This window comes from Python bivittatus, unplaced genomic scaffold, assembly GCF_059951505.1.
Source record: "Python bivittatus isolate LINGU-HERP-01145 unplaced genomic scaffold, Pbiv_v1 ctg000680_np1212, whole genome shotgun sequence".
Classification (NCBI taxonomy): Eukaryota; Metazoa; Chordata; class Lepidosauria; order Squamata; family Pythonidae; genus Python; species Python bivittatus.
This window is the reverse complement of record NW_028277095.1, coordinates 9,578,682-9,633,280: the sequence shown is the minus strand read 5'-3', so window position 1 is coordinate 9,633,280 and position 54,599 is coordinate 9,578,682. Positions and strand designations below refer to the sequence as shown.

The following is a 54,599-nucleotide window of genomic DNA, read 5'->3' as shown; positions in this document are numbered from 1 at the left end:
TTTGTCACTGTTAGGACTATATATACTTTGTGAGCGCCCAGAGTTCCCCATTGGGGGGAGATGGGCGGCGAATAAATTGAACAAACAAACAAACAAACAAACAAACAAACAAATTCATTCATTCATTCATTCTGAGGGAGGCAAAACTTACTTTTCTGCTTTGGTGCCCTTCTTCCTCCTCCTGCTAGTCCCTTCTGGTTCTGCCAGATCCTGCTCATCTGTTGCAATGATGTAATTGTAGAAGCCCCGATTGAACTGGCTGATGATGTGGGATCTGGAAGATTATCAAACCAGGAGCTGCTGATTTTGGGGGTTCCTTCCAAATCCCAGAGATCATCAAGCCTCACCACTTCCCCACCAGCTGGAAGCACTGTATTCTCCTGGGAGTGAGCCTGGAATACAACTGCCAGCGTCCAGGAAATACAGGCCCTTCCAACGTGTCAGGCCATTTCTGCCAACCCACTCAGAGTTGCAGCAACAGTCCTTCCTCACCCAACCCCAAGCTCCAACTTGTTGAGACTCACCGGGACTGAGCAGGCAACTCTGAGTTGAGCACACAGGCAGCAATCCCAAACTGCTCCAGGAAAAGTTTGAGGCGGTAGCAGCGGTCAATCCTGTTGACAAAGAGGAGAACTTTTCCCGGCACCAATGAAAGCTTTAGGAGTGCGTACAGCAGCAGGAATTTGTCCTCTTCAGTCTCGCACTGGATCTGGAACTGGCTCAGTTGGGAGCTATCTGGCAATGGTGCTTCTTGCAGCCTGAGAGTCACCTACATAAGAGGAATATGAAAACTTGCCTCTACAGAAAGGCAGAAGGTGGCTTCTTCCAGACTCTGTGCCACCACAGCTGGGTCAGAAGTCAAACCCAACTCAAAGCTGGCAATCTGCAGTAAGAAGCCTGTAGATCAGAAAAGTACCCAGTCAGCCTGCCCCCATAATGCCAACCCGCCATTTCTTACAGGGTTGTGCAGCACCAGCTCCTTCAGCGCCTGCACATCCTCACTGAAGGTAGCTGACATGATGAAGGTCTGGTAGATCTTGGGCAAATGGCTGCAGGAAAATAAGACTGCATCAGCCACAAGAGTGGGATGGCAGATCAAACGGAAAAACCACCTTGTGCCACTAGCAGAAGACAGTGAAATGCCTCTGAGACAATGGCCACAGAACGCTTTAGAACAACTACTTCTGCACAAAATAACAAATTATTGTTGTTGTTATTCAGTCGTTGTGTCCGACTCTTCGTGACCCCATGAACCATATTGCGCCAGGCCTTCCTGTCCTTCACTGCCTCCCGGAGTTTGCTCAGTTTCATGCTCAAATCATACAATAGCTTTAATGTCACCACAAATAAATGGAGCTATTTCTCCACATTTTTTTCAATAACCATATGCCAAAGCTTTTGAGCTCAAAACATTCCAAATGTTTCAAATGCTCCAAAGTCAGAATAAAACACCTCATGTTCTAGAATTCATTTTATTTTATTTTAAGTATTCCTCCAAAAGAACAAGAATTGAAAATAATCCCCTTTTTCACTGCAGGCAACAAAATTAGGCAAGGTACAAATTTATGCTGAATGCTGCCTTCCAACCAACCTATTAAAAATTGGCCATTTTTTTAAAAAATGAAAATTCTCACAACCAATAGAAACAATACGCATGTTTTTTAATGTCTGCCTCCATAATGTTTTAAAAGAAACTCAACTTTTAGCACTGGGGCCCCAAGCTCTGAATTAAATAAATACAAACAATAACATTCAAAGGCTATGCCTCCCAAGAAATTGCTGACAGATGGAAGCCTTGAACAGGCCTGAATCTGTCTGGTGTTCTTCTGCATCTTCTTATAAATCAGAACCACAGACTTCCAAGACTTCTGGGGGAGCAATGGCAGACTGAATACGGCTCCATTTTTGCAGAGCCAATGCCCATGGTAATAGAGGAGCTGCCGAACAAATCAGCTCTTCGGAGCCATCTCCAGATGAAGGAGATGACCGGATCACCCACAAGCACTCCTTACAGAGGCTCCCTGTGAAGAGATTGCAATTTAGCAATCTCCAGCGGGTTGAGCGCTCTGGGAGTTAAGGGAAACATCGAGCCCAAGCCGCAGCGCAGAGCCTTCAAAGAGACACTAGATTTGCTTTTACTTACTCTTTTAATTAACATTGGAAGCTGTCTATTTGTGATTTACTTGGAATTAAAAACTTCCTGAAAGGCATTTTCCTTGTATCTTGGAAGAAAGAAGATTAAAGTAAGTTTAAAGATCAAAAAGAAATATTTTAATTTTTGGAAACAGAGAAAGGGAATTAAGAATGCCAACTGGGGGACAGTTAAGATGGTAGGTGGATTTGAAATAGCGTTTTTATGGATTGTTTTAAACTTTAAAAAAATACAGCAAGTGATCTTGGATTTAACTGTAAGAAAATCTGTCTTGGGAAAGTACTGGTTCTGAAAATAAACATATGATAAGACTGGGCTTTGAAGGTTAACTAGAGGGAACCAGAGAGCAATTAAAGGAAAAGATAACTTTTAACGTAATGGAGGAACATTCCCTTTTCATAGAAGAATTTCTAGCTGTTTGGGATTAGTGTATCCAGGAATTATTTCTAAAATTGGGTCTAACAGAGGTTGTAGAAGAAAAAAAAGACTTTACTAGATAAAACAGAAGGTGAGGATGATTTGAATAAGGATTCTAAAATGGACTTTAAAGAAATGCTAGACTGTAAGAGAGACAGAGAAGATAAAAGATGCTGGGGCTGAAGATAGACTTAAAAGTCACTTTTATGGGAATGACATGGAGAAAGAAGTTGTAATGAATCAGAAGAGTGAGAGCTATCCTACTTTGGATCTACAGAAGGGAAACACTATATCTTTGAAACCTTTTCTGAAAATAGGGAGAGAATGATAAGAGATTACTATCTGGGATTTTATTTGGAGAAAAGATTGAAGATTGAGCCTTTTAAAAAGAAGAGAAAGAAATTTAAAGTAGATTTATAGGATCAGGGTTAAATTGTATAAGTTTTGATCCAGGGTTGTTAATACTGAACTTTATTTTTCTGACCAGGATGGTAAGACAATGATTTACACCTGTAAAAGCAATTCATTTGGTTTAGTTTAAAACACACATTATTATTGGTCTTTCTTATGCTTATGGGGAGAGATCTTTTGTTTTATTCCTCAGAAAAAAATTAGAACTTAAAATGCAAAATAGATTTGTTGAAGCTTAATATATATAGTTTATTATCACTGGTACTTTTGCTGACTGGACTGATTGATGAATATTTTTTACAATTTGGTTATTGTTTAGGGATGAGAAATGGGATGAAGAGGGCTTTTTTCCGTAATATTAGGGAAGGTGTTAAGTTATTGTTAATGCATATACTTGCTTGGAGGGGGGAAGTCACCTTTTATATTACTTTCTCTTTCTTCTTTTTTCTCTTTTTGTTTGTAGATTCTTTTAGTTCTGTATCAGCTTTTATATGTGTAAAACTTTAACAGAAATATTATGAAAAAAAGAACCACAGAGTCCTGAGACTTCCTGGGGAGGTATGGCAAGCTGAAGATGTCTTTGTGAAAGCGGAGCTGACAACCGTGGTAAAGACTAAGGAACTGGTGAATAGACCAGCTCCTAAGAACCTCTCTGGATAAGGAGAGGATGGGAGATCACCCACATATGTTCCAGATGGCTGCTCCTTGTGAGCAGACCGCAGGACAGTGGTTTTCCATGGGTTTGAGTGCTGAGAGACGAAGGGTCACTTCTTAGTGAAATATAAATAAATATAAATAAATCTTGCTCACAACTGTGGCAGAGCCTTTTAAGGGACATGTAAGTTTGCAAACCTCACTTTCTAATCACTTTCAGAAATTGCCATCTTAAAGCTATTAGACACCTTCAGAATGACAAGTTCGAAAAGTCATTGAGTTTTATCTTCAACTGTGAACAAAAGAAAAATTAACTTTAAGCTGTTGAATTCAAATTCAAAGAATTTGAAATAAACAGCAAAAAGCTAAATAAGATTTTGATCTAAGAAAGTTATAAAGGGATTAAGGGTCCAGTTAAATTTGGAATATTGACTTTTGCTATAAGATTTTGGAATTAACTATAGAAAATAAATAGCTTCTCATGGCTTCTTTTAGCTATCTTGGCTATTGTAAGTCATAACAAAAATAAGTTACTTTATGTTTTAGAAACTGTAGACTAGAGGGGACTAAAGATTCTAAGCAGTAGGAAAAAAAATACAAGCCTGTTTTTGACATCCGTTAATATTGGGACTTACAAAATGACACAAAGTATTATAATATTGGAAACATTAAAGGAGATCTTTGAAGAATGGAGCCAGAAATTAATAACTACAGTATCAACAATGCCAATAATGACATCTGCTTCTATGGATAGACTATGTCTAAAAGATGTTAATGATGGAATGACAGACGTGGAACAAATTTTATCTGACAAGACAGAGAAAGAACTAGAAATGACAAGCTAAGAGAATAATTTGGAAAAGGACGTTTTATTGGATATACAAAATAAACTGGCTGAATATTTAAAAATTAAAAGGGAAATACAAATGATAAACCAAGAGAATGACCTGGAAAAATTTTTCTTATTAAATCTACATAAGAGATGTTAAAGCCTTGAAGAAATCTATGTGATGGAATAAAGAATTGAAGAGAAATCAAATCCTATGACAATATTTGATTGAATTAAAGATTAAGACCATAAGAAGTAAAAGGAATATAAAGTTGGTTTATTTGATCAAGGTTAAAATAAGACTTTTTTTTTTTTTTGGCAAGGTTCTGGCAACCCTCATGGATTTTTTGCTGACACCAGGATTAAAAAGTTGATGTTTTATGGATTTGCTTATAGATAAGGGACAGGATATGGGATAAAGAAATATCTGTTTGTAACCTTATAGGGGGTGAAGAGTTACTAAATTTGTTTATACTTGCTGTGATGAAGGTTGGAAATCTCTTCTTTATATATTTTTATTTTTCTTCTTCCTTCCTTCCTTCCTTTTTCTTATACTTTTATTCATTTTTTTCTATTCTCTTCTTTCTCTAAGTTTAGTTTGTATTAGTTTTTACTATCGTAATCAAAATTCTTAATCAGAATTGAACCACAGACTCCCGCCAGCTCTTCAGAACCAGAACGCACCAGAGGAGATTCTTCAAGTCTTCCTCAAAGCCAAATGAAAAAAGCAGATCAGCTTCATCCATCACCAAAATTTCCAGGGAATCCTGCAGTCTCAAGCTTTGCATTTGTAGATGTGCCAAAACCCGCGATGGTGTCCCTATCACTACATCTGGTTTCTCCATCAAGAGGGGTCTGCAAGACAAAAAACAGGAGAGGTAAAAGCCTGGTGTTGGAGAAATTATGTGTACCTCTCTTTGAAAGAACGCTAGGGACAATCACACCCATGTAAGCCCAGGCCATTTCAATGTCATCATCTAGATGGGAAAACCTTTCCTCTTTATCCTTTTTTTTAATATATAATTTTTATTAAGAATTTTTATTTTAATAATAAAACCCAATACAAGCTAAAGAAAAAAATAGAGGAGTAAAAAGTGCAGTGAAAATTAAGAAGAGAAAGAAAAGAATAAAGAGAAAAAAATCTTCTGAAGCATCAAAAAGCAATTGTATTTTTCTACAACATTTTGCCTATAGTTTCAAACTACCCATGTAGAGCAAAAGTGAAACTTTTGTCCATTCTTAATTCATTGTCTGATGACATTTTATTCAAAATTATCAATGGAATCAGAGCCACAATAAAAAACAGTGGACACAAAAGTCTACTTGAAAAATTATTTTCATTTTTACTTTTCCAGGCTCTTATGTGTTTCCAAACAGTGTTGATTTTCTTTTTTTTCTGTTATAATTTTCTATTAATTCCCCAAATTTCTAAACATTTTTAATCCAATTATGTGATCAATCCAAACCATATAAAGGTTTGCTAAAAAAAAAATTCAAAATTGATTTACTTTATTTTCAAATCTAATTTTCCATTTTCAGATCTAATTTTTGGCTGGGTGGATTGCTTTCAATTTATAACCCAGTTCTATTGTTATTATTTTTATGAGGCTGTATGTAAGCTGATGCTGGTTGACTGTGTTTGCCATAATTGATTGGGCAATCATATGTACATCATGCAAACTTTCGTTTAAGTGTTTCGGTTGAGTAGATTTCAAAGAAGTAACCTTTGTCTTGCAATTTCTTTAATGCATTCTAAAAAATTCTTAGGGAAAAAAAAAGCATCCCTGGAATGAAAGCTTGCATTGTGGCTATTACGGCCACCAAAGAGAAAATAGACACTGTTTGAAACCCAGAACAATCCTGTGTTCCAGAGGTTCTACCCAACTGTTCTGGGCTGGGATTCTAACAGTCCAGCAGAGCCAGGCAGAAATGGCATCGCTCTGCAACCCTTTGCGATCTCAGAGCTGCAGAGGGGACAGACAAGGGTCTCCACCTCTCTGTGGTCTGTGGTAGACCCAGAAAACTGGGCTGAGAAAGGGCAAGTGGATCATGCACCTCTAATTCACTCTCAGCATCAGAAAACATGTGCGTGAACTATTCTGTGTGCTAAACAGCTGATCTGGGGCTGCCCATGCCTGAAATGAAAAACACATGTTTTGGTCCATTTAAGTAATGAAAGAAGACTGCTTTGTTCTGGATACAAACTAAAATTGGGTTTTCTGGACAGAAATCGTTTGGCTAAAGGGTGGGTGTAAGAGCAGGAAAAAACTAAGGATTGGGGGTGCCGGCCTAACTCTAGCCCTGAAAGACCTAAAAGGAAATTTCTACATCTTTCTAGAGTTTCAAGCAGGGAACACAATTTCCTCAGCTCTTATAGGGCATGTTCTCATTTCACCAACTCATCATTTTATTCAGGACTTCTTGATTTTAAACAAAACTAAAACTGAGTATGGTCAAACACACATCTTGGAGTTTAGAAAATGGACATTAATACAGCGATGATAAATAAAATCCCATGGCAAGAAATATTAATGGGAAAAGAAAACGAAGATAGGCAGGAAGCATAATTCCAAGCAATTCCAACGAAAAGAAAAAAAAAAAGGGACAGCATGTGGTTATCTGGAAATGTTAGTGAAAATGTGAAAACAAAAAATAACGTGTCTTTAAAATGGAAAGAGAACTAGATCACCATTAAAGAGCATAGACCAGAAGAGTCTGGTGCCAGGAAAGCAAAATTTTGGACATGCCCAGTTTTTGTTTTTAATCAGTACATTAGCCACTCAGTGAAACAGCAAAATGTTAACAGGTAACAAAGAAAAGGCAGAGCTACTCAATCCCTATTTGGTCCACTTTTCTCCCTGTGTTTCACCATGAAATTGTGAAGAACAAGATGAAAGAGCAGGATTGAAGTTTGGCGCTCCTACCTCTTTTGTGTCTCCAAGTCAGTCTTGACTCCTGGCAACTGCCTGGACAAGCCCCTGCAGTTTTGGTGGCAAGATTTTTAAGTGGTTTCCTGCTGCCTTCTCCTTAGGGCTGAGAGGGAGGGGCTGGCTCAAGGTCCTCCAGCCAGCTTCCCGCCTCAGGCAGGACTAGAACTCACAGTCTCCCAGTTTCTAGCCAGGAGCCTTGAACCATGACGCCAAACTGGCCCTCTTATTAACTTAAATCTCCCAGACGAGGCAACTGTATTCCAAGATGGAAAAGGAACCAGCTGAGCCCTTATGGATCCTCTCTGGCAGCTGTGTGCGTGGATACAACTGCTCCCTTCAAGCACCAGAAAGGGCATTACGCAGAGGAAGGTGAATTACGTGGACCAGCTTAATGGGTGCTCTTGCTGTGTGGGGGCTCAAAGCACATAGTGACCTAACCAAAACAAAGGATTACATGCTCCATTTTCTGATCTACTTTTTAATGCATCCATTCAATGAGTATGGCCACCCACTCACCATGCAAATGCTGAGGTGATGACCAAATCTAATGTGTGACCAATCCCATGGGACAGCCAAAGATTATCTGGAGCAAACTGGCCCAAAACAATAAAGCAGGACCATCTTGTTTTCTCTGTGAAAGCATGACTATGTGAAGTTTTACCTTTACCAGAAAACTATCAGCTAATATCAAGTGTTCCATCTTTTTATGCTAACAGGCCATGAATATTTATTGTGACATTTCTCAGATTTACCATGAAACTTGTACTGGAAAAAATACATTCCATCTTTTTAACTGAGTGGGTGGATAAGAAGTTCCACATTTGTCTTTCCTGATTATACCAAGGAAGGCCAACACCACAGGATATTTTAATTTATTTTTAAAATTTACACGCTGCTTTTCAAAATGAGGTTATCTCCTTCAAGATTCCCTCTGTATAAAACACAGCCTGTTTTAGGCGCCCTTCATCTTTGAGGCTTTCAGGCTTATGATTAGCACCTGTACTATATCAGAGTGCTGGTTTCCAGCTGGAGTAAGGAGTAAGGCCCTCTCCTCCAAGCAGGCGCCTCAAGGCGCTATACCGGGCCGAAGTTTCTGCCCCGGCCCTGAAGGCGCCGCGCTCCGCTCACCTCTGGGCGGCGAGGTCCTCCGGGCCGGCCAGGTCGACGGCGCGCACGTCCCGGGCGCAGTAGGCAACCAGCCGCCGAAGCATCCGCAGCGCCTGCCGCGCCAGCTCCTTGGTGGGCACCAGCACCAGGCCCCGCACCGCCTGCTCCGCGACCAGCGCCGACTAGGAGGGAAGGAGCCCGTCCGTCAGGCGAGGCCGGCCGGCCGGCAGCCGCCCCCCGCGCCCCCCAGGGCCGCGCGCCCCGCGACTCACCGCCTTCCCGGCCAGTAGGCGCTGCAGCAGCGGCAGGGCGTAGGCGCCCGTCTTGCCGGAGCCCGTCCTGGCCCTCGCCAGCAGGTCCTTGCCTTCCAGCGCCAGCGGGATCGCCTTCTCCTGGATCGGCGTCGGCGCGGCCCAGCCCAGCTCGGCCACCGCCTGCGGGAGCACAGCAAGCGCGGCCGTCAGCACGTGGGCGCGCCGCCTGACAGCAGCGGCGGCGGCGGCGCCGGTTCCGCCCCGCCCGCCCGCCCGCCCCGCTACCTGCAGGATCCGCGCGTCCAGCCCCATCTGGGCAAAGCTCCGATCCGCCGCCGCCGCCATGCCGCCGCTGTCGTCGCCCGCGCCGGAAGTGCCGTGGCGCCGCTGGGCGCCGCCACAAAGCCGCAGAAGCGGAGCGGCGCGGCCCTCCTGGCATCACCCTCTGGCGGCGGGAGGGCGGCACGGCAGCCGCCCCGGCCGCGCCGCGGAGTCTCTCCCGGGTTTGGGGAGAGCGAAGGCCGGGCGGGTGGCGAGCTCGTCGCCCAGCGGGCGCGCGATTTGGCGCGCTTTCCGCTCCTCGTGCTGACGTTGCCCAGGCGGCTTACGCTACGGGCGGCCGCGCTCGCTGTTTCCCGGGGGTTCCCGTTCGTTTCACGCTAGCTGCCCGGAACTCACCTTGCAAAGACCCGACCCCCGTTTGGGCGGCAGCTCCGGCGGGCTGCGCTGGCCGGGAGCGGCCCTTCCTTCGCCCAACATGCTCCCCCGAGATCGGCCCGCGCAGGAGGCAGTGGGAGACGGCAAGCCGGGAGGACCCCCCCAAGCCTTCGGAGGTTGGTTCCCCGGGGGCGCTTCGGAGCCCAACGGAATCCCCGAGGCTCTGGCCGCATCTGGAGCATCGCCGCCCCGTCGGTGGGACGCAAGGCTCGAGGACCATTTCTGGGCAGCGTCTTTTCTCTGGCAGGATTTTTCTTCCAGAGCGAGAAATGCAGGGATGCGATTTTAAAGCTCTCACGGAAGTGACTTCATGGGTTTTTTGGTCTTTTACTGTTAAGAATTTGTGAACTTTTATAATTCAGATTTATGTCACCACACTTGCTTTCATGTACTTCTCTCACCAACATACACAGAGAGCCTCTTGCAGAAAAACTTTATTTCACTCCAAAACTGTAACAAATGGGCCTCATGACAAACTTGCCCAAGCAAACAGAGAAGGAAAAAGTGCCCATTTCCAGGTCCCACTGCTTCGAAGGTCCAACTCTGCGGCCAAACTGCAGTAGTGTTGTCCTGTAGCTGGATTATTTACAGTTCTATTTCCAAATCACAGGAAGGCTGGCAAAAAGGATGTCTGCAAATAAGGGGCTCCTTTATTCAACCTTTACAATAAACCTGGAGGCAACTTCTATTACTCCCTCATTTACAGTGACTCTCCAGCCAAGACAAATTTTCTGCTTAGAAAACTGAGAACTACAATAAGGGACTGAAGGGAAGATGCTGCACGAAATCATTCCATCCCTTGGCTGCCTGACAACCACTGAAACTAAACAGTATTTAGACCAATAGTATTTGAAGAGGGAAGGTATTCAACACAGTTCTGATGTAAATCTAATTTTCCCTTTGACGATATTCTATTGAAGAGTTCTAGTCATATGGGCCATTAGCTTTTAAGCAAATGGCAACAATCACAAAAGCAATGGAGGGGGACCTTCCCGGTCTTTTGTAAAGCAGCAGCTTCTTGGAATGTTCTGGGAAAGCTTGACAACTGAGGAGGCAGGCCATCCTCACTCACCACTAGCCTCACCTACTTCAAAGCACAAAGATACGGAACGTTTGAGATGCTTTCATGGATAAGGGCCTATGTCGTTGGGCAAGGGTGTTGTCTGCTGTGCTTCTTAGTTTAGTACTTAAATCCAGAAAAATCAAGATGTGCTCAGTGGAAAGTAATGATGTTTATAACGACATCTGTGATGTTGAAGAAATCAAACCAGTTTTTTGGCTTCAAAGAAACTCTTGAGGTGCCTCATTTGCCAAATGCCTGTAAGAATGAGGATGACAGTCTGCGCAATGGACCACCACAGCACCCGCTGATTCGTGCTCTCGCTGGTCATACGGAACCTCTCCTCTCGGAACTGCAAAGGGAACGCAGCAGTTAGCATCAGAAAATGTCCCTCCGATTCCTCCTGTCACCCTCCATTCAATGTTGCCCTCAATCTGACCAAGGTGGAAGATGCAGGACCTTCCCAGTTTCTCACCCAAAGCATCTCCCACCTCTTTGCCAATCTCATTCGTTGCAGGGAGAAAGCCAGCAAGTTTACCCACAGCAAAATACTGTGGGTTTCTTTTCATGCACCTGCATCTGAAATAGTTTGAAACACTACATGGCAACCCCTTTCTTCTGGCTTCAGGCCAGCACAACTTGCAAGTGCAGGATAATCGCCTCCCGGCAACACCTTTTCCTGCCATATCCAGAAGGGGCGCAGGCTTAGTAGCATCCTTGGCTGCTCTGGCGTCAAAGCACTGCTTCCCCCTTATTCCAACGCCATCCACAGACAGCCTGGACAGGTCCAGCGTCCGTTAGCTTGCACCCCCTTTATCCTGGGGGGCCACCGGAGGCCACAAAGACGGGCAAGCCACGCAAGAGTCAATTTCGCGCTTCACCTCGGCAGCGGGAAAGGCCCTCAAAGGACGGCTCGCTCCCGGCCAGGGTCTACGTCGCGGGACGCAGGAGGGTCTGGGAGGGCCGAGGGGCCGTCGCGGTCTCACCCGCTGGTAGTTCTGCTCCTTCTGGATCTGCTCCACCTGGTCCAGGAGCTGCCTGGCTCGCAGCTGCAGCTCCGTCAGCTTGTCCTTGGCGGCGATCTCGGGGTAGTTGTTCGTGTGCTCCCCCACCTGGATGTCCAGGTGCACGCGCTGGGCCAAAGACGACAGCGGCGCGTGGATGCGGGGCGGCCGGGCCCCGCGGCCCCAGGGCAGGGAGGGGGCGCCCCGCCCGCCCGCCCGCCCGCCCCCGCCCTCCCCCCGCTTACCAGCTTTCCCCCGGCGAAGAGCGCCAGGCGCGTGGAGTTGGAGTGCAGGCAGATCTGGTGCTCCCCGGGCGTGTGCGAGGTGAAGGTGAACCGGCCCGCCGAGCCGTACTGCCGCGAGAGGACCACCTGCGGGGCGGCCGGGTCAGCGCGGCGGCGGCGCCCGCCCCCCGCCCCCCGGGGCAGGGGGCCGCCTCACCTTGGCGTCCGGGTCCCGGACCTCCACGAACATGCCCAGCCCCGGCGTGGAGGGCAGGAAGGCCTCGGCCTGCTTGTCCCAGAGCTGCGTCCGGTAGTTGCCTGCGGAGGGAGCGGCCGTCAGCCGGGCGGGGCCGCCCCCGGCCCGCCCCCGCCCCGCCCCGGCCCGCTCCGCCGCCCGCGCTCACCGATGACCATGGTCTCGTCCGGGATCTCCTCGATGAAGCAGCGCTTCTCCGTCTCCCCGATGTGGAAGTAGAGCGCCCGCGCCGCGCGGCCCGCGCAGAGCAGCGCCCCCAGCAGCGCCACGAGCCGCCCGGCCGCCATGGCCGCCCCCGCGCATGCGCCGCCGTCACGTGGCCGCCGCCCTCCGGCCCCAGCGTGGCGCCCGCGGGCCGCCTCCGGAAGCGGAGCCGCCGGGCCGGGCGGGAGGCGGGAAGCCTCCCTCGGGCTGTCTCCTAGGGCGGCCCCGGTCGGGGCATCGCGGCGGCCCAGACGCGGGGCCGCGGGGTCCCTCTCCGCCCTCCCCTGCTGGGGGGCTAGCGAGGGCCTCGCCGGAGCCCCCGGGCCTGCCCGGGCTTTCGGAGAACGCGGATCGGGAGGAAGGTGGCGGCAGCCCCTCGCGGACCCCCGGAGGTCGCAGGACGCGGGACCTGAAGCCGCGGCGGCCGCGGTCCCGGTCCCTTTCTCGGCTGGGGAGGGAAGCAGAGGGAGGAAGCACGAAACACGCGAATAGGATACGCGAGGAAGGGGCAGTGACGGGCTCCCTCTTTCACCGCCCTAGGACCCGAGTCGTGCAAGGAACCTGCTAAGGTAGAAAAATGTAAAGCTGTACAGGTAGTCCTCGTTTAGCGACCACAGTTGGGACCAGCCACTTGGTTGTTGGGCAAAGTGGTCACTAAGTGAAACCATGACTGTGCTTACAATCTTCCTTCAGCTTTCCTTCGCTTTACAGACCTGTGAAGGTTGTAAATGTGAGGACTGGTCACAAAGTTACTTTTTCATTGCCGTTGTAACTGGTCACTAAACGAGGCAGTCGCTAAACAAGGACTACCTGTAATAAAGATAAAAGCTTAAAACAGACCTAATTAAGCTAAGAGGTTTGCTACTACAAGATAGACAACAGCGACTCACATCCTCCTCACCTTGCAGTTAGATTACTGAAGTGTACTTCACATCCAGCTACCCTCGAAAATAACTCGGAAGCTACAATGGATGCAGGATTCAGCAGCCAAACTGCTGACGAGAAGTAGGCTCAGCAGCGTTCCATCTGCCGTGAGGCCGCTGCACCGGTTCCCAAGAGGCTTCCACACCAAACTCAAACTCTCTATTTGCAGGATCACCTCTCCAGACCAGAACTTGTCCCCCTGCGAGCTCCTTACAAGGTGGGCTGCTCGAGACTACCCCACATGAGCTTTACAGGGACAGGAGACCACCTTCTTGGTGGAATGGAAGCTCGCCCTTTGCTTGCATTCTGCAAAGCAGTGAACCCATTTTTTTCTCATCAGCTTTTGGGGTGGATAATAGACCTGAGTCACACTGGCTATTTTTTATATGCTTTATAATTGTGTGTATCCCTCCTGAAGCTATGAGAAGTAGAGTGGTCTAGAAACGTTCTAATAAAGTAAATTAATAAACAACGGCACTGAATTGGATGACTTTAAAAAAGGGGAATTAGAGATTCTCAGGGTGACATCTCTGGCTGCACTTTACTTTCAGAGGAACTAGTTGTTGAAAGTAAGCAGGCAAGCTAGGGCACCCTGGTCCATCTGCTTGGCAGCTGGCTGGTCTGAGGTCAGATGCAGCCTCAAGGCTGATGGTCAGAAAGGCTGGTCTCAAACAGCAAAGATCCCCTGCCTGCCTCATAAGGGCATTCTCAAGCTTGGCCACACCTTCTCTTTTTTCATGTTTAATTTAATTTCAATAGATGCATAATGCACAACCATGAAGAACAAAAGAAAAAAGAACCAGAAAGAAAAAGAGATGTATATACTGTGCAAAACTGAACAAGAAATTTCAAAATAACATTAAATCACTACATATAAAGTAATCGTAACGGTTTTTGGAATTGAATCCGTCGCTGATGTTCAACAAAAGTAGACAACAGAGTAAGAATCATCTATCAGAATCAACAAGTATTTAAAATTTCTATCAAATTTAGGAGATCCATCCAGACAAGATCTACATTTTAAAACCTAAATGTTGGAGGTTTGGCCACGCCTTTTCAGACACTTCCGGCTGTGCCATAAATTGGTGGGTGAAACCCACAGAAGTTCCAGTTGAAGCTGTAAGAACGGAAAGCCATGGGTGACTCACAGAGAGAGGAGCAGCCGGCTCAGTCTGGTATGGTGGTGCAGTTGGAAGGCGGTAATTCGGCCGTCATCACTCGTTGCTCATATAGGCCATGCTGGTGGAACGAGACAGATTTGTTTTATGCTTGCTTTGTCCTGATGCACTTATTTGCTTTTTGGAAATGGAAACGAAAAGTCATCTGAATAACTCAGGATGCTGAGAAAACTGTTAATGACTTTAAAAGAGAGATTATATCTTTGAGAACTCTACATTATTTGGTAATAAGAGTTCCAGGCTATGTCTCCCATCTTAATTTATTTTGAATAAAGCTTTTTAATATCTATGTTCCTTGTTATGGGTACAAGTTCAACCTGAACCTATATTTTCATTTATGTGCTGTGGTTTCATTTCCCCTTTATACGTATATAGCAATAGGAACTGGTGCTATTACTTCAGGAAGTTTAGTTTCAGCACCCAAAGTTGCAACATGAATTGCAACACACACTAATGCTGTTGGAAATTTAGTGGGTTATGTCACAGCTACATAACTGATGTCCGGCAATAATGTACATTCCAATTATGTGGTTGTCATGGGCTCTATAAAAAAGCTGGGCTGATGCAGCAGAAATGATCGACTCATGACACACAATGGAGTCTTGCAGGTCCCCAACAAATAAAATTATCCTCTTCCTCCTTTCTGTTCTGTGCGCAGATGGAAATGAGGTCTGGGCCCAGGGAGCCATCTTCAAGTCACGGTAAGTGTTCGGAGCTCCTTGGTGAGCAGTTCTAACAGCTTGGCCAGGCAGGCAGAGAGGCTGTTGGGGAGACCCCCAGGAGCGTACAAAGTCATTGTGCGTTGCCCCAAGCGCAGGAAGGTCTCTCCCCGGTCTCTCGCCTCCAGGCAAGGAACCAAATGCCTAACAGACAAGGGAACTGAGTCCCACTGAGCTAGATTTTTTCCAGAAACACCCATTTCCCTGAAAACTGGATGCCCTGTGCTCTTGAGACAAAAGGATTCTGATCTAAAGAAATGAATCTCTGAATGGGTGGGGATGGTTCTGAAAACAATGTTCTTCTGCCCAAAAATCTGTTTCCTTTAGAAGGAAAGATTGACGTTCCTCCTCCACTCTGTCATGGCATCACTATAATATTCTGCCCCACAACTTTGAGACCCTTAGTGAGGCACAGGTTGTAGGTCCCACTATGAATGCGTTTAGCATCGGTAAGTATTTTTCCATGGTGAAATCTGTGCTATGAAAGAATTTGCCACTGGAATGGGAGCTGTTCTCCTTGTTATGCTTTAGAAAAGGGATTTAAAACATGTCTGCTTTCTTGACTAGTGTTTTTATTTAACAGTTTTTAATTTTATTGATTTCAGATTTTGTAAGCTGCCCCAAACCACAAATGGAGTGGGTGGTATATGTACTTAGGGTTCAGTGTGTTTTCTTTTCCCATTATGAATATGAGGAGTCTGGCTTTGATCTCCCTCCGGGTGAGTCTGCCTTTCCTGCCAAAAGGTGGTTTGAGTGAGTGGGCGAAGGCAGGGGTTGGGGGTGGATGAACCGCAGCTTGTAATAAGCAGATAGTTTTTGAGGTCAGCAAGAAGGCATTTGGACCCGCCTGTCGAGGAGGAGGCTACTGTGTACTGCTGAAGTTTGTGGCTGAAGAGAGAAAAAAATAGGATTTTTCTTTTAAAAGACAAACCTTGGCATTTCAGACTCTGGGATGTAAACCAGAAATCCATCTACCTTCAGAATAATGAACTAATAGCTGGATACTTGCAAGCCCCCAACTCTGCACTGGAAGGTGAGTCTTTCCTGAAGCTGTACTGAGAAGGGATAAGAAGTTACTTTCCTCCTACAACAGCCCTCAGGAGCTGGAGCTCTTAGGAGGCCTGGAGGATTTCCCCAGCAACTTAGAGGTTTCTTAGGGTGGGGTGGGTTGGTTTGCATAATTATGCACACATGGGTGTTGTTGTTGCTGTTGTTGTTCAGTCGTTAAGTCGTGTCCGACTCTTCGTGGCCCCTGAACCATATTGCGCCAGGCCTTCCTGTCCTTCACTGCCTCCCTGAGCTTGCTCAGTTTCATGCTGAAACTCAGCAAATTCACACCTGGGTAGCTTGCTCTTTTTCTTTTGTGTTGCTACTCTTCTTGATTTGTCTGCTTGATTCAAAATATGCGCAAGATGCCGGTCTTCTGCAACCTGACTTCCTCGTTATCCCAACCGACATGGAGTGGGGGAGCACTTCCATCTTTGTTCTCGCTTCTGGAGTGTCTCGTTTCTCTTTCACCCCCAACGTACAATGCAGTTCTCACCCCATCTCCCCAATTCCACCTCTGCTGTGGCTAGGCCCATAATGTTAGTTCTTTTGGAGATCCAGATTTTGTTCATGAGAACATTCCTCCAAGTTTCCTCCCCGCTTACGAAAGAATGTCAGTTTGACTCAGGGAAGGGGGAGGAGAATGCCATCCATTACAGAAAAAATGTATTTGAGTCCTGGGAAAGTAGAAAGTGTGAGAAAGAAACTTAAAACAATCTACCTTGATTTGGTTAGGTATAAGTTGAAGTACAGTAGCTCTGGCAGGATTTCCAGATTTTGTTTCCTCCCACGACTCTCAGGCCCTCATGTTTCCTGGTCTTGAAGGCTGACACCATTGCAGTGCCTGGAGGCTGAGCACACGGGAACTGTGAGGGAGTGCAGTGGTGAGGTGCCTTGCCCAATCTTTGCAGAGCGTGAATTGCTGCCCTGCCCTGCCCTGCTCTGCTCAAAGAGTAACAGAAGCAGATTTGAGGCACCATGGAAGGGCACTGAATTGGGTATTGCATGGGGAAGGGAAAGGTGTGTGCATCGCATGCACAGCAATTTAGCTACCTCCTCTCAGAGAAGAAGAGCATTTGCTCCTCCAATACAGCCAACAAAACGTCCAGGCTGTCTTGCTGCCCACGCCCCACCTCTTGGTAGTGCCATACCCCAGCAATCCCCAGGCCAGTAAGGCTGCAAGAGAAAGGAGGGTTGAGACTTTCCAGCCTGCCTTTTGCCCCTTCAACGCAGCGGCGGTGGCACCCCAGATGGGCTCTTCTTGGGGAGCAGCTCTTTCCCTGCAGGGCTTCCCTGTGCTGCAGAGAAGGGCAGTGGGTGTTCTGGACGGTATTGAACTTGGATTGGATGGCCTGTGGGGTGGGATGAAAGGAAGTGCAGCCCAGCAACCGCTGGAGGGTCACCCTTCACCCACAACTGATTTAGCACTGGCTGTCGGGCAGTCTCTCTCTAGCTTCTGTTCCTTTCAAATAAGCAATACAGAATGAAGATCAGCATTAGTATATTTAGTATAAGTTCCTCAATTCCTCCTCAGTCATCTCCCATCACTCCAGAGAATGACCTCTGTGGACAGGCTGTATTTTCATGCGATTGTGTTTGAGAGATTCAGCCGTGGTATTTCTTATCTTACCGAACTTATCTCGCAGGATTGTTCTAAAAGTAAAATGATGAGGGAAAGAGTTCCCTGATGTTGTCCCAGAAAGCTCAGGTCCTTTACCTGGCATGCAAGCCCAATAAATCACACCAGATAGGTGGAAAGAGCACGCCCCTGCTTGGAGCAAACCCTCTTTTATACAATGTTGAACAATATACATAACTATAAACCAATCAAAAACCATGTGTTTAGTTCAACTGAGGGTTAGGAGGAAGAAGTAACATGGTTCGGTCTGAGGGTTGAGAGATACACTGAAGTTTTATTTTATCAAACGTTCCTGAGTAACTTGGTACCAGGGTCCCATCCATCACCTTAACAAACTGGCATTCCGAGACAGAAAGGCAGATGGTCCTGGTTTCATCTATTGCTGCCACGTTTATCTAACAAGCAGGCCACCCAGGGGTCAAGGCACTACCAATGGGTGCAAAACATAATTATAACTATCAATATAAAACATGACTGGAGTGCTGTAAGCATTGAAATAAATCAAGAAATAAAATAAAGAGCTCAGTGCATGGAGGAAAGACACCAACCTGGATTTTTCTCAGACTGTTCATGATCTCTCCCGCTTCTGCTTCCCATTTCCAGAGAAGATTTACTGGGTTCGCAACCATGCCTTTGGCCAAGAGAACTTCCCCGTCATCCTGAGCATTCGGGGTGGGAAGAATTGCTTGGCCTGCTCTCCCGGGGCCTGGCCTGAGCTGCAGCTGGAGGTGAGGAGCAACGCGGCCCAACCAGAACGACGGTTTGATGATGCTTGAGAATATTTTTATCGGTGGTGTTGTTGCTAGGCACGTCCTACCTGCAGTGGTAAACTCTGAGGTTGGAAGCAGAGCCCTTGTGTGTGTGTGTGTGTGTGCGCGCGCATGCATGTGCACGTGGACAGGAGGGAGGGAGGGAGAGACATTATTACATCCTACCTTTGTATGTGTGTGTGTGGAAGCAACTCCTAACAAACCTTACCCCAGGTAACTAGGTTGGGAATCACAGCATTACGTGACCCATGGCCCTCCTCTTTTGTGGGTTTCTGTCTGCGTGAGTGCATGAGAGAGGCACCTGGATCACCTTCAGATGAACAAAATAAAAAAGAGAAAGTGTCTCTATCTCCTTGAGTCCATCTTGAAGAATGTGGTTGGTGTCATCTGCTTCACTCCGAAAGTCGTTGCAAACCCGAAGAAGACAAGACGAAAAAAGGGCATGACGTGATGGGATGGGCGGAAAGGCTGGTGGGAGGGAGGAGGCTGTGGACAGGCTCTTCCACTAAGACTTCTGCCGCAGCTAGCGGGACCGTGAGAGAACCTGGCCTCTGTGTCAGGGTTTCCCGTCCCCAAATGCCCCGGTTCTTACGAACAACCGTCTCTGCTGCTTCACTAACTTTCCTCCACTGCAGCTCCAGCAGGTGGGACAAGGTTGTCCCTCAGTAACACCTGTTAGCTCCTTAATTCATAATTGGAATCTCCTGAGGCATAATAAATATCAGTTTGCAAATAGTTCTGATAGAATGATTTCATTTTGGGGAAAAATTTATTGTTACTGTTTTTCAGAAGACACAAATTAGAAAGCTGCTGTCATAAATTTGTGCACAAAATTAATGCAAGCCACTCATTTAAACACCAGGTCAATCACTGTTTTGTAAGTTGCCCCATAAATGAAATGGTAGACATACAACTTAAGTTGTCGAGAAATGTGTATGAACAGCAGTATTTCCACACACAAATCATAATTTCTTTCTTCAATCCCCAGTCAAGTTTATCCTGAGGAACTTAGTAGTTTCTCAAGGACTGAGCTTCAAGAAGGTAAATGGGAAATTGTGTGGAAAACGCCATACTTGTGTCTCCCTACTCCACTACTCTACTCTGACCCTGGTTACCCTGTAGATTATTTTTCAGTAAGAAGAGTCCGACTGCCCAGTTCCACTTTATTCTCCCTGCAAGGAAACATGTAGCTGCAAGCTACCTTTACCATCAATAGCCACCCCTTGACTGACTTTGCTATCGGAAGCCCCTTACTGGGGGCCTTTCATGTAATTTTCTCCCTGGGCAGGCTGGAGAATGAGAGGTCCTTGGCCCCTTCCCAACAGAGAGGCATCCAAGAATGTATCTCTCCTCAAGACTGCTTCCCTCCCTGAAAAACCTCTTTTTTCTCCTCAGAGTGTCAACATCATGGACCTGTACAAAGATAGAGAGGCATCCACCCGCTTTACTTTCTTCCTAACTAATAAAGATGGAATATGGAGATTTGAGTCAGCTGCCCATCCAGGCTGGTACCTCTGCACTTCTTCCAAAGCCAATGAGCCCATTGGCCTGATAAAGGATCCAGGATCATCTCATCTGGTGGACTTCTATTTTCAGCCTGAATCTTAGCTGGCCTCTCCACCTCCCTTCGCAGTACAAAGCCCACTCCTTAACTGCAGGATCTCGCAGCTGCTCCCTTCTCTGTAAACAGATGCACATACTTTTGAGGAGGATTTCTGGAGTGGATCGTTTCTCAGGATGACAAAGCAGCAAGGGAGGGAAAGAGATGCAGTGTCTCTAGAGTAACAGGGATATTCATAGCTCACTTTCTGGATTCAGCTAACGGCCACAGAGTCATCTGCAGACCCCTAAAGCTATGGAATCCAAAAGCTGCCAGCCAGTTTCTAAGTTCTGATTTCCCAGAAAGAGAAATAATTAAGCACATTTAAAGTAACTGTATTTACTGCATTTAATTCTTTCAAAATATGCATTAAATTAAAAACTCATTTTTGTCTTAGCCCCACATACTTTTTGGAGTCTGTATTCAGAGGTCTATTGTAGCCTGTGACAGATCCACATCCTGTCTGTCAGCTCTGTAGGAACGCCTCGTCCTCCTTTCTCAGGTCCGGACCCTTCTCCCCAGGCCCTTACAAAAAACCCGTGCGCAATGAGGTACCAAAGCCTCTTCAGGGAAGGCTGCTTTAGAGCGTAATTGCAGGATGCAGGTGTGCATCACAGACCCAGAGGAAGTGCATTGGGCCACAAGTCCCACCTCAGGGTGACCTAACCTCCCTCAGGCAATTGCCCTGCCCAGTGCTGGCCTGCAGCTCCTGCCAGATTTGCCCAGAATTGGTCGGCCTTGGGCTGAAAGAGTTTCTTTCCCTGTTCTACTCCATCTTTTGTCCTGTGTTGCTTACCTTGTTTGGACACGTGGTGGATGTAGGAAAAGGTTCTGAAAGAACTGCCAACCCCCATCATGGTTGTTTGAAAGGAGTGAATGGAGTGGCAAGAAGGGGGAGAAGCCCCCTCCCTGCAACCTACTAGTGATGTCTGTGCTCTAGGATGGAGACTAAGGGAGCCAGGTAGGCTGAGGAAGATCCTCGTGGAGACTGAGGCTGGGAGCCTTTTACAGAAGAAAGTCAAGTGGACAATTGTAAGTATTGAGAAGGTGATGCAGAAGAGAAAGAAGTGGAGGGTGAAAGAAATCCTGAAGGTGCAGAAGAAATAATACAGTAAGTAAGGGGAATCCAATGAAGGAGAACATTAAAAGCAAGGAGGGCAGAGTGGTGGCATGCACCAGAATGCCTGGGAATGATGAAGATTCAAACAGACAATTTTCGGCATGACACTGAAGGGCCAGCTGGTGGAAAAATCGTAAACTGGATAAGAGGAATACAAAATATCAGGCAAAGTAGCTCCCTCCTGCCACACCGTCAGGTCAGGGCAAGGAAGGGGTGGCATTGAAAGAAGAAGGAAAGAAGGGTCAAGGCTGCTACTGTGATTGGCAGGCAGGGCAGTCGGGGTCATCAGTGTTTGCTATGCAATAGGAGCTAAATGCTGTGCGAAGAAACTTGGTGAGAGATCACAGCTTTTGGCTTGTGTGATCATCCCCAGCAGCCCTTTAGCTCCCTCCAGTAGCACCTCCAAAAGGGGAATGAGGTGGAAGTCTTGGTCTCCAGAACTGGAGTTAAACACTGAGCAGGGGATTAGAACTGGTTTGAAGTTCACTCAAGACCAGAGGAGGTGAAATTATTGGTTGAGAGGAAGAAGAGAAAAATGGGAGAGAGTGATGTTGGGGGGGGGGAATGTTAGGGAGCTGCAAGGGGTATAAGTTGACCGACAGTGTGGCTGATGAGTGAGTAGTGTCAAAGCAACCACTGGGTGAGAGTGTGGTATGGTTGAAGGAGAGAGGGAGGAACTGGGGTGTCTGTTATCTAGTGGCATCACAAGGAGGACAAGGGGGGATAACAATGGAAGTAGCATGACGCTGTTGTTGCACAAGCCCCACACTTTTGTAGGTACACTGTGACATCACACAGATGGACAAAAGGGACAGAGCTTGTGAAATGGCAAGATGCCGCTTTTGCTGTTTGGACAAAAGCCGCAAGATCCTGTGGTCACCCATGTTATCGTCCCCACAAACTGTTGGAAGGGAGGGTGAATGGAGAGGGTAGAAGGGGGTAAAGAGGGAAGGGTCACATAGAAGATGTGACCCCAGAGGGAGATATTTTGGGAGGTGGGAGGCAGCAAAGGAAACTTCTTCTAGCCCCTCACCTTGTCAGGAGCCAGGTACCATAGGCTTCAGTTGATGCTCTTAAATGCCAGGTCTGCCTGTAGTAAATCTGTCTTCATCATGATTCGAACTCGGATGAGAGACCTGGCATGCATTACCAAGACCTGGGTGGGTGAGCAGTGAGGCGATCCCTTCTCAGAGATGCGCATATCTGGGCTTTGGATGCTGCCTCAGCCACGGTCCTAAGGCAGAGGAGGTGGAGACTCCGAGAGTCCTATTTGTGAGGCTGTGTTTAAGAGATGCTAAATGTGTTGTAATTGTAACTGCTGCACAGCTTCATTCCCACATGAGCCGCTCGACCTCATGACAGGGATGGTGTTGGTGTTCCCTAGTCTTTGATTCTGGGGGACTTCAACTTACATTTCCTGGGGAGGGAAGAAACAGGATTGTTCCTGAGCGGCCTCTCTCTAGTTACCAATCTACAGGAGTTCCTTGACTTATTGGTCATGCTCCCCCAAACAGTGGCAGTTCAGATTGATTTATTAACTGATTTCTAGTTTTAATTTTCTGATAATACTGTAGGTCTCTGGAATTGGAGTACCATGTAAGTTATAGACGTAGAGAGGTGGATAGGAAGAGAGAGAGAGAGAGAGGATGAAAGGATTGGGGGGGGGGTTCATGGCAGTGCCATCCTGATCATGCCACTGCCTCCCTCCCTCCCTGCCTCCAGTGGAAAGGGAACAAATGCCAAGTGGCGAGTGATTGCCTCCCAGCCTCCTTAACTAGGAAGATTCAGAAAATGGCCATTTTCCAAGTTAACCTGCAGTCACGTGCCACTGGCACACAGGTGTAAGTCTAGGGAGCAAAAGATGGAGCCAGCTGGATTGCCTAAAAAAAGCAGTATTTCCATTACTGTACATAATTCAGGGTTTGGGATTATTTTTGGCATCTCACTAGGTACTTCCAAACAAGGCTTTTTTTCATGTAGTCCTCCTTCCTCATTCATGCAGTTTTTCAGGAGGTCCAACCAATATATTAATCTTGCAACTTCTTGTGGTTTCGTCCACAAAAAATAAAGGAGTGTGACATGACACAGCTGGATGACCAGACATGTTCTATCTTCTTGACCTCTGATGGTTGTGACAGTCCTAAAATTTTGAAGGGCCATTTTCATCCCCATTTCACATCTTGCCTTGTATTTGTGTGTTTAACAATTATGTTTGGTTTTGCAAGAATGCTTGTAGCAAGGAAATAAACATGTTTACAATAAGCCTGTACATCCTGATTTTCCCAAATCATATAGGTAACTTTTTTTTTTCTGATCAGCTCCACGCTAACATTCTGGCATTTCCAACTGCATTCAGAGCTAGGTTACAAAAATCACTGTGTCCTCAAATGTCCCTTTTTTCATTGGAAAGAACTCCTTTGAAACATTGGTTCCAAAAGCTGTTCCTTGAAAGGAGAAAACAGTATTTGAAATTAATGAGATGTATGTCAACTGTGCCTTCCTGCCTTTAGAAGAAAATAAACATAGGCAGCATTTCAGTAATTTCAGATTACCCATATTCCACATTGGTGAAATTAGAATCTTTTTTTCCATTTTTCAAAAAATTATTCAGTCTGCAATCTGAATGAAAAGGGTCTAGATAATTAATTTATTCTGGAGCTGAGGCCCAACCACCTTCCCTACAACATCACTCAAAAAAAGAAGTTGGAGACTGGATGAAAATTATCTAAGATTGCTGAGTTCAACAATGATTTCTTGAGAATGGGGTGCACACCACCTCTTTCAAGGCAGTCTGGCCCAGCACTTGAGGGAAGAGCCAGGTTTTTAGGCCCTGGCAGAAGGATTGGGGCCTTCCAAGCCTCAGGGTTGGAATTATGCTCCATAGGGCAGGCACTCGCAGCAGAAGGCAGGGTCCCTCAGTCCCACTAGGCGGCACTGTTTCATGGAAGGAACCTGAAGCAGGCCCGGCCGTGCTCCTGGATCTCAGGGGCTGAGCAGAGACAATTGTAGACAGATGGTCCTGTGTCATGAAGGGCTTTGCAGGTGATAACCGACACCTTGAATTGTACTCGGAATCTTTTAGGAAGCTAGTGCAGTGGTATTACAGCATCCATAATTACTTGCACTGCTGTATTCTGGACCAAATACAGCTTCTAGGTAGTTCTCAAGAACAGCCACGTGTGGAGAGCATTGTAGTTGCTTAAAAGAGAAGTAACTAGGGCATGCCTGACTGTGCTAAGGCTTCCAGTCTAGGAATAGGTGCAACTGACACACAAGATTGATCTGTGCAAAGGCCCTCCTGGCCACTTGCTCTTCTGTCAGCCTTACACAGTAGACCAGATCAAGAAATAGATGCCAGGCAGGCCTAAAAGCACTCTTATTAGAATGGCTACAGTAACAGAAGCTTGCAAATCTGACTGTGCTTCCCCTCCTTCTTCTTTTATCCTACCACCCCACCACCCCTGGCAACTGGATAATGTTGGGAGACTGGGGCAAGTCCTCGATGGAGAGCAAGCTACTTCCATAAAGTCCTGCCCTCCCAAAACTTCCTTGTGAAAGAGGAGGAAAGGAAGAGTTAACACAAAAAGCCTTTCTCCCTACCAGAGATGCCCATCTGGGAGCTATTTTTCCACCTGCACAGAGAAATGTACTCAATGGAGGTAAGCATGGAAAGACCTCTCCTGCCTTCTGCTGGAGTTAGGAGTTGGAGAGTATTAAAAAGTGAGGGACAGTTTCTCCCCACATCCTGCATGGGAAATGCATCCCACGCAGATGACCTGAGGATAAATGCTCCCAGGCGCCTGCATGGAGTGTAATTCAATGGGGGGAAATGGCAGTCCAGCTGGTCTGGCTTTAGGAAAAGGACGGGCCATCATCCCAGTCCTCTGCAGGACAGCTGTAGGACCTTCACAGCTTGCTCCCTTCCTGAGGGAGAGATCATCAATTACCAAAGATCTCAATTATGCATCAGGCTGAATAATTTATTTGCAGATGGGACTCCTTCAAGGCATTCGTTTATTTTAATCTGTTGTGCACACAATCCTCCTGGGATGTTTTGATGCTTGAACTGCAACGCAGTAACACGTTGAGGAACCCCAACATGCCACCCTCCATCAAGGCACTCTCCCACATTTATTTATTAGATGTATATGCCACCCATGCCCCCCTCCCATTCAATCTCCTTCGCTGAATAAGTGGGTTGGTTATTTCTCCGCTGTGCTGTGCTCCTTTCTTCTGAATTTTCTGTGACACCTCCTTCTTAAGTGCTCCCGCTAGATCCGATTTCGGTAGCGATTGTCCCATCTCCACCTTTTCCGCTTTGGTGGGGATGCAGCTGCAGAGCTCCCTTGAAGCAGCAGACTGCAGACCATCCTCAGTTAGGGTTAGGCCTAAACATGGGACCAAAATGGCATTGGGTGCTCTGATTACTTTTGTTGGGACCTGGGTGGAAATAGTGTGCCCCTCCTGGGCCTGTTAGACCTCCATGGCCATATTATGACTTTTGTGGGCCCTAGGCATTTTTGCCTTCATGGATCCCTCTCTCCATAAAAATAATAGAATTTATATTTCATAAGAGTTCAATATTTTTATATTTTCTAGAGAAATAGGGAATAGTAAATAATATATGTATTTTTTGTAATTGTTGTTGCCAATTAATTATATCTATTGCATATCATCAAAGTTACTTAATTTTAGTATTCATGCTACACTTATAGGTTACAAATAAGATATCTGAAGTTCAAATGTTGCTTGTTTCTTGTCTGTTTCTTATCAAAAGGCATGCATGAAAATCAGTAACTTCTACTTCATTTTTATTCTGATTTTAAAAAAGATTAAAACATTTTTGTGGGCCCTAGGCACTATGCCTGATGAATAAGTTGGTCTTGTAGGGGACCCGCTGGTAACCTCCTGGACCACTGAGGGTTGGGGAGCTACTTTGCCACGGTCCACTCCTCCTTGCACAGGCCATTCCAGTTAGCGGTAGGAGAGGAGGACAAAGTGACCATGAGGTGGGGTGCCACAGGATAGATACAGGATGCCATGTGGCATCCATGGGGTGCCACAGGATAGATACAGTTCTCTCCCCTCTGCTTTGTTATATCTACATGAACGAAACCTCGAGGACATCATTCATTGGTCTGGGGAAAAGTATCATCAATACACTGATGGTACCCAGCGCTTATATGCCCAGGCACTTTATACCTTGGCATCCAGTACCTTCAGGACAGCCTTCTCCAACCAGAGGTAACCCATCCAAGACATTTTTCCTGGGAGAAACTGCTTGCAGTATTCTACGCTCCGGAGACGAAGAGGGCTGGTCCAGGAGGCGTTGCTTATCAGAGATGGCGCTCTTTCTTTGGAGCAGCCTCCCCCGGTAGCCAGACCGGTCTCCTCTGCAGTAGCTGTCCAGATGTTACTTCAAATCGTCTGGAGTGCTTTTTCCAGTAGTTGTTGCCAATAATTGCTGTGCTCTTTTTTAAAATTTGTAACACAGATGTAATTGTATTTTAATTTTGCAAACCACCAAGAATCACTAAGACAGAGCAATCTAAAAATGGGAAGAGAGACGACCGCGATGGGAAGCCACTTTCGTGCCAATTCTTACCGCATCACTTTAGACTTTGTTCAGGGCTTGCTTAGTAAAGGTTATGCCTGCTTTGAAAAAGGTTTGGGAGAGTTGCGTCAGAACACACAGGAGCGAGCGCAGCAGCTCTTTAAGCGTCGCTTCTCCTTTAGGTTCGCGCTGCGGCTCTTGCATTGCGAAGCGGCTCCTCCAACCCGTTCTCAAAGCACGCGCTGCCCCAGTTTTCCCCGGTATCGTGGACGGGGACCCGGCCCTCGCCCGCCGCGCTCGGGCCCCCCGCTCCCCTCGGTGCCGCGGCCCGGGCAGCTCCCCGCGGGCTGCAAGTTCCGGTTCAGACGGCAACACGCCAGCACGTGCGAGGGGCGGCGGGCGCTGCCGCTTCGCTCGGCGTTTTGCAAGGCGGGAGCCGCCTCTGCCCCTCCGCGGAGGGAAGTGGCGTCCGGAGCCGCGGCCCCGAGCCGGGCTGTCCTGCAGAGCCGCGCGCGAAAGCCGGCGGTCCGCAGCCGCTGCCGGCCCCTGCGCGGGGATCGCCGCCGGCCTCGGCGAGAGGAGGACGGACGGAAGGCGGCGGGGTGAGTCCGAGGGCGGCGGGCAGGGCCGGCGCGAGGGGGCGGCGGGCAGCCCCGGGCCCTTCGGCGGCGGGGCGGGGCGAGGCGCCCCCGGCCCCGCAGAGGCGAGGGATGGTCCGTCCCGCGCGCCCTGAGGGGCCCCCGGCGCCGCCTGCGCGGAGCGGCCCGGAGCCAAGGACCGCCTCTCCCCGGCGAGAGCGGCCCGCGGCGGGCGCCACTGGCCGGAAGTCGCACCTGCACCGGCCGGTCCCGCCCGCGCGCCGCCCCGGCGCTCCTGCAGCGCCCCCCGCGCGGGGGTCCCGCCGCGGCCGCGGCGCCGGGAGCTGGCCGGGAGCCCCGCTTCGGGCGGAGGGCCGAGGAGGGCTCGCCGCCTTCCGGAAGAAACGGGAGGAGCGGAATCCCGCCGGCCCAAAATGGCGGGCCTGCCCCGCCGCCGCGCCGGGGGGCCGGTCCTGCTGGGGCAGCCCCGGCGGGGTCCCGCCCAGCCCGGCGTCCCGGGCAGCCGGGCGCGTTCACGCGGCCTGGCCCCGGGGGCCCCGCGCCCAGCCCGGGAAGCGCTCGGCCGCGGAGCCGCCTTCCCGGGCGAGGCGGGCCTTGCGCTCGGGCGGCGCGGAGGCCGGAAATGCTGCCGGCCGGGTCGCGGCGGCGGCGGCGGCGCAGGGCCCGCGGAGGTGAGTGGGCGTGCCGGGCCGGGCCGGGCCGGCGTGGCGGGGGTCGGTCCGCCCGCGGGGCTTTCCCGAGGCAGAGCGCGCCGGGGAAGGGCGCCGCCCGCTTCTCCCCTCGCGGAGGCGCAGGCGCCGGCGACCCCTCCTGGCTGCCGGGCCGGGGAGAAGAGCCGCGCCCCCGCCGGACCGGCCGCGGGGCCCTCGGGCAGGCGCGGAGCCGGAGGGGGCCGCTCCGCGGAAAGCCGCCCCCTGGAGCCGGGCCTGCCGGGGGGGCATCCCGCGGGGCCGGGCAGCGCCGCCGGGCCGGTCCCGCCCAGAGCTCGGCCTGGCTTGGAAAGGAGGGGCGCCGCTTCCTTCCTTCGGGGCTCCCCGGCACCAGCCTGGGGGTCCAGCCGCCCCACGGACCCCCAAGTGGGCCTGTCCCCCAAAAGCGAGGAGGCTTCCTGCTCCTCTCTGGGGGCAGCGCTCGGGGGGGGGATAGGGGCCTCATTTCTTTCTTCGTTAGACTTACAACTAGGGTGACCCTATTTTTTTGGAAAAAAATAAAGGACACACCTGAAAGGTTCATCAGGGTGAAAAAAAGTTCATTGTTTACGTTTGTAACTTTGCTTTACAAAGGAAAATTCAAGAGCAAAACCAAGGAAAACTTACAAAGAAGCACATTCTAATAAAAACATTTAAAGTCAAGCAGGATATGTACATTCATTTTAAAAAGACCATTCAATTTTCACATTTTTCACATGAACGTGAAGGCTGTGCCTTAAGTGGTACCATGTGTACAGTAAAAGTGTAATGACCAAAAAAGTGAATTTTTGAAGAATAAATCCATCTAGAAGGGCAGCTTCTGAAATGAAGAGCATCTGGTGACTGCGCCTATAACCTGCTTTTCCTCCAGTAGGCTGTGGTGACTACGGGTATTCACCCACACCTCCCCCCCCCCCGTGGCAAATGGGGCTGAGGGTGGACGAGGTGGACTCAGACCTGGGTCTCAAGGTGGCCTGACCTCTTCAAGGAAGACAGGCGCAGAGGGGCCCCATGGGCTGGGCTTGCCGGTGCGAGAGCCAGGCTGGGGTGCCCTTGAAAGGGCTCCAGCTCGGTGCCGAACTGGTCCTCCTGCTCTCTGAAGCCATGATTTTGGCGGGGGGGGGCGGGCAAGGCAATGTCCTTCCTTTGGGAGTTCCTTGTCCCTTAAAACCTGCCGCTGCTGCTCCTCAGGAAGCCGGATTAGAGGGCACTTAATTCATAGGCTGCTGCTGTTTCATTGCTGCTGTGTGGTTTTAAGGGAAGGATTAAAAACCTCTGGGAGGTTTGCTGGAATGTGGCGGTCTGTAAGAATGGTAAAATAAATAAGCTGTTACGACTGCCCGTTTAGAATTACTAGAATGCAAGCTAAGGTCGAACAATTTCCTGTTTCTATCACTCCTCACCCTTCTCTTAATTTCCCTGCTGCCCCAGGTGGCTCAGAACCAGTTGACTTTCTTTTGAACCTGTTTGCCCTATAGCAATTTCACCACTGAAGCATGCAGTGAAAAAATTATTTATTTTATTTATTTATTTACACACACGCACACACACACACACACACACATATATAAAAATTTATAATTGCCCTCAGCATTCCCTTCTCCACACTTAGGCTCAATATGGCGAGAGGTATTCCATGCCGGGGGGGAAGCCTGGGGCAGTAGGGACACTTTGCCACAGCATTTTGGGCCCAGCCTCTGTCATCCTCTGCTGTAAAACAGAGTGCCATTTCCTACTGAAACAGCCCTAACTTGGCTCTGAGCCAGGCTAGCTTCTCTCGGTGAGCAGGAAAAGGTGATCCATTGAAAAGCACACCTGGATCACAGGCTCCTGGCTGATCCCGAACATGGATGGAAGAGCCGGGGAAGTAACTCCTGCCCAGAGGCCAAAGTCAGCCCCCTCCCTGTTTTGCAGGGTTGGATGATCTCAGGGGACTCCAACGTGGGGGAGGTGTAGGTGACAAATTGGCAACGGCTGGGGAGTTCCTGTCCTTGTTGGGAGAAGAGGTGTGCTGGCTAAATTGCCAAGGAAGCAGTTTAGCAGTGATAAGGAACGGCTTTTTCCTCAGACCCACATGCCTGGTAGGTCAGGCTGACGGGCTGGAGGTTGCTTTCTGTCCCCTGTTGTAAGCACTGTTTGGTGAGGAATAATCAGCTCCTGCAGATTCCAACCAAATTCAGCGCCTCGTCGTGGGATATCCTTTCCCTGCTAGGCAGTCTCTGCCTGAGAACAGAGGAAAAGTAGTTTTCAGCAGCCCCCCCACCCCGCTCCTGTCCTGAGCCCAAACCAGAGCGCAGATGAGCTGCGCTCTTGTAATAACTGGCGTCGGCCGGCGGGGGTGGTGTCCCCTCCCTTTGTCTTGCAGCAATTGAGAGAAGCAGGGAAGGAACATGCTGCTGGATAGAAATGTCTAATTTTTTCCCCCAGCCATTTTTTAATTTGTCCCACAATTAGGGAAAATCTTGCAGGCTCCTTCGGCAAAACCACCATATTGTGGAGTCAGTGATAAACGGATATTGTAAGTAAATAAATAAATGCATTATAAATAAATAGTGTGGCTGAGTATAAGTTTAAGTTTAAGAAGTATTCTGATATTTCTAGAGATCTGTGCATCTCCCATCTCCATTGCTTTGTCTGTTATGGTGCAAGGTGATTAATAACTTTGCTTTTCTACTGCTTTTTCCAGTAGCTTAAAAAAAGGCAGCAGCTGAATTTGAATGTAAGGAAGATTTGTTTGAGTTGAACAATCTAACCTGTTTTTTCTTGCTTGGCTTCCCCTAGTTTAGCCATTTAGCCAACACTCTTGGATGTCAGCAGTGGGGTGTCCCAGTAACTAAGCCGCCATTTGCCAGTGGTGTGTCCTGGAAGTAGCCACAATAGCCTCGCTGAGTTCTCCCTCCCCCCCATTTAAAGATGATTTTAGCCTCAGTGCTTTGATTCTCGTTTGATGAACAAGAATCTGTTGTTAGCCCCACCAGCTCAGACCAGAGTGCCACGAAGGAGAGAGAAAGTTCAAAGAACACGCTTCATGGTTTCCTTGCTTTTTCCTTTTCTTAGAGTTTATGGACTCAGATATACAAATGTGTATTATACCTGCTGTGATAATATCCTAAACCTTCATGTGCGAAATGCAGGTGCATTATCGACTCCTTTGATGGCATCTGCAGGAGTCTATCCTGGCATCTAGAGGCTGATTCTCCAGCAGGAGAGATTTAGCAGACTTTTGGCTTTTTTTCCCATGGATCTGTTTAATTATTTACATATTTAAAATATTTCTGTATTGCTTCTCATTATAGAAAGTAATCAGACGAAACTATTCCTCTGGAGGGAGCGTTATCAAGAACATAAATTTCTGCTTTCTCTTTTGCCGGCCAAGCAAGAGAACCATGGAGATTGCTTTTAGAAGACCCACATTTCTCAGCCCATTCAAAATCAGACCAGAACCCTAATTGCTTCTCTGGAAGTTTTCATGATAAATGCTGGAATGGAGTACCCTGAACCCTCCAGTACTCCAGACTTGACGGTCATGCTCTCTGATGACGGAAAAAAGGAATTGAGTTCTGACCCTGGAGAGCGCTTGAAACGGACTTGGGATTTGCTTGCGTTTTCTGAAACTTGCCAGGCTGAAAATATTACTCCCCCTTCTTCTTTGCGTCTTGTACAGGATAGGCTGGAGGGCGTTCACTGCAGCACTGAAATGCCCTCCGAAAAGTCTCTCCCAGTGTTAACCCAGAATCATTTTGAAGCATTGCGCCCGGAAGTGGGTCACCCCATTTTGGAAAGCTTGGACTTCTCTGAGACGTTTGGGCAGCCTCTTGAGCCCATAAGAAACCCGAAAAGTCCAGATAAGCGCAGTAGCAATGCCACCCAAGCTGTTTTTTGGGCTGGTATCCTACAAGCCCAGAAGTGCGTCCTAGACCTTCAAGGGGAGATAGATAAACAGAAAGAACCCCTGAAGTCCCCCACTGTGGATTCGGAAAACATGCCGGTGACAGCCGTGCCCCTGGACTCGGCTGCCATCCATGAACTTTTGTTCTTGGACAGCGATAGTGAGGAGGAGCCAGAAGAAGCTTTAGAGAAACAGGAGGAGGAAGAAAGTGAGGAGGAGGAGGAGGAGGAGGAGGTTGAGTACTTGTTTTTCAACAACCCACTCTTTCAGGAAAGTCCTCACATAACCAGAACTTTTGAAGGACAAATCCCATGGGAACAACCAGAGAGGGAAACTTCCACTGAGAATTACAAGGAAAGTTTTAAGAGTGAAACGGACTCTGGAGACCAAGATGGCGACTTGTTTTACCAGGCAAATGTGGCAGTACGCCCTGTGGTCAGGAGTTTTTTTCCTGTGTGTGATCCAGGTGCTAACGAGGACATATCCCCCTGCTCTTTTCCAAGCTATGTGCCCCACTATCGTTCTTTGTCTCCTTTGGTGATTACGGAAAGAGATCTTGAAAGTACGTGCTCTTTGGCAGAGAATTCAAAGGTAAGAGAGGTGTCCTGCTGCTGCTGCTGCTGCTGCTGCTGCTGCTGCTGCTGCTGCTGCTGCTGCTGCTTCTGGGTAATAGGACTCACGAGCATCCATCTCCTACCACGTTGGCTGTGGTTTTACGTGAACTTAGTTGGAGTTTTAATTCCTATTTAGGTTCAGTCTCCTCCAACAAAAGAATGCATTCCACCAGCTGCTGAGCCCCTCCTTCAGGGCCAGGATAACAGCACTGGACCTGCAAGAGCCCTTGTTGCCCAAACTAAAACCCTCTCTTGTTTTGGCTGCTGGCAGATGTAGGCCGCTGTTAGGGCTAGCCTTAACATCGGCCACTAGATGTTTGATGTCTTGGAAATCCTTGAGATCTGGAGACAGCAGGAGGACAGCTTCTGAAGGCAAACTAGAGGCGACTGCTTGAGCGGTTACCTGGTAAATGGCATAAGATAAGATCTTTCACAAAGCTAGGTCCTTACCTTCAACCAAATGGCATCAGAACAGTCTGCGAGGCTTCATTTGCACTATGCCGGGCTGATTTTGTCTCTATGTCCTGTTGCTGATGTGCAGCCATTGTTCTTCCATCAGTTCTTGGGAAATGCTTGAATATCCACTCCTGATGGAAATGTATAGGGAGGCAGGGCACATGGGGATCAGAGCAGCTTTTCATGTTGTTAGCTGCCTCAGCTTTTCATGACTACCAAGATTTATCTTCCAGGCTCAGGGCTGTTTTCTGGATCCCCTCCAAGGAGATATTCTGGAAAGCATTGCTCCAGGTGAGTCCTGCACTGATCGTTCTAAGAGCATCAGACAATGCTCTGTTCCCATATCAAAGCTTTCTAAGCTGCACAAGAAAACAGGCGGAGGCAGTGGCTCCTGGCTATGTACAGGCTTCATGGTTTGCTTACTTCTACTGCTGAGTACAACATAGTTGTTTTCATGGACGTGGATTGTTCAGGGCTATCGGAAAATTTGAAGTATTATAGGAAATCATCTTTGTACAGGTAGTCCTCGACTTACAACCACAATTGGGACTGGAACTTCCATTACTAAGTGATTGTGGTCATTAAGTGAGTTGCGCCTGATTTTACAACCTTTTTTGCCATGGTTGTTAAAGCGAATCACTGCAGTCATTAAGTAAATCATGTGGTCGTTAAGTGAATATGGTTCCCCATTGACTTTGCTTGTTGGAAGCCCACTAGGAAGGTTGCAAATGGGGATCACGTGACCCCGGGACGCTGCAACTGTTATAAATATATGCTGGTTGCCGAGTGCCTGGATTTCAATCGTGTGACCATGGGGATGCTGTGATGGTCGTAAGTTTGAGGATCTGTTGTAAGTCACTTTTTTCAGCACTGTCATAACTTTGAACAGTCTTTAAATGAATGGTTGTAAGTTGAGGACTACCTGTATAGGAGTTGGAGTTAGATCTTGTCATTTCAAGATTAGGAATTAGCCAAAGCAAAAATTTATCTAATTCTGAGAACCTGATGCTTTGATAGGGTCTCTTCCCCACAATAGGATTGTAGGGCCCTTTCCTTGCTGCGTCATACTTTTTTTTTTTTTTTACTTAAACCTGATAGATAAATAGATAAATAGATAGGAGAGGAAGGGGCTGTTCCCAAGTTTCAGTTTGTTGATTTCCAATATAGGAATAGGTGTAGAGCAGCTTCTCTGTTGAGTCTCTAGCTAGATCCTGATGGCTCACATGCTTCTTGGAGGGTAAGACAGGCCAGCTTCTTGAAGGACCAAAGCAAGGTGTGGAAAGGAAACTGCCTGGTAACTGACGTGTCCCTCTGGTCCAGACGCAGACCTCCCTGTCTATTTGCCAGCAGAAGGCCTGCTGTTTTCTGCCTCCAGTACTTCTTTGATGTCTGCTTTGCTGCAAGAGCCTACGGAGATCTGCTCCCCTCACAAGCCTCCATCTCCAGGAAAGAGCAGCTGCATCCCCTCCGGCTTCCAGGTCCTCTCAGGGCCTACTGCAGAGCAGAGTCTGCAGCAGGAGAAATTTGGGCCACAAACCCCATCCCATGGCCACCTCTCATCTTCCTGCACATGGCTAGAGGAGCCTCAGAGAACTTCCTCTCTACGGAAGGATGTCCCCAGAGCAGATTTGCACTCCTACCCACTTTGTGGTATGGAGCGGAAGTTGGCGAGCTCAGCGGAGAGGCTCAAGATGGTGGAGTCACCAGCTATGCAAAGTGATGGGGGGTCGAAAGACAAAGAGGAAGAGCCGGTGTTAGAGTAAGTATGGTTTGAGTGATATCTGCTGATCTGTTGGCCTTCTCTGTCTGCTCGCCACCTGGAACATCCTCCTGCTGCGGTGGGAAGGTGGGCTTGGGCCAAGGGAGCCAGTGCAACCCAGCAGGTATTTGGAGGCTTCTCTGAAGTGACTGAGGCTTTGTCCAGTTGCCTTCCTGCCTCATGGTGGCTGCGTGTCAGCATTTATTCTCTTGAGCCGCGGCTGTGCCTGCTCCTGACCTTTTACACACCTTGCCCCTGTCTCTGAATCTCCATCCTCTGCAGCTGCCCTGAAGAACTCGGAGGGGAGTTTGGCAGCACAGGGGAGAGTCTGCCCGCCACGGGCATAGCAGAACCAAATGGCACCTTGCTCTTTGCAAACGGCACCTCTGGAGACCAGGCTGCAGCGCACAGGCTGGCAGCTCGCCTCTACCATCTGGACGGCTTCGGGAAATCCCAGGTGGCTGCTTTTCTCCAGAAGAAGTAAGATGGCCTTGAAAGTCTGCAGTTAAACAGCTCCTGCTGTTTGGGGACTTGAACGCTTGTCACTTTTATTACTTGCATAGTTTGGACGCGCCCGCACACACACATACACTCATTTCTTCGTGCTGATGCATTTCTAGACCAGTGTTCTAGGAAACAGTGCCCTCTGCTGACTAAGAGTTGAGAACGCAGGTGCTTTGCGCAGGTTCCAGAGTAGAAACTGCCATCCTCTGGCAGCCCAAGCCGCTGAATCTTTCAGCCCCAGAAGAAATGTAAAGGACCGAAGCTTTTTCCAGCAGGAGTACAGCTGGGGGAAATATTAGAAGGAGGGGCAGTAAGAGCAAGGGCCAAAAGGGCTGAAATGTGGTGGTGGTCTTTTTTCTCTTTTTGCTTTGACTTTTGCACAGTCCTTGATGGATCTCTCATGGTCCGGTGTCATCGGACTGGGGGGCTTGAGAAGCAAGGCAGGCGTGAGGAACCCTGGGAGGGTGAGAGGCTCTCTTAGCGGCCTGGGGGTGCGTGGGGTTTTCTGAGCTGTCCCTGTGTGTTTGTCCACAGCAATGCCTTCAGCCAGAGGGTAGCCGAAGCTTACCTTTCCTTCTTCCATTTCTCTGCACAAACTCTGGACCAAGCCCTGAGGTAACGTACTCCTTGCCACAGACTGGCTTTCCATTTTCAAAAGGGGAAGTGAAACTTTATACTTTCTGGCCAAGTGGGTATTTCCTGCTCTTCCTGATTAGGGAGCGTGCCCTTCCCTCCCCCAGGTCCAGGAAGCCAAGGGCTCAGCTAGGATGTGGCTGGACTATGTGGGGGAGTAACAAGGTGAAGGGTGGCAAGAGGGGAATGAAATGTTGTGGGAAGAAAAGATAGAGCGGCCTCTTCCCGCATCCCTGCTACCAGTCAAGGCCTGCTGGATTTGGAGACCTTCCTTGAGCTGTGGGAGAGAACCTGAATTCAAGAAAGATCCCTGGAACCTTTGAGCAGCTGTGGCTGCGTCTGAAGTCTCCTCAGCCTCCGTGCGTTAAAGGTATCTTGCTGAGAAGTTCCATTGTGAAGATAAAAGCACATCCTCCCAGCCTCACAATTTCAGCTGGCTTCAGTCTCCTTATATTGTCCAGATGCAAAATGGGCGGAAGTAGAAGCATGCGAGGTCTGCTGCTGTTAACCAGGTCCTGGGGAGACGAAGGCACCTTCCATACCTTTTGTGTTTCACATCCTGTTGGCAGGTCATTCCTGAAGTCATTGGTGCTCACTGGGGAGACCCAAGAGCGGGAGCGGATCCTGCTGCATTTCTCTCAGCGCTACCACTGCTGCAATCCAGAGGCCTCTCTCAGTCCAGGTGAGACACTCAAGCAAGACACCTTCCGCTCAGACCAGACCTTGCGGGTGCATCAGCTTCGGTTTGGGCAACAAGCGCTCTTGTACTTACCGTGCTTTTATTCTGGCCTCAAAGGAGGGATCGAGGTAGAATCGTTATTTTCTGACGGAATCTGAGAATTCCGGTTCAAAACAGGAATCGAGTAACTTAGCTGTTAGTATATCATTGTCATTTCCCTTGAGCAGCTGGTAGACTGATTCTCTTCATATCTGTTTGAGCATATAAAGAAGTATATTTCGTGGGCCTCTTTCACCATCCTTAGTTCTACAGTTTCAGGCTACTTGCGTATACTCTTTCTTGGCAACTGATTTCCAACTCCTGGAATTTTGGTTAACCACATTACTGTCTTCTCTTGGGGGGGGGGGAGCTTGTTCACTGTTGTGCTTACAATTTTATCTCTTTTGGGAACTCAGACTCCTCTTAAATGCCTTTTCCCATTTGTTTCTCCTGCCTTGGAGTCCTATTTTTCATTGCTCTGAGTTGATTCAAATTTGTTTTTGTAGTCCAAAAACTCATTTACACTCAACTTTATTACACTCAACCATCCCCACCCCAAAAGAAAATGTCTGTATATTGTTGCTAATACTAATTCCCAGAGGGATCATCTTTTTTTTTAACTTTATTGATTTTCAATAAAGAATAAAATATAAGGAAACAGAAGAAACAACAAATTTCAGGAAAAAAAAGAAGGCTAAAAGTGCAGAAAAGGAAAATGAAAAGAAAGAAGAGGTGACTTCTGACTTTCTTTGTTGCAGATACAAATATAGAATACATATATCTTTTACTCTAATACAATACCGCATATTGAGTCTTTATTATTTTCTCCTCCTCCTTTCAGGAGCAACTTCAATAAATCCTCTTTATCTTTCAGTAGTTTAAGTCCTTTTTTTTTGTAGATCCAAAATAGTGTCATCATTAGACTGATCCAAATTCTGTTTACTTTGAAAGAGTTCATTCTTTAAACCTGGCAAACAGTGCCCCACAAATTGAATATTATTTTCTCCTTGTCTTCTTCTTTCAGGAACCACTTCAATAAGTTCTCTTTGTCTCTCAGTGATTTAAAACATTATTTTTGTAAATCTAAAACACTATCATCGTTAGGCTGATCCAAAGTATCTGTAAGTCCAAAATAAGATTCCTTTTCTTTAAAGTCAAGTAAAATATCCATCTCTCTTTTTTTTGCCATATCTTTATTATCCATATTATTCTCCAAGATATCCAACTTGTGTTCAACTTGCCTCACATCAATAGCAACCTCATTTAATTTAGCACTGAGTTTCTTGTTCAAATTATCAAATTTATCCTCCAGGGACTGCAAAATTTAGAAACATAATCTTGAAGCAATCATTTCTGCAGTTTACTCTCTTAATAGCCATGGTCAATAGTGCTTTCTAGTGTCAGAAATACAAATTACATTCTATCCAAAGTAAATAGTGAAAGGAAGAAAGTCCCTTTATCTTAGTTAAGATTCCTTTCCAATCAGCACCAAGTAAGGAAGAAAACAAAGCATAGTTCACACAGTTCCCATATCCACATTCTAATATCACAAATCTAAGCACAGATTTGCCAGGAAAAAAAATTTTTTTTCTTTTGTTTCTTAAAAATTAAGTAAAAAATCCAAGCGTTTGCCTTTTTTACTGAATATACAAAACTATTTACCCTAATCAAAAAAAGAAAGCGAAATCTTTCCACAAAGCACCTATAGTACCCAAAAGGAAAAAATACACTGTGACTAAAGAAAGCCTCTCTTTAATCCTATAGAAGTAAAAAAAAAAAAAAGATTTTAGAAATGAGAAGGTCAGTGCCAGGGTCTGGGTTTTTTTTGGCTTCCTTGCAGCCTGGAACGTGATGGTAACCCCGCCTCCCAGCTGATCCCTTGCCAGTCGGTCCCAAAAGTCTCTGGCTGTGAAAAGCTGTCCAGAGATCGCGTGGGACGATTTCTAAGATTCCAGCGAATTCTTCAGGCTGCAGGAACCCTAAAAAGCCTGCCAGGACCGCTCCCCCCTTGAAAAGGAGAGCCTGGTGCGTGGCCGTATCTCACCGAAATTGAGGGATCTTCTTTTTAACTCAGATTTCATTTTTTATACATAAATTACTGAATGAGCAGGGGTTTGCCGGAGGGAAGAGGCAAGAAAGAAGTGAGAATGACCAAGAAATAATGTGTTGTGAGGAATTTTGTCCTGGGTTCTAAGGGATGAGAAGGATCTCCTGAGTAGCTGCTGTTTCGGGGGGGGGGGGGGCTGGATTCTGCTTATTCGTTGACTGTTTTTTGCTGCATGCGCAGAGGCTGTAGGAGGAACATAAGAACCACGTTACAGGGAGACGGCTCACTTAGCAAGCAAATGGAAAACTCGCTGCACTGTAGTTTGTGGGGCCGTTCAAGGGGAATCTAAAGCATTTCCCTCTAAGCTCAAGGACTGCACTTGCTGATGAAAGGCTCAGAAAGAAACAAGAGGAAATATAAACCTTTCCACTAAGGCTGTCTTAAGAAGCAAAAGTGAAAATGAACAGTCTGTACTTGTGACCTGAAATACTTGTAACCTCTTTTGTTACTGCCTAACAACAACCATACATATATTTGCAGCAAATGGAAGCTCATAGTAATCCTTGAAGAATTGCAGCAAGTAGCTTCCTTGTACTGGTACATGTTTAATTGTTTTAACTTGGTACTGGATTTTGTAAGCTGGCCAGAGTCTGCTGGAGTGGACAGCTACAATACGTGTAAATAAAACCAAGGGGCACTGCAGCAGAAACCGACTGGAAGCATATTCTGTAAGGAAGGCAGTCAGACAAAGGATGAAGCTCAACAAGTATAAGTAATAGTAAGAAACGAGAAATGAAGAATGAGTGAAACCCAGAAACTTCAGAACTTCATAGTAGATGAGATCTGAGTCTTCAGGGAAAGAAAGAAAGATGCTGCAGAAAAGGGGGCAAGTTAGTTGACCCTGGAGGGCAGAGAGGGTAAAACTCTGCCCTGTAAGAAGGCAAATAGTGTGATAGTTGAGGACTCATTACTATGATGACTTTGAAACAAATTATGCCAACTGGATGCATTAGTTCATGAAATGTGCTGTCTGGGAGCAAGGATTAGAGGTGTGGCCGCTCAACCTCCTTGACTTATCAGCTCCACTGACAATTACCCCTTCCTGTTAGTGCATGTGGAAACAATTTGTATTGTAAAGAACAGCTACAGCCATATACACAGACTTTCTAGAAGGAGAACTCAAGACTTAAGGCCTAACATTACACACTCATTCATCCTTCCTGTCCATGGGAGAAGATTGGGGAAAAAAAAGACTACTGCCAGTGAATTACCAGCCATGCAAAAGCTGTTATATGGCGATACTGTATTTGGTTTCTGAGACTGTGGTTTGTTATCTGGATGATGGACTGCTGGCTCAAGATGGGATGCATCTCTCAACAACTGGTAAAATGTATGTGCCTAAAGCATGGTGAAAGGTCAGAATCAGTGGCAAGCAATGGACACTGTGACACTGTCATATGTCCTGTGACACTATGGAAGCAAAGTTGGACTTGAAGAAGCAGGATAGAGAGAGTGTTGATGCTTTTGAATGTTGGTGTTGGAGAAGATTCCTGAGAATACCATGGACAGCCAAGAAAACCAACGAAAGGGTCATTAAATAAATCAATCCAGAGTTCTCTCTTAAGGCACAAACGACCAGGCTCAAATTATCCCATTTTGGACATATTATGCAAAGACCCAGCTCTCTGGAGAAGGCTCTAATGCTGGGAAAGGTGGAAGGGAAGGGAAGAAGAGGATGACCAGCAGCAGGGTGGATGGACTTGATTGCAATGATGACAGGTGCACCGCTGGAAGATGTGAAGGACCAGATTAGGGAAGTTTCTCTTGGAGAAAATCTCATCTGTGTGGTGCTAAGAGTTGACACCAACTTGATGGCATATAATAAAGCATGGGGAGTGTGATCACTCTAGAATCATAGAACGTATGAATTGGAAGGGGCCTTGTAGGTCACGTACTTCAAGCATCTACTTGGTGTGGAAATCCATCAATCCATGCCTGACAAGTATCTCTGAATCTACTCCTGTTCCAGACAGACTGTTCCACTGCTTAATAGCTCTTACTAGTAAACAAATTCTTCCTCACATTCAGCCTGAATCTCCTTTCTTTTAATTTCAGTCTATTGTTCCTTGCCATGCTCTTGGTTTCAAGAAAAAAACAAGTTGCAGATTACTATTCTGTGTTCCTCTTTTGTAAATTAAAGGTCTGTTTTAATCGTTCCCCACAAGGCTTAGTTTCCAGATCTCTGTCAGCCTGATAGTTCTCCTCTGAACCCATTTCAGCTCTCTGCTTCCTTTTTAAAGTGCAGTGCCCACCTACAATAAGCACAGTCTCATCAATGAGAGTACAGTTGAACAATTATTCTCCATGCTGCTGCAAAGCATGTTTGGTTATAATCATTTGGTGGTCTGTTAGTATTCCTAGATCCTTCTCAAATGCATTGCCGCTAAGCCTGGTCGCCCTGAACGTAGACCTGGGCATTTACTTTTTCCTACTCAGATTCAAGACTTACACTTTTCACAATTAAACATCCTTTGGATTGATGGATTTGGCCCACCATTCAAACCTTTCTGGGTTATTTTGAATTGTGATTTTGTCCTCTAAGTTATTGTCTCTAAATTTATCAAATCCCTTTCATCTGCTACATCGTGTCTATAGCTTTTGAATAGCACAAGCCTGACAACAGAGCCCTGGGCAGCCCCACTTGATCTTTCCCTCCAGGACAAAGCAGAACCATTTATGAACAACGTTGTAGTGCTGGTTGTTCGACTAGTGGCACATTCCCTGGACTGCAGTGTCATCTGGGCCACACTTGTTCATTTTATCCACAAGGATATGAGAGACCTTGTCAAATACTTTATTGAAATCAGCGCACGCTACTTAAGGTCTACCAAACAAGTCCCTTTGTCATAAACATTGCTAATATTTTTCTGATAGCACTTGTTCTTTACAAAACATGCCAACTCAGTTTTCAGACATTTTCTGTTTCTTTAGAATTGACACATTCTCTCCTCCTACAGCTACATTTAGAGCTCTCCCACTAGATCTCTGTTATACCTATCAAATCATATTTGTTGTGAAGACTTCATATTTATTAAGCTCTGAACTAAGAGCTCAAGCTCAACTCGTTTATTTCCCATTCTCTAAACTTTAATGATTTTTAGTGATAAAAATAGGATTTTATAGGAATAATGGAGACAAGTGGGATAAATGCTATGATTAGATAACAGCAATAGGGCAGAATATGTTTAAAATGAACAGGAAATAGAAAGGAATGTGTTACACTGTACATTAACAATCTACAGTCCCACTCAGGAATGAACGTGAAGAAACTTGGTAGTGCTGAAGAGAGCATTTGGATTAAAAATAAATGGAAAAGCAATAAAGGCAATGACATTCGTGGTGTTTACCATCTCCCATTCAATCATGGAGAAGTTATGACGCCTTCCAAAAGCAAATAGCAGGAATAAAATAGTGGTGATGGGGGACTTCAGGTACTCTGGTATCTGTTGGGATGCAAGTTCTGTCATTGGAAGAAATTCCTGAATTGTCGTAACATTTTTCATCAGACAGTGGTGGAAAGCAGAATAAGTTCCTTTGTCCTGGATTTGATATTAAACAAGGGTAGGATTTAGTTGAAGAAGTGCAAGGATTAGGAATTTAGGGGAAAGTGAATATGTGATGCAGGAATGACATTGGGACAACTCTCTTATTGTTCCCCATCCTGTCATTTAACAGGAGCAAGGCAAAAAATGCACTGGTGCAGTTTATAGGATGGTGTGCTTGGATGTGAAAGGAAGCTCCATCCACTGTTGCCTTGCCCAGTGCCCAGAGGGGGGGTGCCAGCTGGAGGACAGAAAAAATGATGGGAGGGAAATGAGCTGTTAACAGTAGACACTGGTCTTTTCTTGCCTTGTCTTGCCTAGTTTACATGACTCACTTTCTCAAGATGTAATGCTCAAGGATACTACAAAATGTCTGTCTGAGGGAAGAAGGAAGCCAGCGCTTCCAATGATCATCCCTGAGTGTCATGCTTCATCTAGTAGAGAACACAACATCTGAACGTTGCTGGCAAGTCTTAAGATTCAGATTAAGTTCATTTTCTCTGGCCCTTTGCTTTATTGAAGGGTCAAATTCCCTAGGAAGAGATTTTGCTGGCAATTCAAATTGGTTGTGGGGGAAGCCTAGGGAATCTCTCACACCTCTCTTGAACATCCTTTTCTTCTGCAGATGCTGTCCATACACTCACCTGTGCCATGATGCTCCTCAATACTGACTTGCATGGGCAGGTAAGGAGGTTCTCTCAGAGGAAGGAGTGTTGGCTCACCTTCACTTACTTGAGTAGAGAAAAACTGCTCTATCTGATGGCCATATTTGTGGGGGAGGATCTGTAGTACCTGTAGAACAGGGTTCACATGATGGTTCTTGTTTAGATGGTACAATATGGGCAGTGCAGCATCTTCAGCTCTCTTTGTCTCTCCCATCTACATGCTTCTGGAATCAGAATATTGGCCGAAGCATGAGCTGTCAGGACTTTGTTGCCAATCTTGCAGGCCTAAATGATGGCAAGGACTTCTCCAAAGAGCTGCTAAAGGTATGTGTAGCTCCCTTCTACTCAGGCAAAGGAAAGGAAGCCTGTAGCCCAACAGATGTCGAACCTCACTTCTAGCCAGATGGCCAATGAAAAGAGAGGCTTAGAGCTGTAATTCAGCAACACTGGGGTGCAGAACTTTGACCCACCCAGTGTAGGCAGTATTCATCAAAATGTTCAGGTCACGTTCCCTGGAAGCAATCAGCCAGTTCCCACAATTGCATCATTGGAGACTTCAGTAGCAGTATTTTTGGTGGGGGAAGGTGCTCGTGGTTGAAATTATCAGAAGACGTACATTGAGGGGTTGGTCCTAATTTCCTGGATGCGTTCCTTTGCTGGGGAATATTCTACACCGGTAGTGGAACAGGGCAGGCACAAGTTCAGCTTATTGTTGCCCGGAGGTTACAGAGCTGGTATTATAGATTGTATTTACTGACACAGAGAAAGAGGAGAATCTGATGCCAAGGCTCAGGCCTGTGCCGTCCAGCTTGAATGCGGCCATTCCATATTCTCCCTAAGGGAAGGAATGGTACAGTGTGGCCGTCAGCTGGGAGGTGTCATACCAGTGCTCAGGAAAATATCAGAAGACCACTATTGTGGCTGCACTCTGCATACACCATAGCCAAATAACGGGAGTGTGTTTGGGAAGCTCCCTATGAGGCAGCAGTGTGGTGCCACAAGGTTGCAGTAGGAGAAGCTGTGACCTTTTTCTGGGCTTACCGTGGGAGCACCTGGTGGCCACCATGGGAAGCAGGATGCTGGCTAGATGGTAGTCCAGCAGCCTGATCCAATTGATTGGTTGTTCAATCTGCCCTTTCCCACAGTTATCCCTCCTCCCCCCGCCCCTCAATCAGGCACTCAGTTTCAATCCTATTTGTTTAGAATGTCTACATCCCAACTTTGCTTGACAGTGGGCCTTCAAGGCAGTTTACAAGAAAGAAATCAGATACAGTAAAGGTCTTTTTTAAAGATGATAGCGGAATCTCCCAAAGGTTCTCCATCAGCTGCTGTTTAAAAGCCTTACTTTGGAAAATTAATTCCTGTGCACACAAGACTCTCTGTTCTGTGGCACCCCGTCCCAGGCCCTGACCACTCCTCACCCTTGAGACTGCTGGTGGTGTAACCTCATGGGCCTGTGAGGACAGTTTTGGTTTGGGTACAGTCACACACCTCCTTCCCCTTGCAACTGTCCAACAGAGGACAAAAGTGATACATGAAGGGCAATGCAGAGAGTGCTGATCCAATTTGTTCTGCATGAAGAAGCTAGTTAGATGAAGGAGAAGGGGTAAGACTTCCCTAAATTCATCCCCTGACAACACCTGCCAAATCAGTTGGAGGGCTGGCTCCAGCTGCAGACCAGGTCCAGTGCCCGCACCTGTTCTGGCAAGAGGGCAGCTCCTAGCTTTTCTCCACAGCTGGTAATGGCTGAGGAAGGGCTGGTGATACTTTTAAGAACAGAACCCCAGAAGTTGCAGTTCTGGGAGAAGCTTATCTTGAAGGATGGGGGTTGGATGTGGGGAAGAAACATCTTAACATCTCAGCGTTTTTGTGTCTGTCCAGGCACTGTATAACTCCATCCGCCACGAGAAACTGGAATGGGCTACGTAAGTAACAGCAAGATACAACGGGGCCTTTGAGGAAGCAGAAGGGAAGACTGAGGTCAAAGAGGGTGGGCAGGAAAGCCAGTCCTTTGAGCGACTCCCTTCTTCATTATAAAGGGGATGGGGGCTTTGCCCCTTCATGAGCTGTGTGGGTGGGCTACCATGAATCCACAACATTTGTCCGTGATTCAGAAATTTCAAATATTAAGCCTGTAGAGATGAAAAGGCAGTTGTCAAGGAGGACAAGGAGAAGAGAACATTTCAGAAACTAAAGCTGGTGCAGAGGAGCTTGTTTGCCCCTACAGGAAGCCTAAACTGTGTCTCAAACTGACATCAGGATTGTGCTGTGCTGCCACAGGAAAGGAGGAGGCCCAGTGATATTTCCCAAGTTCATTACATGCTCAGGGAAGAGGATGCTTAAGATTTCAGGATTCCCCAGAATGTCTAGTGTTGCTAGAGGGCAGTAGGAATGCCCAGCTGTCTGCAGCAATCACTGAGATGCTGGTGAGCTCAGCTGATGAACTGATTTTGATGCTTTGAGTCTTTACCATCTCTTCTGGAGGAGATGCTGTTTCATATTTGCAGGTGCTCAAATACTGCTTGTACCAGAGACAAGAGGTCAAGGAGGTGGTACAAGAGAGCTGCAAAGACCTGGTAGGCAGGGGTTCATACTGAACTTGAGCAGTTCCACTTAGATGACAGAAAAACTCGTATTTTTCAAATTGTGAATGGTGTCTTCTTTCATACTTTCAGGGTTCCTGAAATTTGAAAGGCATTTGCAGGTTAAGACTCAGTAGCAGTTTCTTCCATTCAATGCATAAACACAGATTTTCTCCCAACCTCTTCTTTTCACACTTGGTGTGATTATATCAGCCAAAATCATACTGTTTTGTTCCCAGACAGATAAGGTTTTAAACACAGTGGCAGAGAGCCTTTTGTACTCTGGTCACCCACATCTAAAGGGCCATAGGGTCTTGGCCCTTGGCACTCCATGGTTCATCAACTTTCAGCTCTTGGCACTTGAAAAAATATGGCCCAGATATTTCCTCAGTGCCCTTTACAGGCAGTCTCTCTAGGGAAGGCCACCTGGAGATGTCATCATTATGCAAATGATACTCAGATTGTTCGCAAGGCTGCTGACATCATTACTTGAACATATTATTGGAGTGTAGGTGAGCTAATAAATTAAAAAACTGGGAATGCATTGTGTACAGAAGTTGCACTTGGTCTGAAGGATCTGATTGCCACTTGAGGGATTTACGAGGCTCTTACTGTGGCTTTGCATACTATCTGTAGAAATGCAGCAGTACCCTATCCTGCCAGGAGCAGATCTGACTGCAGCATCCTGTATTGTCACTAACAGCAGCAGCTTGTGTTGAGAAGGGGCTGGCTGGGGAATTCTGGGAGTTGAAGTCCACACATCTTAAAGTTGCCAAGTTTGAAAAAAACTGGTTTAGAAGGTTTCAAGTGCAGGCTCACTAGGGCTGTAGGTGAATCATGCCAACAGACTGTTTCCTGGGCCAGTTCAAGATGCTAGCATGGGTGGGTCTTCCAGCTGAAGTTCCAGCTTCAACCACCCTGAGATATGATGAGAGTTCTCCACTGCTGCTTGGGAGTCTATAGGGTAGTTGACAAAATGCAGTCATCATGCCTCCTACCATGTGAGTTTGCCTTAATCTGTACCCTTCAGGGAGCCTGTTCTTTTGCTACTATTAAGAAAAATTAGGAAGGATGTCCTAGGGGGCCTTTTAAGTGATGGTGTTCTGATCTCCTCCATAAGATCAGGTTGGCTAGCTCTTTGTCTGGCAACCTGAAAATGCTTTAATTGCTTGCTTGAAATTTGCTGATTGGTTGTCAGACATCTTAGCCACCAGAAAGGCTGATTCAAAATTTGCTATCCTCTTTTGTTTTCTAATCCCACTCTAGTTGACTTTAACTGATCCTTAAAAGCTAAGCAGGGTCTGATCTAGCTAGTATTTGGGTGGGAGATCTCCAGAAAATATCATGGCTGCAGGCTAGTCTGGGGTTTGGAAAAAGAACCCAGAATAAGGCAGTAGCAAACTACTTCCATGGGGTTACCAATCAAGCTTTCCTTGAGAGAGTTTTTCTTCTCCTCTATTTTTTTCTCTCTGTACAGGCCTGTGCAAAATGTTTGTCTCTTCCCTACAGGGATGAGGAAGAGACACTTGGTGTAAAGACACCCCTGAGCCCCACCAACACCCAAAGGAAAAGCAACCCTTTTCTGACTGTGTGGCATGACCCCGGGGCAAAAGTATACCAGCAGGGCCTCCTTGCTCGTAAGGTGCACGCTGAGGCTGATGGCAAGAAGAGTGAGTGCTGAGTTGTGGCCTGGACAAGCAGCTCTCGATCCTCTCGCACGGGCGAGAGAGAGGCCTGCAGAGTCTTCAGTGGGAGCGCAGCTGGGGGCTTTTGAACCTTTTCCCAGCTCTTCCCCACCCTTTTCTGCTCTCTTCCCCACCCACCCCAGGGGAAGCCCCAGTGGCTCACCAGTCGGACTGCTTAGTGCCAAGGGAAAGTTTCCTTCAGCGGCACTAAGGTCAAGATCAGATAGCCAAGCCCTGTGGACTGGAACCTGAAGGAAGGGGGGACAGCAACCAGTGAGAGGAAAGCCGCTGACCACTCTTCCTTCCCTCCTCTGCAGCTCCCTGGGGCAAGCGAGGCTGGAAGACCTTCCATGCTGTGCTGAAGGGGACAGTGCTGTACTTCCTCAAGGTAACAGGGACCACCCAGGCAGGCCCTCAATCATCGGGAAGTGCATTCTGGCCAAGGGTTGTCCCACATCAGGCCACAGATAGGTGTGCTCAGGAGAGGTTCACAGGCAGCCCGTGGGGAGTTCCCTTAATTTGTGGCTGCTAAGGGCCATCTCAGGCCAGTGCATCCTCGCTTTGCTGAGGCTTACGAAACCTGTGCTGTGCGTGGCCCTGCTCTTCACCTGATGAGTATGCGGAAGTCTGAAAAGAGCCGTGTACAGGAGGTGGCAGAAGAGCTTCCCCGGCATGCAAGGAAAGCATCAGAGTGGCTTACAAACCCTAGCTTAGGGTAAGCTGAGGCTGGAGAGAGATGTCACAAACAGCAACGCTTCTATGGCTATATAAGAATAAACAGTGGAAACTGGAGGGAAACAGAAGGAAAAAGAGTAGGTCCACTACTTAGGGATGGGTGAAGTGTTGATTAGAAATGAAGAGAAGGGAGGACTGTCTTCTCCTGCAAGAGACCGTGTTCCACCTTGTAACAATGAAACAAACGATGAAAAGAGGGACTTGTAGCTCAGAGTAGTTAAGAACTGATTGGAAATACATGGCTTCAGGAACAAATCATTCCCCAAGTTCCTGGGTATAGATAGTGGATGTTATTTAAAGCCTCTGTATATACCTTTTGAGAGTTCTTGTAAAACAGGATGGATACCAAATGATGAAATGAACTAGTGGTCTGTGATGCTCTTCTGGAGGGGAAAAAGTTGGTTCTAGTCTGAACTGAGCCAGGTTAATCTTCTGTATGCCCTGCAAATAGATTTAGATGTCTTAGTGGAATACAAATTAGCAAAATAATAGTATTTTTATTTGTGTGCTTTATTTTGTGTTGCACAGCTAAGAGACAGTAAATAGTCCACCTTGCTGATCACAGAAAGCTAAGGAGGGTCAGGCTGATTAGTGCATGAATAAGAGATCCCCAGAAAATAGAGGGCTGTAGGCTAGAAAAGTGGGGAAAAGACACCCTGAAGACAATAAAGACAGGCTTTATCTTGACTGTATGGAGTTGACTGTATGGAGTCAAGCTGAACTTGAAGGAGATTTTATCTTTTTACTTTATTCTGCTTTTTAAGAAGGATAGTGACAGATGAGTGTTTCCAAGAAGATGAAGAGGCAGAAAACCAAGTTCTGTGAGGAATGGTTGAAAGCAGTGGATATGTTTAGAACAGAAAATGAAGGGGAGGCATGATGGAAGTATCAAAATAATCTAAAAGACTGTTATAGAGAAGGAAAAGGGCAGGACTAATGTCAATAGATGTAGATTGGAGGGAAATGGCAAGAGTGCAAGTGGGTGGTCTCAAGGGTGCTTGGTGCTTGTTCAGTGGTGCATGTAATCCCCTCCCCCACACACATCTCCTCTTGCAGCTTTAATACACTTGCTCTTCACAGGACTGGACCTATCCTGGGTTGTTTTGTTTTTTGCTATCGTACAGGATGAACACCATTTGGAGGTCTCAGACTCAGAGGAACTCATTGGGGTACATCATGCCCTGGCAGAGAAAGCCAGCAAATATACCAAACGGCCACATGTCTTCCGGCTCCAGACTGCGGACTGGCACATCTTCCTCTTCCAAGCCCCGTGAGTTCCTGCAAGCCTTAATGAAGCTCTAGCCTTGCCATGAGTCAGAATGTCTAGTGCAGAAGAGTAGCGGAATATACATATATATATACATATATATATACATGTATATAAAAAAGAAATGGCAGCCCTTTTCCAGACTTCTGTCTTCTTCCAGGACTCCTTAGTGCAGCCCTGGGGACGTCTCTTGGGTTTTCCACCAGCCACCAAATTTTAAAGTATTTATACCACTCTTCCTCCCAGAGGAGCCTACAGAATATATTTTATATCTATCTGTCTATCATCTGTCTATCTGTCTACATACATATACATATATATACACACACACATATACATATACATATATATACACACACACATATACATATATATATATACACACACACATATATACATATATATACATACATATATATATATCTGTGTGTGTATGTATATGTGTGTGTGTGTGTGTGTGTATGTATGTATGTATGTATTTTTATATCTATCTATCTATCTATCTATCTATCTATCTATCTATCTATCTATCTATCTATCTATCTATCTGTCGATGGTCGACAGATAGTAGACAAAGACCAGAAGACAGCGGTAGTGATAGATGTAGCAGTGCCAAGTGACAGCAACATCAGGAAGCATGAGAAGCTGGAGAAGTACCAGGGCCTGAAGGAGGAAATAGAGAGGATGTGGAAAGTAAAGGCCAGAGTGGTCCCAGTGGTGGTAGGGGCCCTTGGGGCCGTGACTCCTAAGCTGGGCGAGGGGCTCCAACAGATCCCTGGAGCAACCTCAGAGCTCTCTGTGCAGAAGAGTGCAGTACTAGGAACAACCAAGATCCTGCGCAGAACCCTCAAACTCCCAGGCCTCTGGTAGAGGACCCGAGATTGAGGAAGACACGTACCACCCATAGGGGTGAGAGGGCAATTATTTATTTATTTATTTATTTATTTATTTACTTATACACACACACACACACATCTACATACATACACGTACATACATGCATACAGCATATTATACATACAAGAATATGTACAGCATATTATATATACAGTATATAGGGAGAACATATGGGAGAAAATAACATCAGTGCATAGTGGCTGTAGGACCTGAAAGCAGACCACAGCAGTCTCCCAGAACAGGAACCAGTCACCATCACAATAGCAGACATCCAACAGTGGGCCAAGAACGTGAAGAGCTGGACAGCGCCTGGCCCGGACATGATCCACACCTACTGGCTAAAGAAACTAACAGCAGTGTATGAACGCCTAGCAGCACAGATGAGCCAGCTGCTAGCAGCAGGCTCCCACCCAGACTGGCTAACACAAGGAAGGACAGTGCTGATCATGAAAGACCCTCACCATCCAACTACTGGCCAATAACCTGCCTCCCCACAACATGGAAAGTCCTATCAGGCATCATAGCCCCCAAGCTACAAGACCATCTGGGCCAGTACATGCGCATAGCTTAGAAGGGATTGGGAACAACACCAGAGGCTCAAAACACCAGTTACTCATAGATAGGGCAGTCACCCAAGACTCAAGGTCTAGGCAGACCAATCTGAGCACAGCCTGGATTGACTACAGGAAAGCCTATGACTCAGTGCCACACACATGGATCTGTGGATGCCTGGCACTATACAAAGTCAACAGGACACTAAGGACCTTCCTCAAGGACTCAGTGGGACTGTGGAAGACAACATGGAAAGTGAACTCAAGACAGCTCGCACAAGTGGCCATCAAGTGCGGCATATACCAAGGTGATACACTGTCCCCACTGCTGTTCTGCATAGGCTTAAACCCCCTCAGCCAGATAATCACAAGGACTGGATACGGGTACAAGTTCAAGAGTGGAGTCACCATCAGCCACCTCCTCTACGTGGATGACATCAAGCTGTATGCCAAGAGTGAATGAGACATCGACTCACTGATCCGCCTGACACGGATCTACAGTGAGGACATTGGGATGTCATTCGGACTGGAGAAGTGTGGCAGGATGATAGTAAAGAGACGGGAAGGTAGTTAAGACCGATGGAGTGGAACTACCAGTGGGCCACATAGCAGACATAGAGACCAGCTAAATACCTTGGTGTCCCACAGTCACATGGGAACGATGAGGAGGAGGCAAGGAAGACAGCAACTTCCAAGTACTGTACCAACAAAGGATAAGACAGGTCCTGAAGAGCCAGCTCAATGGGAAGGACCAGATCCATGCCATCAACACATACGCCCTGCCAGTAATCAGATACCCTGCCGGTATAGTGAGCTGGCCAAAGGAAGACACGGAGGCTGCCGATGTGAAGACCTGGAAGCTCCTCACAATGTAGAGACTCTACACCAGCCAGAAAGGGGGGGGGGTGTCTGGTGAGTGTCACAGCCACTGTCCTGGACGAAACCCAGAGCATCCAGGAGTACATCAGTAAGATGAGCTGCTGAGGGAATGCCTGAGGCAGCAGCAGACAAGGAAATTCAAGCAAAGGAAGTGCCGTGGCAAGACAAGCCCCTGCATGGGATGTACCATCGACAGATAGCTGAGGTGGCTGACGTTGGGAAATCCTATCAGTGGCTGGAAAGGGCCGGACTAAAAGACAGCACTGAGGCACTGATCATAGCAGCACAAGAACAGGCACTAAGCACCAGATCCATAGAAGCAGGGGTCTACCACACTAGACAGGACCCGAGGTGCAGACTGTGCAGAGAGGCCACAGAGACAGCCCAACACATAGTGGCAGGGTGTAAGATGCAGGCAGGAAATGCCAGCCCCGCAGCAAGTGGGATTCCCTTGAACAAGAGAGATGCCAGGGTACAGCCCGTGCAAATTAATCAGGACTGTATTGATCCTGATTATTAAGCTGTGTTCACACAACACAGAACAGGTAAAGATCTAGCAGATGTATTCATACAAAATGTTGATTTGGGCTGGTTTTAAACATTAAACATTTAAACATTTTGGAGTGGTCGTTTACCATAAGAACCAAACCCATTTATGGCTGGGTTTATTATGCAAATCCAAAAGGCTGGGCTAATTCAGTAAAGTTAGGCACACTGCCCAGGGTCCTGAATTTTCTCCCTTTCCTAGAACTTCTGAAGAAATGAGTTCATGGATTTCCCGCATCAACCTCGTGGCAGCCATGTTCTCTGCCCCACCCTTCCCTGCGGCAGTGGGCTCCCAAAAGAAATTTGTAAGACCCATTCTGCCAACAGCACCCTGCAAGAATTCCATGGTAAGCTTCAGTGCTGGAGGGGGTGGAATAGTTGAACCGCAGGTCCTTCTGCACAGCTGTTCTGGTGAAGTCCCTGAGAAACGCCAGGACCGAAGGCAGGCACTTGAGGAAGCGTCACTCTGCCCTTGGGGCTCCGATTGCACAGTTCAGCGCAGCCGTGGGTCTCTGGTGCCCAGAGAGGGGGGAGGGAACTGGAGCGCCTAGCTGGAGGCGAGGCTGCAGTCTTTTTCTGTCACTGCAGGAAGACCAGCACCTGGCCCACGAAGCCTGCATGGACAGGGTGTCCCATGAACTGCTAGAGCTCCAGCGAAATCTGCCGGAGAAGCGTGGGCGTGGGCGTGACCTGGAGGAGTACCAGCTCCGGAAGGAGTACTTGCTCTATGAGGTGAGCAAAGTTGGTTCGTTTTGGGAGTGGGGGTGGCAGAGGGGAAGGGCGATCCCCAGGTGATCCTGCAGCGGGAGGAAACGGTTCATTGAGTTTGAATGGGAACCCCTGCTGTTCAGAGTCGCCTGTATCCTTTTCCTGGGCAAGCATTTGCAGATCCAAATCTGTACAGCACTCGTTGTCCCCTGGCTATTTTTCTCGGTGCTGTCGTTACTATCCCAATGGCTGCTGTCTCAAAGCGCCACTCTTTTTCCCCCACACAAACTCTAGTTCTCTGTTCAGAAGTCAGGATGTGCACGTGCAACCACGCGTACAGAATTTTAGGTGCCAGTTGTAGGCCACAGAGATGTTCATGGCATCCCTATCTGTGGGATAAGAAAGAGGAAGGGGAGGGGGAGGTTTGTGCCAATGATAGCATCCTAGAGCGTAAGCTAGAGTGGGTCCCGGGCGAGGGGGGCTTTCCCCAACCGATGCCATCCAACCTCCGGTCAAACCTCTCCAGGGAAGGACAGTCACCACCTCTTCTCTTCCCATCATAGGACCAGATTTTGATACTCGACTCCGCCACAGGCAGCACTTTCTCTCTCGCCCTCTGCAGAAGCGCCGCTATGAGATGTACGTGAAGCTCCTGGAGGTGAAGCTCAGCTGCACCACGGACGACCTCGACCAGTGGGAGGCCCAGCTGACGGCAGTGGCTGAGAGCTGCCCTAGCTTGCAGAAGTCCCACTCCAGCCCTTCCCTGAACGTGGATGGGCCTCCTGCTGGCGGGGCCAGGGTGAAGCGGAACATCTCTGAGCGCAGGACAGTCCGCAGAATCATCCCCAAGCGCAACAAGCACTTGCTGTGACCGCCTCTCCTGGCCTGCGGCAGCTCGGCCTGTTTGGGGTTGTCCTTTGGACGGAGGAGGGGAACTGGCAGAAAGCTGTTTGCCCAAGCCAGAGGGATTAGCAGCTGCCTCAGCGGGCCCCGCGTAGGTCTGCATCACGGCAAAATAAGCCCCGGGACTCTGGCTTGGAGCCCTTCTGGCTCTACAGCCCCCGCGGCCCTTTCCGGGTTCACGGTGCCGGCGATGCCTTCGGGGAAGTGCTGCTCGGCTCTGCTGCTGGGACTTGACTTGCCCTGCCTCCTCTCCGGCTACTCAGGGACAACTGGGGTGTGTGTGCAATAAAACAAGTAGAAGGACGAGGACTCGGGACTCCTTTGTGGGGAGTGTGCATTGACCCCTCCATCTGTTAGAGGAGTGGCTGTGCCATGGGAAGGGAGGGCATTCTGGCACTTCCCTTCCTTGCCGCACCCGCATCTCATCTTTGGGGAGCCTCTGGATGTCCACAGAGGAAAGAAGGCGAAACCTTTTGGAGCAAGCTGCCAAGTTGGGGGCTGTCTACCTCCTTAAGACCCCTGAAATTATCATCTCTCAGCTTCCCCTGGCCTGCTACCCCTCCCCCCCCCGCAAATATTTACTCACAAAATTCAGTGCCGTGTGGAAGCTGGTCTGTGTTGCTTTTGCCGAGAAGCTTTAACAAAGAATTGGACATAAAACCCCAGGGTTTTTTACATAAAAAAGGGTTTTGTGCCCTTTTGGCTCTGGGTGGCAGGATTCTCAGATGCTGCTGGTGGCAGCTTTTCATCACCCTTTCTTGCTGTGACCCTGGGCAACAGCAGCCGTGAGGGTTGGCAGAGGCCAGCACCGTCCCTCCTGCTGAGTTTCCTTGCTGTTCTTCAGAAGAGAGAGCAGGTGTTGTGAGTGAAGGCCGGCTGCTGCTCGCAGTGGCCTCTGTAG

General features: G+C 47.5%; 4 protein-coding genes across 12 annotated transcripts in view; 2 read left to right on the top strand and 2 right to left on the bottom strand.

The window, feature by feature from the left end:
- Positions 1-9,166, bottom strand: part of DDX56 (DEAD-box helicase 56) — a 13,903-nt gene extending 4,737 nt beyond the window's left edge. Inside the window, exons 1-7 of the mRNA XM_088151952.1 lie at positions 9,040-9,166; positions 8,773-8,934; positions 8,522-8,682; positions 5,148-5,318; positions 959-1,049; positions 525-769; positions 152-274 (exon numbers count right to left, since the gene is read on the bottom strand). Coding sequence (XP_088008078.1) covers positions 152-274; positions 525-769; positions 959-1,049; positions 5,148-5,318; positions 8,522-8,682; positions 8,773-8,934; positions 9,040-9,099 — 1,013 coding nt within the window. The 5' untranslated portion in view covers positions 9,100-9,166. The remainder of the gene's footprint in view (positions 1-151; positions 275-524; positions 770-958; positions 1,050-5,147; positions 5,319-8,521; positions 8,683-8,772; positions 8,935-9,039) is intronic.
- A 721-nt stretch (positions 9,167-9,887) lies between these two features.
- On the bottom strand, positions 9,888-12,333 carry TMED4 (transmembrane p24 trafficking protein 4). 2 transcript variants are annotated; one of them, XM_088151953.1, is made up of 5 exons: positions 12,164-12,333; positions 11,977-12,077; positions 11,781-11,906; positions 11,518-11,664; positions 9,888-10,883 (listed from the first exon to the last, which is right to left on the bottom strand). In XM_088151953.1, the coding sequence occupies exons 1-5, from the start codon at positions 12,300-12,302 to the stop codon at positions 10,734-10,736; spliced, it is 663 nt and encodes a 220-aa protein (XP_088008079.1). In that variant the 5' UTR covers positions 12,303-12,333; the 3' UTR covers positions 9,888-10,733. The 2 variants fall into 2 exon arrangements, with proteins under 2 accessions (XP_088008079.1, XP_088008080.1); XM_088151954.1 differs by lacking the exon at positions 11,518-11,664.
- On the top strand, positions 12,321-20,564 carry LOC103064725 (interleukin-1 receptor antagonist protein-like). Of its 2 annotated transcripts, XM_088151956.1 has the most exons (5): positions 12,321-14,318; positions 14,980-15,022; positions 15,985-16,073; positions 18,330-18,454; positions 19,892-20,557. In XM_088151956.1, the coding sequence occupies exons 1-5, from the start codon at positions 14,279-14,281 to the stop codon at positions 20,102-20,104; spliced, it is 510 nt and encodes a 169-aa protein (XP_088008082.1). In that variant the 5' UTR covers positions 12,321-14,278; the 3' UTR covers positions 20,105-20,557. The 2 variants fall into 2 exon arrangements, with proteins under 2 accessions (XP_088008082.1, XP_088008081.1); XM_088151955.1 differs by having other exon boundaries at positions 12,321-15,022; positions 19,892-20,564.
- Positions 20,565-27,234: 6,670 nt separating this feature from the next.
- Positions 27,235-54,216, top strand: LOC103063111 (PH and SEC7 domain-containing protein 4). Of its 7 annotated transcripts, none has more exons than XM_088152115.1 (16): positions 27,235-27,372; positions 31,355-32,538; positions 33,251-33,308; positions 34,338-34,776; positions 35,059-35,256; positions 35,815-35,895; positions 36,483-36,595; positions 42,906-42,964; positions 43,180-43,269; positions 44,827-44,870; positions 47,037-47,197; positions 47,530-47,600; positions 49,072-49,217; positions 52,290-52,434; positions 52,676-52,819; positions 53,418-54,215. In XM_088152115.1, exons 2-16 carry the CDS (start codon positions 31,528-31,530, stop codon positions 53,664-53,666), a joined length of 3,009 nt encoding a protein of 1,002 aa, XP_088008241.1. In that variant the 5' UTR covers positions 27,235-27,372; positions 31,355-31,527; the 3' UTR covers positions 53,667-54,215. The 7 variants fall into 7 exon arrangements, with proteins under 7 accessions (XP_088008241.1, XP_088008242.1, XP_088008240.1 ...); XM_088152116.1 differs by lacking the exon at positions 27,235-27,372 and adding an exon at positions 27,537-28,040 and having other exon boundaries at positions 31,435-32,538; XM_088152114.1 differs by lacking the exon at positions 27,235-27,372 and adding an exon at positions 27,537-28,040.
- Positions 54,217-54,599: the final 383 nt, after the last annotated feature.

Excerpts from the sequence above, each read along its gene's own strand:
- TMED4 (XM_088151953.1), bottom strand. The coding sequence starts at position 12,302 with ATGGCGGCCGGGCGGCTCGTGGCGCTGCTGGGGGCGCTGCTCTGCGCG. Across the intron at positions 12,078-12,163 it reads GGACGAGACCATGGTCATCG|GCAACTACCGGACGCAGCTC; the intron begins GTGAGCGCGGGC and ends CTCCCTCCGCAG. Across the intron at positions 11,907-11,976 it reads TCCGGGACCCGGACGCCAAG|GTGGTCCTCTCGCGGCAGTA; the intron begins GTGAGGCGGCCC and ends GCCGCCCCGCAG.
- LOC103064725 (XM_088151955.1), top strand. The coding sequence starts at position 14,916 with ATGGAGTCTTGCAGGTCCCCAACAAATAAAATTATCCTCTTCCTCCTT. Across the intron at positions 16,074-18,329 it reads CCCCAACTCTGCACTGGAAG|AGAAGATTTACTGGGTTCGC; the intron begins GTGAGTCTTTCC and ends TCCCATTTCCAG. Across the intron at positions 18,455-19,891 it reads GGCCTGAGCTGCAGCTGGAG|AGTGTCAACATCATGGACCT; the intron begins GTGAGGAGCAAC and ends TTTTCTCCTCAG.
- LOC103063111 (XM_088152115.1), top strand. The coding sequence starts at position 31,528 with ATGATAAATGCTGGAATGGAGTACCCTGAACCCTCCAGTACTCCAGAC. Across the intron at positions 35,257-35,814 it reads GCTGCTTTTCTCCAGAAGAA|CAATGCCTTCAGCCAGAGGG; the intron begins GTAAGATGGCCT and ends GTTTGTCCACAG. Across the intron at positions 49,218-52,289 it reads ATCTTCCTCTTCCAAGCCCC|AACTTCTGAAGAAATGAGTT; the intron begins GTGAGTTCCTGC and ends TCCCTTTCCTAG.